Source organism: Triticum aestivum, chromosome 4D, assembly GCF_018294505.1.
Source record: "Triticum aestivum cultivar Chinese Spring chromosome 4D, IWGSC CS RefSeq v2.1, whole genome shotgun sequence".
In the NCBI taxonomy this organism is placed as follows: domain Eukaryota; kingdom Viridiplantae; phylum Streptophyta; class Magnoliopsida; order Poales; family Poaceae; genus Triticum; species Triticum aestivum.
In genome coordinates, this window is record NC_057805.1 from 293420030 (window position 1) to 293492118 (window position 72089).

The 72089-nt window shown below is 47.4% G+C and overlaps 1 protein-coding gene and 1 long non-coding RNA gene across 2 annotated transcripts; one reads left to right on the forward strand and one right to left on the reverse strand.

The window, feature by feature from the left end:
• Nucleotides 1-46100: 46100 nt before the first annotated feature.
• On the reverse strand, nt 46101-54901 carry LOC123097505 (putative ubiquitin-like-specific protease 1B). The gene is made up of 9 exons (XM_044519271.1): nt 54098-54901; nt 53624-53703; nt 53441-53534; nt 53233-53331; nt 49190-49282; nt 48979-49098; nt 47190-47293; nt 46796-46868; nt 46101-46617 (listed from the first exon to the last, which is right to left on the reverse strand). Exons 1-9 carry the CDS (start codon nt 54752-54754, stop codon nt 46555-46557), a joined length of 1383 nt encoding a protein of 460 aa, XP_044375206.1. The 5' UTR covers nt 54755-54901; the 3' UTR covers nt 46101-46554.
• Nucleotides 49651-52824, forward strand: LOC123097506 (uncharacterized). The gene is made up of 3 exons (XR_006447345.1): nt 49651-50530; nt 52233-52443; nt 52528-52824. It is a non-coding gene; the product is annotated as an uncharacterized lncRNA (long non-coding RNA).
• Nucleotides 54902-72089: the final 17188 nt, after the last annotated feature.

A 72089-nucleotide genomic window follows, 5' to 3' on the forward strand; every position in this document is an offset into this window, starting at 1 on the left:
AATCTCAGGTTTTTCTGAGCTCTTACAGCTAGTGGTGCGCCGGACTCGTCTAGCCGTGTCCGCGGTCTTGACGACCGATCATTTATTCTGGTTCGAGAGGTCGTTCAGTGTTCGGCTGCTAAAGCCGCCACACATTCTTCCGCATGTAAGGAACGCTTTGTGTTTCCGCTAACTATGATGATGCCACATGGACCGTGCATCTTAAGCTCAAGATAAGCGTAATGCGGTATTGCGTTAAAACGAGTGAAGGCCGTTCGTCCGAGTAGTGCTTGATAGCCGCTTCGGAATGGAGCGATATCGAAGGTTAACTTTTCACTTCGGAAGTTGTTGGGAGAACCGAATACAACCTCTAGTAGTAGAGAGCATGTGCAACGGGCCTCTGTGCCTGGTATTACTCCTTTAAAGTTAGTATTGCTTTGGCTGATTCTTGTCGGGTCTATCCCCATTTTGTGGACTGTGTCCTGATATATCAGATTAAGACTACTGCCGCTGTCCATAAGGACTCCGGTGAGATGGTATCCGTCAATTATTGGGTCTATCACCAAGGCAGCCGATCCTCCGTGCCGGATACTAGTCGGGTAATCCCTGTGATCAAAAGTGATCGGGCAGACCAACCAAGGGTTGAACTTGGGGGTAATGGGCTCCACGGCGCATACGTCTCGGAGTGCGCGCATGCTCCTTCTCTTCGTTACGTGAACCATGTTCACTGTTTTGACCTCTGGTGGGAATTTTTTCTGTCCCCCAGTGCTTTGTTGGCGAGGCTCATCCTCGTCTTCACTTGGCGTCTCCCTCCCCTTGTGTTCGGCGTTTAGCTTGCCGGCCTGCTTGAAGACCCAACATTCTCTGTGGGTGTGATTTGTAGGTTTGTCGGAGGTGCCATGAATCTAACATAATTTGTCTAGAATCTTGTTTAGGCTGGACGGTCCATCTCTGTTGCCTTTGAATGGCTTTTTCCGTTGACCGGATCGTGAGCCCCTGAATCCAGCGTTCACCGCCGTGTTGTCTGGGCTGTCTTCATTGTTTCGACGCTTGCTTTTGTTGCGTCGTGGTTTTCCATTGCCATCCCTGACTTCGGATGTGCCTGGGTCGCTGGTGCCGCTACGGGCCAGCCAACTATCTTCGCCCGCGCAAAAGCGGGTCATAAGGCTTGTTAGGGCTGCCATTGTCCTCGGTTTTTCCTGGCCGAGGTGTCTGGCGAGCCATTCGTCCCGGACACTGTGTTTGAAAGCCGCTAAGGCTTCGGCGTCCGGGCAGTCGACAATCTGATTCTTCTTAGTGAGGAATCTGTTCCCAAACTTTTGGGCTGACTCTCCGGGCTGTTGAATTATATGACTTAAGTCGTCTGCATCCGAAGGTCGGACATAGGTCCCTTGAAAATTAGCCCTGAAAGCATCCTCAAGCTCCTCCTAACTTACAATTGAGTTTTTGGGGAGGCTCTTCAGCCAGTGCCGAGCTGGTCCTTTCAATTGAGGGGCAAGTATTTGATGGCGTGAGATCATCTCCGTGAGCCATATGGATATGAAGGATAAAGTCCTCAATCCAGACCCCAGGGTCTGTCGTTCCGTCGTATGCCTCTATGTTCACGGGCTTGAATCTCTCTGGAAATTCGTGATCCAGCACCTCATCGGTGAAGCATAGGGGGTGCGCGCCACCCTGTATTTGGATGTGTCATGGCGTTCTGATGGTTGCAGTGTTTGGTTTTGATTCTGCGCTGGAGCGCGCTTCCTAGATCCGTAGATGGACCTGGTCATACCGGCTTTTTGATGCAAGTCCTCAAGTGAATTGTGTGCTGACTTATGTGCGACATCGTTAGCCGCCCTATCGCGGCCACGGGGTGGTCGATCTAGCTGATCGGCTGTTTTATTTTTCGAATGTATGGGCTCTAGGGCCTCGTCGTCGAATTCAGGCAGTAGCTTGCGCTTTGGATAGCTCTTTGTGTGGCGACTGCCACCGTACTTTTCTGCAGTGTTAAGCACTTTGTTCCGTCTACTGATGAGTGTATTTTGCGCGGCCTTAAGCCTTTGCTTCTGCTTCTTCAGGCTCCTCGCGGTGGCAATAAGCCTCCTGTGGAGGTTCTCTTGTTCCAAGTGCCTTTCCGGGATGATGTGTGCATCGTCGTCCGGACTATTCTCCTCTCCGGAGACAGGTTGATGATCTTTACCCTCGGTGTCGCCGTGATCGGACAGCGGCTCCTTACTATGTTCGTCGTCCGTTGGTTCATCTTGCTCTGTCGCTGGGTCCACGTGGTCGTCGTTCCCTTTTGAGTCGACCGGGGTATTATTCTTTCCTGCGCTATTATCGCTGTTTTTGCCGAGGCGGGATTTGGAGCGGCGCTTACGTCGTCGCTTTGGTTGCTTCTCGAGGGAGCTATCCTTCGCTGCATCCTTCCGTTCCTCGTCATTGTTTTCTTTGGGTGTATCCACCATATATATATCATGTGATGAAGTGGTTGTCCAACGCCCTGTGGGCGGTGGTTCCTGTTCCTTTCATGCATCGCCGTCCATACCGTCGATGTCTTCGGAGTCGAAATCGAGCATGTCGGTTAAATCGTTGACAGTGGCTATTAAGTGGGTGGTGGGTGGGGGACGAATTTCTTCGTCGTCCGCTTCCCACTCGAGCCGGACATAGTTCGGTCAAGGGCCTCCTAACAAGGAGAGAGACCTTAATGAATTTAGCACATCGCCCAAGGGCGAGTGCTGAAAGATATCCACGGAGGAAAACTCCATGATCGGCGCCCGATCAGATTCGATAGGCACGGACGCAGGCGGTTCGGGGCCCGTGGCCGGGGACGAATCCAAGGATCTGGCAACACGGGTTTTGTAGTAGATGAAGTCAGTATTCGGCTCTATCGCCACTAAGTGTGCGGCCTCCGTGGCGGGGTCCATCCACCCGTCCTCGGACGGCGCGATCTGCTCCGGACTGAGGGCCGGAGCAACCACAGGTGTGATCTCCTAAACACCGTCCGACGGCAGAGCTAAGTCGTGCTCGTCGTGACTGTGCGGCGCACCTGACACGGGCTTGAATCCGTCGAAGATCAAGTCTTCGCGGATGTCAGCAGTATAGTTTAGGTTTCCAAACCTGACCTGACGGCCAGGGGCGTAGCTCTCAATCTGCTCCAGATGGCCAAGCGAGTTGGCCCGCAGTGCGAAGCCTGCCGAATACAAAGATCTGTCCGGGGAGAAAAACCTCACCCTGGAACGCATCGTTGCCGATGATAGAAGGAGCCATCAAACCTTATGGTGACGGCACAGTGGAACTCTCAATGAAAGCACCAATGTCGGTGTCAAAACCGGCGGATCTCGGGTAGGGGGTCCCGAACTGTGCGTCTAAGGCGGATGGTAACAGGAGGCGGGGGACACAATGTTTACCCAGGTTCGGGCCCTCTCGATGGAGGTAATACCCTACTTCCTGCTTGATTGATCTTGATGATATGAGTATTACAAGAGTTGATCTACCACGAGATCGTAGAGGCTAAACCCTAGAAGCTAGCCTATGATTATGATTGTTGTTCTCGTCCTACGGACTAAACCCTCCGGTTTATATAGACACCGGAGGGGGCTAGGGTTACACAGAGTCAGCTAGAAGGGAGGAGATCTACATATCCGAATTGCCAAGCTTGCCTTCCACGCAAAGGAGAGTCCCACCCGGACACGGGACGAAGTCTTCAATCTTGTATCTTCATAGTCCAACAGTCCGGCCAAAGGATATAGTCCGGCTGTCCGAGGACCCCCTAATCCAGGACTCCCTTAGTGCTGTCCTGGAGGAAGCCGCTGGGACAGCGTGGCAGCAGGCGTCGAGCATGCCCCCAGTCCTGCCGGTAGCTCCTTCAGTAGCAGCGATGACTCCTGGGAGTCCAACGACTCTCCCGGGCCTAGCGAGTCTCCGGAGACAAGCGACGACAGCTACGTGCCACCAAGCTCTCGCCGTGCCCAGAGCATGGCAACGGCATCCGCCTGTCATCGTCGATGGCCTGGATGGGGTTGGCGTCGGCCCCTCGTAGCCCACCGTTGATGATGGCGTCGGTGGCGACGTCCGTAGTCAGGGCCTCTTGAGATTTTCCTTCTTTTGTTCCCTGCGAGGAATTGAGACGAACCCCGTGGGGGTGTGTAAAGAACCTATAATGCTTTTGCTCCAGTGCTTATTATTCCTACTATAAGGTTGTGGTTGTGTATCTTGCTTCGGCATTGTCCCCCCTTTTCATCCTTGTGGTAGCTTAGCGCTCTACGCCGGCAGGTCCCAGTCCCAGCCAAGCTTCAGCCGTCGCTGGTATGCCAGGTCGCGATGCCGTGGTCAAGGCCAGGAGGTGAGCGGCCCAAGGTCCAGTAAGAGCTCCCGAGGCGCGATGCTCAAGAGGTCCCCTTTGGCGTGCAAGCAGCTTCCCGAAGGTAGAAAAGGAAGGCGGCATTGCCGGAGCAAGGCTGCGAGAGTCGAAAATTCCAACTGCGGCGTCGCGCTATCATGAATATGTGACTTATCTTATCCAGCCCGAGGTGATTCCCTGCGCAGCGCCTGATTTGTGCTCCCACAGCGGTGTTACTAGGTAAGGCTCATGATGGCTTCCCCCCTTCCTTGCTCATCTAAATGCTCTGCGTCCTCGGGTCTCGACCCTCGAGCGAGGCTCAGCCGCCGCTGGTATGCCAGGTCGCGATGCCGTGGTCAAGGCCAGGGGGTGAGGGCTGGAGAGTCAGTAGGAGCTCCAGAGACGCGATGCTCAGGAGCCCCCCCCCCCTTAACGCACAAGCGAATCGGATGAAAAGGGGGCAGCCGGCGGGGCCACCCGTAGCTAAGCTCCGGAGATTCCTGCGGGTAAGTTCAAGAGGAGAGTATGGCTCATAATCTCGTTTGTTGTCCTGCCGTTGATCTTTCTGCAAGAGATGAAGGCACTGAGGATCTGGTGGGGTGACATGCGTGGGGCGCCCCGCGAGCCAGAGCACGGTCGCTCAGGTTTGTCAGCGTTGCAGGGACGGACCCGAGCACAAGCGTCGTGCCAGCATGTGTAGCCCCCGTTGCGGGATGAGCAGGAGGCTGGTCAGCAACGCGGGAGGCCGCGACGAGCAACAGGCAAGTAGGCGATAATCATAAATCATCTTGGGGAAGGAGGCAAGCTAGTTCAGGTAAATGTAAAAACGATACATGCCACAGGGACGGATCCGTGTGGCCTGGGGATGATGCAGCCCGAGGGGCGCCCCCAACAGAGTAAATTAAAGATGCAAAGGATACACGTCGCAGGGATAGGCCCATGCGACTTGGGGATAATGCAGCCCAAGGGGCGCCCCCAACTGAATGAACTGGAAAGAGTCACCTGGCACTGTTGCTGGAGGGATGTTGAAGCAGCTGAAGACGCGCGCTGGAGGAGTCGCCCCTCACGAACCGCCTGAATCCTGAACCTCGGGAGGCTGGGGGCTCGGGAGGCTCACGAAGGGCCGTCGCCATCTCTGCCAGGACCGCATGATGCATGGTCTCCTGAGCCGCCAGAACGCTCCGCAGGCGACGCTGGAAGGTAACAGCCGCGTTCGGCAAGCCGAAAGGCATGCGAACATAGCTGTGAGGTGGACCCTCACACCGACCAACCCGCAAAGGCCAGAAGCTCCTGGGATGTGGCCCTATTGAGCCCTGGAATGTTAATGCAGACGCGGAGCTCGTCGTCCTCGCCAGGACAAGGAGCTGCGCCAGGTGGTGGGCGGCGTTCGCCATGCATGGCTCTTGCCTCTTGAAGCTCCTCGGTCGTCTTGGTGGTGAATTCCCGAGCACCTGGCACCCCGTGCCTTGTGCCCTCATGAGGGAAACGTGCGACGAAGCACGCCTTCATGTGGTGCCCGAGCGTCTCCCTCATGACGTTGGCTAAGTCAGAGGCCCTCCAGAAGAAAGCCCCCGAGCCCAGCCTGAGGAGGGCGCTGGGCGCGCCTTCCTATGCGAGGGAGGGAGGCGCCCCATCCGTGGGCGCGGGTCCTGAGGTGGTGCCGCTGGAGACACCGCTCTCCTGAGGCTCTTGACGGAGCAGCTGCTTCTTCTTCTTGGGGACTGCCTCAGGAGGGTAGGTGGCGCCTTTGTTGTCCAGGTCTTCAATTGCCGCAGCCTGGTAAGCGCGCTCGAGGGAGCACACCACGTCCTTCTCCTCGCAAGCGATCGTGATGATGTTGCGGTTCCCTGGCATCTTAAGGACGTTGTAGCCATGATGGGTCACTGCCATGAACTTGGTCAGGGCCGGATACCCAAGGATGGCATTGTACGGCAGGCGGATATGGGCGACGTCAAAGTCGATGAGCTCGGTGCGGTAGTTGTCGTGCTGGCCGAAGGTGACAGGGAGGCGGATCTACCCTATCGGAGTAATGGAACCATCGTTCACTCCTGAGAAAGGCTTGGTGGGCTGCAGCTGATCATATGGCACTTGGAGGCGGTCGAACGTCTCGACGGAAAGAACATTGAGCCCCGCACCGCCATCGATGAGGGTCTTGGTGACAAGGACATTGCTGATGATGGGTGAGCACAGCATCGGGAGGGCGCTGGCAGTTGCCGCGCACTTGAGCTGGTCGGACGAGCTGAAGGTGATGGTGCACTTGGACCACCTAAGCGGACGCGTGGCCTCAAGCCTGGGGAGGGCTGCGTTCACCTCACGGGCGAACTGCTTGAAGATGCGATGAGAGGCTGGGGCCTGAGCGCCACCCAAGATGCAGGCAACGACGCGAGGTTCCTGCAAGCCCCCAGCCCCCTCGTACTGGTGATGGTCTTCGTTCCTCCTTGGTGGTGGTGGAAGCGGAGGGAGGCCGGCATTTCCCTGAGGACGGTCCTCACGAGGTTGGTCTCTCCAGGTGCCCTCGCGAGGCTGGCCTTGCCAGCGATCCTCACGAGGCTGGTCGCGCCACTCCTGGCGGCAGCCGCGGTCGTCCCAACATCATCCACTTTTGCCTCCTCCGCGGTCGTAGCCTCGGTCATTGCGCTCGGGGCGTCGACCGAAGCGCCCGCTGCGGATGGCCCTAAGCTCTTGACAGTCATTGGTATTGTGTCTGTGTATGTTGTGGAAGGCGCAGAACGGGCGGCTGCCCTTGGATGATTCCGGGTGGTCGCAGCCGCACTTCATCTCTGGTTCGGCTGCGAGCACGGCAGCCCCCTTGCGCTTCATGTCCTTGGCCTTGGCCTTCTTGTCTTCTGGGTCGGCCGCTGGGAGCTCGAGGAGGAAGAGGCGCCCTTCCTCAGCTCTCGCACACTTGGTCGCCATGTTGAACATCTCCAGAGCCGTACACAGGTCCTCATGGATGGCGAGCTCCTCCTTCATCTTGACATCACGGACACCATCAGAGAAAGCTGAGATGATGGATTCGCCTGAAACCTTGGGGATCTTGAGGCAAACGCAGTTGAAGCGCTGGATGTACTTCTGCAGGGTCTCCCCTGGCTGCTGCTTGATGCACCGCAGGTCGCCCACGACAGGCGGGCGGTCGCGAGTGCCCTGGAAGTTGGCGACGAAACGCTTGCGCATCTCGCCCCAGGAGGAGATCGATCCCACGGGCAGGTTCAGGAGCCACGAGCGCGCGCCATCCTTGAGGGTCATGGGAAACCAATTCGCCATGACCTTCTCGTCGCCGCTGGCCGCCTCGATGCTCAGCTCGTAGAGCTGCAGGAACTCCGCAGGGTCGGGGGTGCCGTCGTAACATGGAGGTAGGTCAGGCTTGAACTTGCCCGGCCAGACGACGCTGCGTAGCTCAGGGGTGAAGGCGTAGCAGCCTGCGGTGGTCACTGGAGCTTGTCGTGGAGGTGGAGCCCGGTCTTGGTACCCACGCGTCGCCACCGCAGGTGGCACGCGGTCTTGACGTGGTGGTGCAGGGAGCACGGGAGCATCCGCTTGCGGCCGCTGGACCTCCTGGCAACTTTCTTCTTCACGCGCGGGCGCCCCGCACGGTGGGTCACGCCATGGGGCCGCGCGCCTCGGTCCAAGGACGACATCTTGACGGGGTGGTGGCGGAGGCGCTCCATGGGCTACGTCGCCCGCAGCGGGAGGCAGGCGAGGCAGCGAGAGGGTCGGTGCAGGAGAGCCCCCAGCGGCGCTGACGAGCTCGGTGATCCGGTCCAGCTAGTCCTCGTAGAGGTCGTCGACGGGGCGGTAGCGCAGGAGCTCGCGCGCCATGAGCAGCGCAGCCTGCGCGTTCGCGGGCCCGCGACGAGCGTGGGACGATGAGACGGCCGGAGTCAGCGACGGGGTGGCGGTGCGGAGGGGTGGAGCGACGAAGCTTGCTGCTCGTTTCCCGCCGGACCGGTGGCGGCGTTGGCGGCGGGTGATGGAGAACGACGGGGAGGCCCGCCGACGGGCGTCATCTGGGCGACGCGCGTGGCGAGAGCGGCTCGACGCTCAGCACGGGCTCGGCGAGCATCAGCCATGGAGACGGTGGAGCGGCTGCGAGTTGATCGACGGAGAAGAGGCTTCGGCGCACCCCTACCTGGCGCTTCAAATGTCGGATTCGGGGTTCCGCAGACCCTTGAGAGGTTCGAACTCTGGGGTGCACACGAAGAACTCTCTCTCCCCAGTCTGCCCGCTAAACAATCCCACGGCCTAGCTTGACGAACCCAAAGAACAAGAGACACAGGGATTTATCCTGGTTCGGGCCACCTTGCGGTGTAATACCCTACTCCAGCTTTGTGGTGGATTGCCTCGAGGGGCTGAGGGTGAACTAGTACAGTGGTTGAACAGCCTCAGGAGGTGAGGTGTTCTTGGGCTCGATGAGCTGGTGGGTGTCAGGATGATCTGAATGAACCGTCCGTCAGATGCCCTGCTACGGCGGTGGCTAGGTCCTATTTATAGTGGCCTTGGTCCTCTTCCCAAATGTAGGCTGGAAGGGATCCCACAACGGCCAATTTTGAAGGGAGACAACTAGTACAAGCTATCCTGACAAAAGTAGTCTTCGCCTGCCAAAGGCTCTGGTGGTGACGCTGCAGTGGGCTCCGCGATGACCTCCGTCCTGCCGTCCTGGCGGTCTTGGTCTTGTTGCACCAAAACGGAAACCTTTCCTTGATTCCTCGGGACTCTGCGCCTGCACTTGCCTCCTTAGCACCGAAGAGGAAACTGGTACACTGCGCCCGCTGGCGCCCGCCTGGCCTTAGTCGTCATGGCTCACGTCACGTGAACCTCGCGAGGTGCTCCTTGCATTGATATCTCCGCTCCTCGGGAGCCAGCCTAGTGAGGCTGCCCCCAGGGAGGTCTTGATGTCGTCCGCCTCGCGAGGCTTGGCCCCTCGCGAGGGTCTTTAGTTGTTGCTGCTGAAGTTGGGCCGTACCGGTCCGTTGATGGACCCACGCCACGGGTCGCAGGCAGGCAAGTCTGGGCACCCCCATTCCGAGGACGCCGACAGGAAGTAGTCTTCGGTTCTTCGGACAACTTCCGAAGTGAAGACTTGACCTTCGATATTGTCCCTTTCTGCAGTGGTTATCACGCGCTGCTCGGACGAACTGCTTTCGCCCGCTTCAATGTGGTCCCACATTATCCTTATTTAAAGCTCAAAATGCTCGGACCGTGCGGCATCATCACAGTCAATGGAAACATGGAGCGCTCCCTCCATACTGATGAGCACACCGCGGCCCTCGCAGCCAAGGTACAGAACGGACTCATCAAGCCGAACAACTCATCGGTCATTAAGACCACTGACACTGCCAAGCGAGTCCGATCGACATTACAGCATGACAGTTCGGCGGATCCGGAGCTTGAATAGCAGTTCAGCCTCTGCCGATCGCCCCATAAGGCTGCGGCATACGTACCGTGCGTGCATAATTACGCACTTAAAATACCTTCGGCGGCACCGGAGGGATACTGCGGAAAACGGTCTATAGTGCGGCTTGACCCTATTCGGATCCTAACTTTCTCTCTCTCTCTCTTCCTTTTTTTTCTTCATTACAGGTTCATTAAAACCTACCTACTTTATGGTTGTATAGGGGCTCCCTTCCAAGCACCCACTTCTTATAGACGACCACCAACTTCTCCTTTCAAGGGATTTCTAACCAAGGAGAAACGGCGCAGACGTGCAGCAGGGCAACATTAGGATCTTCAAGCCGCTACTTTTTCCAACAGCCCTATGTAAAACTTTCCCTTGTGTAAACTCTCAGCATGTAAAATAGCCTTAATACTCATGGCATTATCTGTAATAGCACGTCTCGATGTATTATACAGGATATAAAGGAAACAGTTGATTACCACTTTTGTTTGGTACTGATTTCTTTTGTCATCTGTATCCCTTCCTCACTTCAGATTGCCACACGTGCTTTAATCCGGCCTTAAAAACCGGGGGCTGCATTCGGCTCCGCATGTTCTCAAGTCCGAACACCTATAGGGTACTCTTCGGTGTCCCGAATATTGCACTATATGCATCGGCTCCGAATCATGTCTTTGGTCTATAGTTGGGTTGCACGGCTCCTATGCTTACCACCTTACATTCCGCTCGTTCGGCTAATGTCGTAAAGGGAGAACTACTGCGATTTTATTTCTGGTTCGTCCAGTCAAATACCTCAGTAGAGAAAGCTGAAAACTGACTGTCATGATAAGGCGAGAGTTGGTCGGCGATTCGATGACTTAGTCTTATACTACAAATCATTGGTGATTTATTCCGTGTTATACGAGGGGCTAGTCTTTGTCCAGCCGTGTGGCAAAGGCACCTTAGTTTGGAATGTCGTACACGCACAAGGGGCTAGTACTTAGCCCCACCGTCAAACTCCTATGGCCAAGTGAAAGTAATAAAGCCGCATAGTCTGATTGCCTAGTTCACCTCGCGGACACCTCCATCACGGACCAAGACGTTGGATAAAGTGTGGTAACGCGCTATGCCGAATACCCCCATAGTATCTATGTGGGGGCTGAAGCCGATGACTGGCAAACTTTCAGAATTAAATGGCCGCACAGGAGGAAAATAACTTAAGATAAAAGGCACAAATATATTACAAGCCTGGGTTCACAAACACAGTTTCTATGCCGAACACCCCCGTAGTATCTATGTGGGGGCTGAAGCCGATGACTGGCAAACTTTCATAATTAAACGGCCGCACAGGAGGAAAATAGTTAAGATAAAAGGCGCAAATATATTACAAGCATGGGTTCACAAACACAGTTTTTATAACCCAGATACATCTACTCAAATATGACATCCTTTAAGCATTGGCTCTCTACTATTCGGGCACCCGCCAGGACATCTTCAAAGTACCTCTCCGGCTTGCGGTGGTCCTTGCCTTCGGGCAGGCCTGCGGTCGCCATGTCGGTGGCCTTCATCTTTGCCCAATGCATCTTGACACGGGCGAAGGCCATCTGAGCGCCCTCTATGCACGCTGAGCGCTTCACAGCATCAAGTCGAGGCAGCGCATCGACGAGTCGCCTCACCAAACTGAAGTAGCTGCTGGGAATTGGTTCGGCTGGCCAAAGCCGGACTATTAGATCCTTCATGGCCAAGCTGGCCACCCTATGCAGCTCCATCAGCTGCTTCATCTGGTCGTTCAGAGGCGTCAGATGCTCCGGCGCAAGAAACTGCGACCAGAACAGCTTCTCGGTCGAGTTCCCCTCCTGGGCTCGGAAGAACTGTGCAGCATCGGCGGCACTCCTCGGAAGATCCGCAAATGCGTCTGGAGAACTCCATAGCCGTGTGAGTAACGCATACCGCTGACCTCCAAAAATACTCTGCAAAAGAAAGGCCTTACCAGCCGCTATCTGCTTCGCCTGCTGGATCTCCTCGCGAGCACTTCGGGACTCGACCCGTGCCGCCTTAGCATCTTGGAGAGCTTTGTCAAGTTCGGACGATTGAGCCGAAGCCTTCTCCTCCAAACCCTCGCACTTGAGGATGGCGTCCTTTAGCTCCTGCTCGACCTCGGCCACCCGAGCTTCGTGTTGTCAGCGGGCGACCTGTTCGGTCTTCAGCTCTGCAGCCGCTTTGTCAGCGGCTTCCTTGTTTGCCTTCGCCTCTTTTTGGGCTTGGGCAAGGGCGCCTTTGAGGGTCTCGACCTCAGCTGCACCAACTATGCCCATAAAAAAAAGCATTACATGAGTTCATCTCTGAATATACCTATCGATTATGATATACAACCAAACTTTTAAATACGCATACCTTGCGTTTCATCGAACCGCTTGTTAACGTGGTCGATTTCTTCATCGTCCAACTTCAGTTTTTGATTGAGTTTGGAAACTTCAGCGGCCTGGGCGGTTGCCGCCAACAGGGAAGCCTGTTACAAAATAGACAAGTATGTTAGCTCTTCCGAAAAATATGTGGATCCTCTGTCCGGCTTTTCTCCAAACTGGGCAGAGTCTCAGGGGCTACTATCTATGCACAGGTATATTCCTTTATATGAAAAAAGCGTCTAGAGCATTACGTTGCATACCTCGAAGCCTGTCAGTAGGCTGGTAAAAGCTTCGTTCAGTCCGCTCTTGGCGGACTGAACCTTCTCTACCATCGCACCCATTAGGGTGCGGTGCTCCTCCATGATGGAAGCACGTTGCAGTGCTTCCACTAGAGTATTCGGCGCCTCCGGATTAGTGGAGGTCGCCGATGGAACTGATGCCCCCTCCTTCGAGGGGGGCTGCTCACCCGATCCTGGAGCCACATTGGTCTCCGGGAGAGTGTCCGGCTTGGGCCCGAATTGTTGAAGGTCCCCACTGTCGGTTGCCATAGGGGTAGCCTCCCCTATGTCTTTGGCGACCGAGGTATTACCCTCGGGCGCCTTCTCGACAGCCTCGCCCGCCCCTCCGCGGCCTGGAGAGGTCCTTCAGGATAACACCTCGGTGTCATCCATGGCGGTAGGCGAGGGGGCTCGTGGCGGCGTCTCGCTCTTTGCCATTTCAGGTGGCAGAGAACTCCCCTCCGATAGCGAAGCGTTCGAGAGATCGCGGGGAGGGCTGAAAGATGCATAATATGATAACTTATGTAATGAAAATAGGAAGACTGAAAGATAAACAGTAAGTATCTAAACACTTAAGATTCGGTCAGGGGCTTCGCCCTGGGAGGTTTTTTGGGGACCAGTTCGGCATCTGAGTCCGAACTGTCCTGGAGGGTCATCTTCCCCCTCTTGGTCGCCTCCCCCTGCGGGTCTTCGGTGGCCGCTCACTTCTTTTTCCTCCCCTTGTACGGGGAATCGCTCTCCACCTCCTCCTCCTCTTCCTCTTCCTCGTCTCCCTCATGGGAGGAGGGGGCTTCGGTCTCTCCGGACATAGCGTCCGCAGGACCCTTGTGGCGGGGGCCGCTCTTGGTCTCCTTGCCCTTCTTCTTCTTGGCCTTCTTCTACGGCGCCTGATAGGGCGCCGGGACCAGCATCTCTGTCAGCTGGGGTGTGGCTGGGTCTTCGGGCAGCAGAACCGGACACTTGATCTGCTCTGCCTTTTCCGTCCAGCCCTGTATGAAGAACAGGCAATACATTATATCTAAACTTATTTACCGAATAGGTACTCGGGAAAATCATGCTTACCGGCGAGGCCCGATTCTCGATGTCGAGACCTATGTCTTCGGTCTTCTTTGGCCACGTTTTTTGGGCCTTGAAGAGCAACTTCCAAATGTCTTCGTGCGTTGTGCCGAAGAAGTGCTTCAAGGTTCGTGGCTCCTCCAGACTAAACTCCCACATATGAGAGGGCCGGAGCTAGCAAGGGAGAGTCCGGCGGAATAGCATCACCTGAATTACGTCTGTGAGACTGATGTTTTTGCCTATCATGTTGGTGATGCGCTTTTCCAGCATCTGCACATCCGCTGTGGACCCCCAGTCGAGGCCCTTAGGGTCCAGGAGGTGAGCCTGGTGGGGGGTCCGGATCTGAAATCGGGTGCGGCTGCCCAGTTGGCATTGCGGGGTTCGGTGATGTAGAACCACTCCTGCTGCCACACCTTGACCGTCTCCACGAACGCCCCTTTGGGCCAGGCGGTGTTGGGGAGTTTGCTCACCATAGCCCCGCCGCAGTCCGCGTCCTGCCCGTCGACCACCTTCAGCTTTAGGTTAAAAACCTTGAGCCATAAGCCGAAGTGTGGTGGGATGCGGAGGAGAGCCTCTCACACGACGATGAACGCCGATATGTGGAGGAAGGAGTTTGGGGCTAGATCATGGAAATCCAGCCCGTAATAAAACATGACGCCGCGGACGAAGGGGTGAAGAGGAAACCCTAGCCCGCGGAGGAAGTGGGGTATGAACACTACTCTCTCGTCGAGCTCCGGGGTAGGCGTTGTTGGGGAACGTAGTAATTTCAAAAAAATTCTACGCACACGCAAGATCATGGTGATGCATAGCAACGAGAGGGGAGAGTGTTGTCCACGTACCCTCGTAGACCGAAAGCGGAAGCGTTAACACAACGCGGTTGATGTAGTCGTACGTCTTCACGATCCGACCAATCAAGTACCGAACGCACGGCACCTCCGAGTTCAGCACACGTTCAGCTCGATGACGTCCCTCGAACTCCGATCCAGCCGAGTGTTGAGGGAGAGTTTCGTCAGCACGACGGCGTGGTGACGATGATGATGTTCTACCGACGCAGGGCTTCGCCTAAGCTCCGCTACGATATTATCGAGGTGTAATATGGTGGAGGGGGGCACCGCACACGGCTAAAAGATCGTTGATCAATTGTGTGTCTAGAGGTGCCCCCCTGCCCCCGTATATAAAGGTGCAAGGGGGAGGCCGCCGGACTAGGAGGTAGAGGCACGCCAGGAGGAGTCCTACTCCCACCGGGAGTAGGACTCCCCCCTTTCCATGTTGGACTAGGAGTGGAAGGGGGAAGAGGTGGAGGGGAGGAACGAAGGGGGGGCGCCGCCCCCCTCTCCTTGTCCTATTCGGACTGGGGGGAGGGGGGCGCGGCCCTGCCCTAGCCTCCTCTCCTCTCTTCCACCTAGGCCCAATAAGGCCCATTAAGTTACCAGGGGGGTTCCGGTAACCTCCCGGTACTCCGGAAAAATCCCGATTTCACCCGGAACACTTCCGATGTCCAAACATAGGCTTCCAATATATCAATCTTTATGTCTCGACCATTTCGAGACTCCTCGTCATGTCCGTGATCACATCCGGGACTCCGAACAACCTTCGGTACATCAAAACATATAAACTCATAATATAACTGTCATCGTAACGTTAAGCGTGCGGACCCTACGGGTTCGAGAACTATGTAGACATGACCGAGACACCTCTCCGGTCAATAACCAATAGCGGAACCTGGATGCTCATATTGGTTCCCACATATTCTACGAAGATCTTTATCAGTCAGACCGCATAACAACATACGTTGTTCCCTTTGTCATCGGTATGTTACTTGCCCGAGATTCGATCGTCGGTATCTCGATACCTAGTTCAATCTCGTTACCGGCAAGTCTCTTTACTCGTTCCGTAATACATCATCCAGCAACTAAATCATTAGTTACAATGCTTGCAAGGCTTATAGTGATGTGCATTACCGAGTGGGCCCAGAGATACCTCTCCGACAATCGGAGTGACAAATCCTAATCTCGAAATACGCCAACCCAACAAGTACCTTTGGAGACACCTGTAGAGCACCTTTATAATCACCCAGTTACGTTGTGACGTTTGGTAGCACACAAAGTGTTCCTCCGGTAAACGGGAGTTGCATAATCTCATAGTCATAGGAACATGTATAAGTCATGAAGAAAGCAATAGCAACATACTAAACGATCGAGTGCTAAGCTAACGGAATGGGTCAAGTCAATCACATCATTCTCCTAATGATGTGATCCCGTTAATCAAATGACAACTCATGTCTATGGCTAGGAAACATAACCATCTTTGATCAACGAGCTAGTCAAGTAGAGGCATACTAGTGACACTCTGTTTGTCTATGTATTCACACATGTATTATGTTTCCGGTTAATACAATTCTAGCATGAATAATAAACATTTATCATGATATAAGGAAATAAATAATACTTTATTATTGCCTCTAGGGCATATTTCCTTCAGTCTCCCACTTGCACTAGAGTCAATAATCTAGATTACACAGTAATGATTCTTACACCCATGGAGTCTTGGTGCTGATCATGTTTTGCTCGTGGAAGAGGCTTAGTCAACGGGTCTGCAACATTCAGATCCATATGTATCTTGCAAATTTCTATGTCTCCCACCTGGACTAAATCCCGGATGGAATTGAAGCGTCTTTTGATGTGCTTGGTTCTCTTGTGAAATCTGGATTCCTTTGCTAAGGCAATTGCACCAGTATTGCACAACAGATTTTCATTGGTCCCGATGCACTAGGTATGACACCTAGATCGGATATGAACTCCTTCATCCAGAGTCCTTCATTTGCTGCTTCCGAAGCAGCTATGTACTCCGCTTCACACGTAGATCCCGCCACGACACTTTGCTTAGAACTACACCAACTGACAGCTCCACCGTTCAATGTAAATACGTATCCGGTTTGCGATTTAGAATCGTCCGGATCAGTGTCAAAGCTTGCATCAACGTAACCATTTACGATGAGCTCTTTGTCACCTCCATAAACGAGAAACATATCCTTAGTCCTCTTCAGGTATTTCAGGATGTTCTTGACCGCTGTCCGGTGATCCACTCCTGGATTACTTTGGTACCTCCCTGCTAAATGTATAGCAAGGCACACATCAGGTCCGGTACACAGCATTGCATACATGATAGAGCCTATGGCTGAAGCATAGGGAACATCTTTCATCTTCTCTCTATCTTCTGCAGTGGTCGGGCATTGAGTCTTACTCAATCTCACACCTTGTAGTACAGGCAAGAACCCTTTCTTTGCTTGATCCATTTTGAACTTCTTCAAAACTTTGTCAAGGTATGTGCTTTGTGAAAGTCCAATTAAGCGTCTTGATCTATCTCTATAGATCTTGATGCCTAATATATATGCAGCTTCACCGAGGTCTTTCATTGAAAAACTCTTATTCAAGTATCCCTTTATGCTATCCAGAAATTCTATATATTTCCAATCAGCAATATGTCATCCACATATAATATCAGAAATGCTACTGAGCTCCCACTCACTTTCTTGTAAATACAGGCTTCTCCAAAAGTCTGTATAAAACCAAATGCTTTGATCACACTACCAAAGCGTTTATTCCAACTCCGAGAGGCTTGCACCAGTCCATAAATGGATCGCTGGAGCTTGCACACTTTGTTAGCTCCCTTTGGATCGACAAAACCTTCCGGTTGCATCATATACAACTCTTCTTCCAGAAATCCATTCAGGAATGCAGTTTTGACATCCATTTGCCAAATTTCATAATCATAAAATGCGCCAATTGCTAACATGATTCGGACAGACTTAAGCATCGCTACGGGTCAGAAGGTCTCATCGTAGTCAATCCCTTGAACTTGTCGAAAACCTTTCGCAACAAGTCGAGCTTTATAGACAGTAACATTACCGTCAGCGTCAGTCTTCTTCTTGAAGATCCATTTATTTTCAATGGCTTGCCGATCATCGGGCAAGTCAACCAAAGTCCATACTTTGTTCTCATACATGGATCCCATCTCGGATTTCATGGCCTCAAGCCATTTTGCGGAATCTGGGCTCACCATCGCTTCTTCATAGTTCGTAGGTTCGTCATGGTCTAGTAACATAACCTCCAGAACAGGATTACCGTACCACTCTGGTGCGGATCTTAATCTGGTTGACCTACGAGGTTCAGTAATAACTTGATCTGAAGTTTCATGATCATTATCATTAACTTCCCCACTAATTGGCGTAGGTGTCGCAGAAACTGGTTTCTGTGATGATCTACTTTCCAATAAGGGAGCAGGTACAGTTACCTCATCAAGTTCTACTTTCCTCCCACTCACTTCTTTCGAGAGAAACTCCTTCTCTAGAAAGGATCCATTCTTAGCAACGAATGTCTTGCCTTCGGATCTGTGATAGAAGGTGTACCCAACAGTCTCCTTTGGGTATCCTATGAAGACACATTTCTCCGATTTAGGTTCGAGCTTATCAGGTTGAAGTTTCTTCACATAAGCATCGCAACCCCAAACTTTAAGATACGACAACTTTGGTTTCTTGCCAAACCATAGTTCATAAGGTGTCGTTTCAACGGATTTTGATGGTGCCCTATTTAGAGTGAATGCAGCCGTCTCTAAAGCATAACCCCAAAACGATAGCGGTAAATCAGTAAGAGACATCATAGATCGCACCATATCTAGTAAAGTACGATTACGACGTTCGGACACACCATTACGCTGTGGTGTTCCGGGTGGCGTGAGTTGCGAAACTATTCCGTATTGTTTCAAATGAAGACCAAACTCGTAACTCAAATATTCTCCTCCACGATCAGATCGTAGAAATTTTATTTTCTTGTTACGATGATTTTCAACTTCACTCTGAAATTCTTTGAACTTTTCAAATGTTTCAGACTTATGTTTCATTAAGTAGATATACCCATATCTGCTCAAATCATCTGTGAAGGTGAGAAAATAACGATATCCGCCACGAGCCTCAATATTCATCGGACCACATACATCTGTATGTATGATTTCCAATAAATCTGTTGCTCTCTCCATAGTTCCGGAGAACGGTGTTTTAGTCATCTTGCCCATGAGGCACGGTTCGCAAGTACCAAGTGATTCATAATCAAGTGATTCCAAAAGTCCATCAGTATGGAGTTTCTTCATGCGCTTTACACCGATATGACCTAAACGGCAGTGCCACAAATAAGTTGCACTGTCATTATCAACTCTGCATCTTTTGGCTTCGACATTATGAATATGTGTGTCACTACTATCGAGATTCATTAAAAATAGACCACTCTTCAAGGGTGCATGACCATAAAAGATATTATTCATATAAATAGAACAACCATTATTCTCTGATTTAAATGAATAACCGTCTCGCATCAAACAAGATCCAGATATAATGTTCATGCTCAACGCTGGCACCAAATAACAATTATTTAGGTCTAAAACTAATCCCGAAGGTAGATGTAGAGGTAGCGTGCCGACCGCGATCACATCGACTTTGGAACCATTTCCCACGCGCATCGTCACCTCGTCCTTAGCCAATCTTCGCTTAATCCGTAGCCCCTGTTTCGAGTTGCAAATATTAGCAACAGAACCAGTATCAAATACCCAGGTGCTACTGCGAGCATTAGTAAGGTACACATCAATAACATGTATATCACATATACCTTTGTTAACCTTGCCATCCTTCTTATCCGCCAAATACTTGGGGCAGTTCCGCTTCCAGTGACCAGTCTGCTTGCAGTAGAAGCACTCAGTTTCAGGCTTAGGTCCAGACTTGGGTTTCTTCTCCTGAACAGCAACTTGCTTGCTGTTCTTCTTGAAGTTCCCCTTCTTCTTCCCTTTGCCCTTTTTCTTGAAACTAGTGGTCTTACTGACCATCAACACTTGATGCTCCTTTTTGATTTCTACCTCCGCTGCCTTTAGCATTGCGAAGAGCTCGGGAATTGTCTTATTCATCCCTTGCATGTTATAGTTCATCACGAAGCTCTTGTAGCTTGGTGGCAGTGATTGAAGAATTCTGTCAATGACGCTATCATCCGGAAGATTAACTCCCAGTTGAATCAAGTGATTATTATACCCAGACATTTTGAGTATATGCTCACTGACAGAACTATTCTCTTCCATCTTGCAGCTGTAGAACTTATTGGAGACTTCATATCTCTCAATCCGGGCATTTGCTTGAAATATTAACTTCAACTCCTGGAACATCTCATATGCTCCATGACGTTCAAAACGTCGTTGAAGACCCGGTTCTAAGCCGTAAAGCATGGCACACTGAACTATCGAGTAGTCATCAGCTTTGCTCTGCCAGACGTTCATAACTTCTGGTGTTGCTCTTGCAGGAGGCCTGGCACCTAGCGGTGCTTCCAGGACGTAATTCTTCTGTGCAGCAATGAGGATAATCCTCAAGTTACGGACCCAGTCCGTGTAATTGCTACCATCATCTTTCAACTTTGCTTTCTCAAGGAACGCATTAAAATTCAACGGAACAACAGCACGGGCCATTTATCTACAATTAACATAGACAAGCAAGATACTATCAGGTACTAAGTTCATGATAAATTCAAGTTCAATTAATCATATTACTTAAGAACTCCCACTTAGATAGACATCCCTCTAATCATCTAAGTGATTACGTGATCCAAATCAACTAAACCATGTCCGATCATCACGTGAGATGGAGTAGTTTCAATGGTGAACATCACTATGTTGATCATATCTACTATATGATTCACGCTCGACCTTTCGGTCTCCGTGTTCCGAGGCCATATCTGCATATGCTAGGCTCGTCAAGTTTAACCTGAGTATTCCGCGTGTGCAACTGTTTTGCACCCGTTGTATTTGAACGTAGAGCCTATCACACCCGATCATCACGTGGTGTCTCAGCACGAAGAACTTTCGCAACGGTGCATACTCAGGGAGAACACTTTTATCTTGAAATTTTAGTGAGAGATCATCTTATAATGCTACCGTCAATCAAAGCAAGATAAGATGCATAAAAGATAAACATCACATGCAATCAATATCAGTGATATGATATGGCCATCATCATCTTGTGCTTGTGATCTCCATCTCCGAAGCACCGTCATGATCACCATCGTCACCGGCTCGACACCTTGATCTCCATCGTAGCATCGTTGTCGTCTCGCCAACTATTGCTTTTACGACTATCGCTACCGCTTAGTGATAAAGTAAAACAATTACATGGCGATTGCATTGCATACAATAAAGCGACAACCATATGGCTCCTGCCAGTTGCCGATAACTCGGTTACAAAACATGATCATCTCATACAATAAAATATAGCATCATGTCTTGACCATATCACATCACAACATGCCCTGCAAAAACAAGTTAGACGTCCTCTACTTTGTTGTTGCAAGTTTTACGTGGCTGCTACGGGCTTAGCAAGAACCGTTCTTACCTACGCATCAAAACCACAACGATAGTTTGTCAAGTTGGTGCTGTTTTAACCTTCGCAAGGACCGGGCGTAGCCACACTCGGTTCAACTAAAGTGAGAGAGACAGACACCCGCCAGTCACCTTTAAGCAACGAGTGCTCGCAACGGTGAAACCAGTCTCGCGTAAGCGTACGCGTAATGTCGGTCCGGGCCGCTTCATCTCACAATACCGCTGAACCAAAGTATGACATGCTGGTAAGCAGTATGACTTATATCGCCCACAACTCACTTGTGTTCTACTCGTGCATAACATCAACGCATAAAACCAGGCTCGGATGCCACTGTTGGGGAACGTAGTAATTTCAAAAAAATTCTACGCACACGCAAGATCATGGTGATGCATAGCAACGAGAGGGGAGAGTGTTGTCCACGTACCCTCGTAGACCGAAAGCGGAAGCGTTAACACAACGCGGTTGATGTAGTCGTACGTCTTCACGATCCGACCGATCAAGTACCGAACGCACGGCACCTCCGAGTTCAGCACACGTTCAGCTCGATGACGTCCCTCGAACTCCGATCCAGCCGAGTGTTGAGGGAGAGTTTCGTCAGCACGACGGCGTGGTGACGATGATGATGTTCTACCGACGCAGGGCTTCGCCTAAGCTCCGCTACGATATTATCGAGGTGTAATATGGTGGAGGGGGGCACCGCACACGGCTAAAAGATCGTTGATCAATTGTGTGTCTAGAGGTGCCCCCCTGCCCCCGTATATAAAGGTGCAAGGGGGAGGCCGCCGGCCTAGGAGGTAGAGGCGCGCCAGGAGGAGTCCTACTCCTACCGGGAGTAGGACTCCCCCCCTTTCCATGTTGGACTAGGAGTGGAAGGGGGAAGAGGTGGAGGGGAGGAAGGAAGGGGGGCGCCGCCCCCCTCTCCTTGTCCTATTCGGACTGGGGGGAAGGGGGGCGCGGCCCTGCCCTAGCCTCCTCTCCTCTCTTCCACCTAGGCCCAATAAGGCCCATTAAGTTACCGGGGGGTTCCGGTAACCTCCCGGTACTCCGGAAAAATCCCGATTTCACCCGGAACACTTCCGATGTCCAAACATAGGCTTCCAATATATCAATCTTTATGTCTCGACCATTTCGAGACTCCTCGTCATGTCCGTGATCACATCCGGGACTCCGAACAACCTTCGGTACATCAAAACATATAAACTCATAATATAACTGTCATCGTAACGTTAAGCGTGCGGACCCTACGGGTTCGAGAACTATGTAGACATGACCGAGACACCTCTCCGGTCAATAACCAATAGCGGAACCTGGATGCTCATATTGGTTCCCACATATTCTACGAAGATCTTTATCGGTCAGACCGCATAACAACATACGTTGTTCCCTTTGTCATCGGTATGTTACTTGCCCGAGATTCGATCGTCGGTATCTCGATACCTAGTTCAATCTCGTTACCGGCAAGTCTCTTTACTCGTTCCGTAATACATCATCCCGCAACTAACTCATTAGTTACAATGCTTGCAAGGCTTATAGTGATGTGCATTACCGAGTGGGCCCAGAGATACCTCTCCGACAATCGGAGTGACAAATCCTAATCTCGAAATACGCCAACCCAACAAGTACCTTTGGAGACACCTGTAGAGCACCTTTATAATCACCCAGTTACGTTGTGACGTTTGGTAGCACACAAAGTGTTCCTCCGGTAAACGGGAGTTGCATAATCTCATAGTCATAGGAACATGTATAAGTCATGAAGAAAGCAATAGCAACATACTAAACGATCGAGTGCTAAGCTAACGGAATGGGTCAAGTCAATCACATCATTCTCCTAATGATGTGATCCCGTTAATAAAATGACAACTCATGTCTATGGCTAGGAAACATAACCATCTTTGATCAACGAGCTAGTCAAGTAGAGGCATACTAGTGACACTCTGTTTCTCTATGTATTCACACATGTATTATGTTTCCGGTTAATACAATTCTAGAATGAATAATAAACATTTATCATGATATAAGGAAATAAATAATACTTTATTATTGCCTCTAGGGCATATTTCCTTCAGGCGTGACCTGACCCTTGTTGGGGAGCCTGTGCGCGATGTCCGCAGACAGATACCCCGCGCCCTGGAGCTCCTTGACGTCCTTCTCAGTGACGGAGGAGGCCTCCCACTTGCCCTTGGAACCAGATCCAGACATGGCTGGGGAGGTTGGTGGCGATGGGAAAGGTTGATATTTTGGGCGCCGGAGCTCAGAGGAAGGGAAGGCAAGAGCTAGGAGAAAGGCGTGGGAGAAAAAGAAGGAATCTTTACCCTCATATATAGGCGGTGAAATGCCAAGTGCCCCCCTCTCAAGCCTTAAAACTCGCCAGTTCCTAAAGAGATCGTGCGAATGGCACGGTTGGATTACCCAAAACTGTATTGATGAGGATCCCGTAATGGGCGGGCACGATCTCTGTTTTGACAAGATGTGCCAATGGAGGCTATGCCTCGAAACGCGAAGCGGGAGGCGTGAAAACGGTTCGAAATGTTAAAGAGCCAGATATGACGTTTCGCCGAAAAATTTGTCAGCGAAGGGACACTGTTTTATTTGGATATCTTGCCTTCGTGGCTAAGGGTTGTAACAATTATACCGAGCCGTATACAGTTCCTTTGTTCAGGGAATTGTTTTAAAGTGTCCAGGAGGAGGAACCCGCCTTGCAATGCCGAAGACAATCCGCGTGCCGAACACATCGTCATCGAAGAGTGGTTTAGGGGCTACTGAGGGAGTCCTGGATTAAGGGGTCCCCGGGTGTCCGGGTTATTCGATATGGGGCGGACTGATGGGTCGTGAAGATACAAGCAGAAGACTTTTCCCCCGTGTCCGGGTAGGACTCCCCTATGCGTGGATGGCAAGATTGGTGTCTGGATATGTTATTTCCTTCCCCCACAAACCGACTCTGTACAACCCTAGGCCCCTCCGGTGTGTATATAAACCGGAGGGTTTAGTCCGTAGAGGCTATCATAATTCTCATAGGCTAGACAGCTAGGGTTTAGCCATTACGATCTCGAGGTAGATCAACTCTTGTAACCCCTATACTCATCAAATACAATCAAGCAGGACATAGGGTTTTACCTCCATTAAGAGGGCCCGAACCTGGGTACACATTGTGTCCCACTTGTCCCTTGTTACCATCAATCCTCAGACGCACAGTTTGGGACCCCCTACCTGAGATATGCCGGTTTTGACACCGACACCCTCCAAGCCCTAGGGTGCAGCCAAGGGGGAGAGGACTTGGACTCTAAGGTGGCCTTTGTTTGAGCTATAACTACTGATTCTCGGATTCTAGGCCTCACAAAATCTCAACCTCAAACGAACACACAGATTCCTAGAATCGCTTTTAGAAAATGAACTACCATGGTCGTCCAAGCCGAAGCTGCGAATTTGGTGATTCTGGTGATTCCCGAGCTGCCACTTACGCAACTTGAAGTCCATCCCAAGTTCTACCCGTTATTACAACAGGAATGCCACTCCACCCATGACCCAAGTCTCCCCACGACCTTGTTTCTCCTCCCCTTCGTTATTTTGAACAGAACGAATCAGAGAGAGGGGCGATGCGGGGCGATCTCTAGGGTTCCGGCGCTGCCATGTTCGCCGGTAGCTCCAAAACAGGCGGATCTGGCGCTGCAAACTTCTCTCCTCCCCATACTCCGGCCTGCGAGCCCCGCGTGCCCCGCGTCTGCCGCTGTCCAGCAGCTCCACCAGCGCCGCGCTGCCCTAGTCACCGCATACGCCGCCCCGAGGTCTCCCTGCACCGCGCGCCCTACCACAAGCATCCACATCTGGCGCCCGAGATCCAGTAGCGGCCACCCCTGAGCTCGGCTACGGCCTTCCCTGACCCGCGACGGTCTGACCAGCACCATGTGTTCTTTCCTGCTGCAGCACAGGGTAAACAAATGAACCGATTCTGATTCTTCGGAATCCACAGCTGCAGCGATTTTCTGGAATCCACAGTCGAATCGATTTTCATGAATCTCTAGCCCAAACAAAGGGGGCCTAAGTCCAATCCTATTCCTACTAGGACTCCCCTTTTTTCCTTCCCTAGCCATATGGCCTTTTGAGGACTTGGTGCACCTAGCCCAATAAGGCCAGGGCGCCTCCCCTTAGCCCATGCCAGCCCTTGGGTCATGGTGGACCCACTTTTGGACTTCTGGACCCCTCCAGAATCCTCCGGGACCTTCTAGAAGCTTCACGGTACAATGCCGAAAAAAACTGCATCTTTTTTCCGGAACCCAAAATATGACTTCCCATATATAAATCTTTAACTATCAACCATTCCGAGACTCCTCATGACGTCCGAGATCTCATCTGGGACTCCGAACAAAATTCGGTTACCAATCATCAAATATCCCAATACTAATCTAGCGTCAACGAACGTTAAGCGTGCGACCCTGTGGGTTCGGGAATCATGTAGTCATGACCGAGACACCTCTCCGGTCAATAAACAATAGCGGGGCCTGGATGCCCATATTGATTCCTACATATTCCACGAAGATCTTTTATCGGTTGAACCACGATGTCAAGGATTCGGTTAATCCCGTATGCAATTCCCTTTGTCCGGCGATATGTTACTTGTCTGAGATTCAATCGTCGGTATCTCCATACCTAGTTCAATCTCGTTACCAGCAAGTCTCTTTACTCGCTGCATAATACAAGATCTCGTGACTAACTCATTAGTCACATTGCTTGCAAGCTCTTTAAGATGTTGTATTACCGAGAGGGCCCAGAGATATCTCTCCGTCATACGGAGTGACAAATCCCAGTCTTGATCTATGCCAACCCAACAGATTCCTTCAGATATACCTGTAGAGCACCTTTGTGATCACCCAGTTACGAAGTGATGTTGGGATACACACTAAGTATTCCTCTGGTGCCAGGGAGTTACACGATCTCATGGTTGAAGGAAGAGATACTTGACGTGAAGAAAGCTATAGCAAATAAACTAAACGATCTGATGCTAAGCTTACGGTTGGGTCTTCTCCATCACATCATTCTCCAAATGATGTGATCCCGTTATCAAATGACAACTCATGTCTATGGTTAGGAAACCTTAACCATCTTTGATCAACGAGCTAGTCTAGTAGAGGCTCACTAGGGACATTGTGTTGTCTATGTATTCACACATGTATTTAAGTTCTCGGTCAATACAATTCTAGCATGAAAACATTTATCATGAACAAGGAAATATGATAATAACCAATATATTATTGCCTCTAGGGCATATTTCCAACATCTAGTTGGCCAAACCAAACCAAAGTTTCGGAGAAGAAATACGAGGCTATAAAGATCATGCATAAAAGAGTTCAGCAAAGACTCAAATAATATTCATGGATAGATCTGATCATAAGCTCATAATTCATCGGATCCCAACAAACACACCGCAAAAAGTCATTAAATCAAATAGATCTCCAAGAACATCGAGGAGAACATTGTATTGAAGATCAAAAAGAGAGAAGGAGCCATCTAGCTACTACCTATGGACCCGTAGGTCTGTAGTAAACTACTCACGCATCATCGGATGGGCAACAAGGATGATGAAGAGCCCATCCGTGATCGTTGACCCCTCCGGCAGAGTGCCGGAAAAGGCCTCTAGATTGGATCTTGTGGTTCTGAAACTTGCGGCGGTTGGAAAAGTGCTTCGTGGACTCCCCTAGGGTTTTGGGGATTTTAGAATATTTATAGAGATGATAGTCGGTGGAGAAGCTGTCACGCCCAATATGCGACCCTATCCAAAAGGAACTCGAAGGTCCCACCAAGGATAGAACCGCATATTGAAACGCTTTTGCAAGGTGGATATCATTACATCAACAATACATAATATTTGGGGATACATACAAGGCATACAAATGCCGCAAGAATACAACAATGCATCATACATGAGAACAACATCCGACTACGGATGAAACATAAACAGAAGCTCAAACGACAACCACCCTGCTAGCCCAGGCTGCCGACCTGGAACCTATCCCCTGAACGAAGAAGAAGCAGAAGAAGAACTCCGAACAAGTAAACATCGCTCTCGCGTCATGATCATCGCATAAACCCGTACCTGCAACTGGTGGTGTAGTAATCTGTGAGCCACGAGGACTCAGCAATCCCATTACCATGGGTATCAAGACTAGCAAAGCTTAAAGGGAAAGGGATGGATAAGGTGGTGAGGTTGCAGCAGCGACTAAGCATGTATGGTGGCTAACTTACGCAGATGAGAGCGAGAAGAGAAGCAAAGGAACGGTCGTGAAACTAGCAATGATCAAGAAGTGATCCTGAACTCCTACTTACGTCAAACATAACCCAGAAACCGTGTTCACTTCCCGGACTCCGCCGAGAAGAGACCATCACGGCTACACACGCGGTTGATGCGTTTTAATTAAGGTCAAGTGTCAAGTTCTCTATAACCGGATATTAACAAATTCCCATCTGCCACATAACCGCGGGCACGGCTTTCGAAAGATAAAACCCTGCAGGGGTGTCCCAACTTAGCCCATGATAAGCTCTCACGGTCAACGAAGGATATTCCTTCTCCCGGGAAGACCCGATCAGTCTCGGGATCCCGGTTACAAGACATTTCGACAATGGTAAAACAAGACCAGCAAAGCCGCCCGATGCGCCGACATCCCGATAGGAGCTGCACATATCTCGTTCTCAGGGCAACACCGGATGAGACATCCTACGAGTAAAACCAGACCTCGAGTTTCCCCGAGGTGGCCCCGCAGTCTACTCAATTTGGACCAACACTTAGAGAAGCACTGGCCCGGGGGGGTTAAAATAAGATGACCCTCGAGAGAGCGACTCCCTAGGGAAAAGAAATAGGCTAGGCAAATGGTAAAACCAAGGTTGGGCCTTGCTGGAAGAGTTTTATTCAAGGCGAACTGTCAAGGGGGTCCCATAAATCACCCAACCGTGTAAGGAACGCAAAATCCGGGAACATAACACCGGTATGACGGAAACTAGGGCGGCAAGAGTGGAACAAAACACCAGGCATAAGGCCGAGCCTTCCACCCTTTACCAAAATATATAGATGCATTAGTAATATAAAAGATATTGTGATATCCCAATAAAACATAATCCAACATGGAGCAATATTCATCTTCACCTGCAACTAACAACGCTATAAGAGGGGCTGAGCAAAGCGGTAACATAGCTAAACAACGGTTTGCTAGGAAGGGTGACAAAGGTTAGAGATTCATGGCAAAATGGGAGGCTTGAGGAACAAGTGAATAGGTAGCGCAGCATAGCGATAGAACGAAGCAACTAGCATAGCAATGATAGTAATGAGATCCAAGGTGACGGTCATCTTGCCTGAAATCCCGCTAGGAAGAAGACCGAACCCATGAAGAAGATGAAGCCACGAAGACGAACGAATCCTCACGATCGCAACGACACGGGAACTATCGAGAAGAAGCACACAACAAGGTAAACACACCACACATGAACAAGACATGATGCTCAACCAAGAATGATGCATGACAAGGCTAAACGAAGCTACTCATGACAAGAGATGATGCATACAAGAACAACACATCAAAGCAAGTTTAAATGAGGCCGGAAACAACATATAACAAATCCGGTAAGTCCTCATATGCAAATTTCGAAATTGGTCCAGAACTGAATAAGCATTAAGTTGAAGTTGTTAAACAGCAAGTTAAAGAGCACCATGATGATCTACACGAAATTCTAGTCAAGTTACATATAAAGTTCATTAAACTCGGAGCTACGGCCTAGAAGATATGAGCAAAACAAGTTAAACATGGCATTGATGCAAAATGCATACAAACATCAAGTAAACACCTCAAAACAAGGATGCAACATGATAATATGAGACTACATGCAAAACTAAGCAAGTTTTATATAGAGCATGCTCAAAACGGAGCAACGGTGCAACACATACACTCCAAACAAGACATAGCAACAATCTGTTCAAAACAGCAACTGGGCATATGGCAAGCATCAAAACAATATGCTACAGCAACTCAACATGAAAATAAAAGGCATGGACATGATTTACAGGTAAAGCACAACAAAACATGAACACTGAGCTATCTCCAGAAATCACTAGAACATGCTCAAAAGGACATGGCAAGATTGCAAAATAATAACAGATTCACAGACTTAGTGAAATTACTGGACATGACAGAAATGACATCAGGTTGCAATGTTCAGAGCACGATATCAACATGCTACAGGAACTTAACATGGCAAAACAAGGCATGGCATGAATCTACTCAAAGCATATCACAAAAGTCCCTTACTGACCATAAGTCAAAAAGGACAAGAAGATATGATGGCAAGCATGTAAACACAGCAAGTTTCGTTATCAGGTTTCAGACTTAGCAGAAAACAGAGCATGGCATAAATATTAATATGTAGGTCTCTTTGTGAGCTTGATGCACTCACTACAGAGCAATACATGACAAAACAAGCATACCTACAGCAATATGGCATGTTTATGAAGCTAACCATGGCAAGAGTAAAAGCATAGCATGTATGGATCAACTATAACAAGCTTGGCAAAAATGAATATCATGTTAAGAATCTGCCAGAAATATTTTATAGCAAAAGTAGAGCAATATTGAGTCATGATATGGCCCTCCATAATTGCAAACAATTGCAGGAATGGATCAAATACAACTATAGCTACAAAACATCCTTAATGAACATCTCCAAAATATGCATGGATCTCTCTGTAGCATCAAGTTTACATGGCAACAAAATTACAGCAGACAAGAACTTAAGAGAAATCACTAAGTCCCTGAAATCAGAAATATTACGGAGCCTACTTTGCATACTTGTGCTAGTCACCACAGAGATCAAAAAAATACATGAACTATACCACTTGGAAGATGGCATGGCATACTTCAAAACACATGTAGAGCTCATGCTCAGAAGATGCACAGATTTAATGATACAAAAATGACAAATCTCCAAGTTCTGATAAGAACCAGAGGATAACAGCAACTAGCCCTCTTCCAACAGCGATTTGGGCATCAAGATGAGCTCTAATGAACATGGTGCAATGTAACAAAATGTAGAGCATCACGAGACGAACAATTTGACATATTACACGCGCGAATCGGAGCTACATGCAAGAAGTTACACACAGTTGAACATGGCATGATAATCACATCAGAGAAAGACTTAGGAAAAATTCGACCTCGAGGGGGGGGCGAAGTCAACGCGAACTGGATCGGGGCTCGGTGCTGGGATCGAGGCGGGGCCGCGGGGAGACGGCGACGGAGGAGGCAAGGCGGCGGTCCGGCGAGGGGAGGTGCCGGCGGCGGAGGTCGGAGGGAGGAAATGCGGCGGCGGGGCCCACGGGGCACGCCGGCGGGGCGGGGCGCCGGCGGCTGGAGGCTGCGGGGAGCGCCGGGCGGCGGCGCGCCATCGCCGGGCGGCGAGGCCACGACGGTGGCGGGGACGCCCAGGCGGCGGCGGGATCTCAGGGCGGCGACGGGAGGCACGGGGCGGCGCGAGCCCGCGGCTACCGGCGGCGGGGTCGAAGCGGACGGGCGGCGGGGCTCGGGCGGGGCACGGCCCAGATGCGGCCCGGGGCGGGCCGGCCTCGGGCCCCGGCGGGCCGCGACGGCGGGAGGAGAGAGGAGGCGCGGGGAGCTGACGTGTCGCCTCCGGATTGGTTGGGAGCGGCGGCGGACGGCGTCCGGCGGCGGGCGGACATGTCCGGCGGTGCGAGGAGGGAGACGGTAGGGTTTCATCCGCGAATTTTTGGGGGAGAGGGCAAATATAAAGGCAGAGGGAGCTAGGAGAGTCCAAACGAGGTGCGGTTTTCGCCCACGCTGTCGTGGAATTGTCACGGCAGATGTCCTTGAGCTAGGACTTAGTCGTGGAGCCATCGCAACTAGGAAGCTTGAAGGGGTTATGCGGGACAAGGAACACGAGGGGTTATACTGGTTCGGCCCCTTACGGTGAAGGTAAAAGCCTACGTCCAGTTTGGGGTGATATTGATTAGGGTTACGATCGCCAGGAGTTAAACAACTATCCCCGGCTCTCGATGAGATTGTTGTCGCCCTCAATAGGCTGTCGGGTCGTCCCTTTATATAAGGAGGCTGACGCCCAGCAGCCCTTAGAGTCCCGGCCGGCTCATAAGAGTGTCCGGCTCGGACTCTAAACTATACACGCCTTACGCTACAAGTTTACTATAACAATGATTGTAACTACGGGCCTTAAGCCATATCCGGGTCTCAGCCCATCTCTGGCCCATCGTCTTGAAACTTGGCTCCGGGCTTCTGATAACAACCGTACGAGTAACCCGGCCCCTCCTGGCGGGTGACTCTAAGGTCTATATTCTCAACATTAGGCCCCAGATTGATTTGAGCCGGCTCATGTCAATCTTCAACTCTTCTGATAGAAAAAATCTCCGGCTTACCATTCATGCGAAGGCCATAACCCGGAGTGACGTCATCCTCTGGACTCCGGATAATCCGCCATGACGTCATCCTCCATTAAGTCCGTTTTTTACTCCGCCAGATCCGCAACGGATCTTTGCTTTACTGTCATTCCGAAAATCGAGGCATCGTGGGGGGAGATAATCACGCCACGGTCTCCTTGAATCTCGTGCCCACTTATGACCTCGCCTTATAAATAGGCCGGCCCAACAGGCTCTTCTCACGCTCTCTTCTTCCTCCTCGCGCCGTCGCTCCTCTGCCCGAGCTCCGCCACTACCGCCGCCGTCGCGCCCCTGGTCTTCATCAACCCGGCCGCTGCATCACCCTGATCCGGACCAGATACACGGCGGCGACCTCCGCTCTTCTCCAACTCCGGTGAGTCTCCTTTGCCCTGTCAGATAAATCCGCTGTAGGGTTCGTCTGTGTTCTTCGCGTTCATCGCCATTGCCACAAACCTCGGTAGTTTTTGTAGCCACTGTACTTGGTTGATCTTTAACCTTGCATAGAACTAGTGTGGTAGCTGTTTAAGCCTCATTTCAAGTTCCAGTAGATCTCCTTCCACTATTTAAATGCTTCGTTCGAGCTCTAGAATATCCGCTCGTCTGTTTCTAGGTCTAGAAAGTTTTCATTTCACCTGACCATTTTGATCCAACAAAGTTACTGCTATATGTGAAACCTGTTTTACCACACTTAGTAAAAACTGCAACCCTTGAATCTTGGCGGCTTATATCTCCGGTTTAAAGAAAACATGCGCCATAGAACTTTCCGGTTTAAAGAGAACTATGCTCTGTAGAATCCTCCGGCTTAACTGTGGTATAACCGTAGATAACCAACTTACTCTGAATCCCCCTGCGGCTTAAATAACCTACTGTAACTGAGTATATATCATTAGTCCCCTTCATAAGCCGCCATCTTAGTTTGAACAATAGATCTCCGGCTTATAATTAACCCGGACACTTTTCTCTTTATCATAGACCACCAACTTTCACCATGCCTCCCAAGGCTCCCATCACTTGCAACTGGATGAAGTCCAACGTCACCGACGAGACCCTGGCCAATTTCGTTAAGTCCGGATATTTACCTAAGAAGGAAATCATGTCCTACCGTGCCCCTGACCCGTCGGAAGAGAGACCACAACCAAGGGACGGGGAGGTAGTGATCTTTGCAGACCATATGAGCCGGGGCTTCGCACCGCCCGGCTCAAAGTTTTTCAGGGACGTGCTCAACTTCTTTGACTTACGGCCTCAGGATATAGGACCCAACTCCGTATCCAACATCTGCAACTTCCAAGTCTTTTGCGAAGTGTACCTTGGAGAAGAGCCCAGTTTACTGCTTTTCAGAGAGCTGTTCTACTTAAACCGCCAAAATGAGTGTGCCAACGGGCCAAGTCTAGAGTTAGGCGGCATCTCCATCCAGCGGCGTAGGGACTGTCTGTTCCCTTACGCAGAGCCGCCAAGCCACCCCAAGGACTGGAATATGACTTGGTTCTACTGCCAAGATACGTCCCCGGCTGACGAGAACCCGCTGCCAGGCTTTCGCCCAACCCGTCTAGAGCCGACTCATCCGCTGTCGGACAAACTGACTGCAGCGGAACGCCAACCTCTGCTTCCAACTATCAATAAGATCAAGGCCCTGCTAGGCAACGGTTTGAACGGAATTGATCTGGTCCGGGTCTGGATCTCATGGCGGGTGATCCCATTGAGCCGCCGCCCCGGCTTAATGTGTGAGTACACCGGGCGAAAGGATGACCCGCAAAGGCACAGTCGCAATGATCTTCCAGAAGACGTTGCAGAGGAAGAGACCAAGGCTCTTCTAAACGAGAGCTTGGCAGACTGCGGAAGAACCGGGCTAGCCCCCTTCTGCAAGACCAGTCCAGCCCCAGCGGTAAGCCGTTGACTTTAACTTTTATCTTCGTCTGCATATAACCTTCAACTGAACCGTTTTAAGAGTCAATCATTGTATCTTTCAGGCTGATGATAAATTCTGGCGGGTCAAATATGACCATGAGGCGGCCAAGAAGGCCAGGAAGGCAAAGAAAGCCGCCAAGAAAGCCGCCCCTCGCAAAAAGGGAAGCAGACCCACTGCTTCGGAGCTACTGCAATTAAGTGACAGCTCCGAGTCAGAGGTAATCCTTAAACCTTTAAATTCTTGCCATATTTGTTGTTTGTTGCTGTCCGCCTTATCAAAATTTGCTCATTGACAGGATGACACCAGCGCCAGTAACCCGGTGGTTGAAGAGGTAATGTCACTTTCCTCCGACTCGGAGCCTTTGCCACAGCTGAAAGTCCGAAGAGTAACCCGGAAAGTAAGCTTTTCCCATCCATTAGCTCATCAAGACCCTCAATTTCTTTTGAAGCAGCAGGTTCACGAAAGCCGGCGTCACACCCGGGCCCGCAAGGACACCGACCTCTCCGCCGGGTTACCCGACGCAACAAGGAAGCGTCGCACTGAGGTTTTTTCTCACCTGTACCCTTTTCATCCGTTGGCGGGTGTTCCGTCAGCCACTCAACTCTTCTGACTCCAATTATCAGGAGACCTCCCCCTCTTCGGGTGACTCCATGCAGTCAAGTCTGCCGGCCTTCAAGACTGCACCCGGGTAATAATAATCTCCTTACATTATCTGTCTGTACTTACTCTTTGTGTGCCTAACACTTCTATCTTTTCAGTGCCCAGGCAAAGCTCACCAAAAGAGCAAAGAAGACCAGATCAGCCGGAGTGCCAGACTTGCCTGACCCGGAGGCAACGGCTCAAGAGCCGCCAGCTACCTCTGCCCCCGAAGCCACCATTCCAATGGACACGGCGCCTGAGGCCCCTGCCCCGACTACCAAGACAATGACCGAAGCGTCGGTTAACCAGGAGGCCTCCGGCTCAGCCCCACCAGCAAACGACCCGGACGTGGTAATCACCCGGACGGAATTCGTTGAGCCGGGGAGACCGACCGCGTTGGCCAAGTGCGCCGCGAAGGGGGAGTTACTGCAGCCCCACCGGGTGACCTGGACCTCTCCGGCTACACCGACTTGAGCATTGGAGAGCTCGTCTCTGGCTACATCAGCCAAGTCCACAAGAGCCGGGACGCCGAGGTTGCCATGGTCAACCAGATCCAACAAAAATCCGAGGTACCCTTCTGCCGTCTTCTTACTTTACTGTATAGTTACCTTTGCCATGCTAGCCCCCAAGTCGATGACTTATACTTGAATATGTTGTAGACTTAGGTTCCGGCTTACTCAACTGAGCCGGCAGTACGTAGATAGAGACGTTCAATATGCATTAGCCCCCAAGTGCCAAGTGCCTTTGCTTGGAAAGCGCTTGGGACTTATATAACAACTGTTAATTAACCCGGAAATACATGCAGGCTGTTGGCAAGAAACTAGAAGCGGACCTTGCGGATCTCAAGGCCGGCTAAAGATGCAGGAGACGGAGACCCGGAAGGCAAACGCCAAGTTTGTATCCAGCATTGCCACTCAAGAAAAGTTGAAGACCGAGTTTAATGCTGAGAGGAAAGCCTGGGTCGAAGAGAAGGCCGCACTGGTAACCCGGGCGGAACAGGCGGAGAAGGCCCTCACTGAGAAGACCGCTGAGCTCTCCGGCCTAAAGCGCCAGGTTTCCCAAATGGTGGCTGCTATCTTCGGTAAGTCGCCTCACCAGCTTTCATCAAGTCTGTATATGTCATGATTCATCCTTGTCATCGGCTTATCTGATCTTGTTAAACAGGTCCCAGGAGTGCCAACCTCAACCAGAGCGTGGTCACCAAGTTAAAGGCCGTGTACACCCTGGTGGAACAACTCTACACCGGGTCACAGCGTGCCTTAGCTGTGGTAGCCTTATCCAACGAGGTGCCAACTCATCTGGCCGAAGTCCTGCGTCGGGTCGCTGTTCTGCCGCAGCGGATCTAGGAGCTACGACGGGCCTCCGCAAGAGCCGGAGCAATTGCCGCGCTGAGCCGGGCCAAAGCATTCCTGCCGGAGCTAGACCCGGCAGACATCGCCCTGGGTTACCCAAGCCTGAAGGAAGACGGCTCAGCCTTCGACCAGAAGGACTTCGCGGCATGTGTGAAGGCTGTACGCCCGATGGCCACCCTCATTGGGAACGACACCGACTTAACCAAGTACCAGCCGGGTTATGATGCGGAGAATCAGAGGATTCCAACCCCTCGCTATGAAGCCCTCAATCTGATCCCTCCGGCTCGTCAGCACACCTTCGCCCCGGAGATTGACCCGGCCGGGTTAATTGACGAAGAAGCCCAGTTCGAAGCTCTCAGCGGCATCAACTGGAAATCATCGACCTTCGAGGTCTTGGGATCAGCCGGAGGAGAAGACAGAAATGAGCCGGGGACTTCAACTCAGCGGGCATCATAAGTTAGCTGGCGGATTATCAAACATTGTTCCATCTTTTAGACTTGAAGAATGATTGTAATAGAGTAAATGCAACAGTTTATCTCTGTCGTGCCATCGTGCACGTTTTGAACGCGAAAGCCCTTTAAATTTGTCTCCTTTATGTTTCTCCGGGTCAGAATCATCCCTTTGTTTTTCTCAACCTCAAAAGATGCCTTTAAGTATCTGCATAGAAAAGGCAAATCACAAGTCTCGAGGCGGCTTACCGCCCTAAGAATCAGGTGTTTGAGATAAATAACCCGGAATACGAATCAACAAAGGACTGGCCCTTAATTATACTCTAGACATAGCCATAATAACACACTTAACAGCCTGTAAGCATCTTCCGGTTTAAATAACCCGGGTAGTAAGGTTGACACCTTGACTCCGGTTTACCTGTCTTGATGACACCCATGACGTGCAACTAACACTGTAAACCAAAGTTAAACCGGCAAGTGAAACCCGGTCATGCACACCTCAGAGTAAACTTGTGAAAAAAAAATAGAAGAACTGAGGGGCTTCCGGTTCGAATACGACCAGAGACCCGGCCCCAAGGGGTTAAGCCAAGATTCGGATACGATCATACAGCCCCCAGTGGGTGTGGCGATGCCAATCAAGAGGGTACCGACAGCTATGTTCTCTTTGGTTCGAATACGACCCATGTTTGAACAGGAAGCCCCCAAGTGATTCTTAAAATTGTTTAACGACGCTGATTCGAATACGATCCACGTCGGTTCTCAGAGGGGTTAAACTATGATTCAAATATGACCAAAGGCAACCTCCCAATGAGCTCGGCACTTTGCCAATCAAATGGGTATCGACAGCTATGTTCTGTTTGGTTCGAATACGACCCATGTTTGAACAGGAAGCCCCCAAGTGACTTTACTGCTTACGGCTAGATTTGAATACAATCATAAGCCGGATCCTCCTTTAAGTCAGTATGTAAAAAACAACACACGCCTATTTGGAGGAAAAAAGGACAGAGGTCCTGCTTTATTGCTTATCATAATATATATATATGTCCGAGATAAATATGTACACCACGAGAGCCGGTAGCTCAAGTGTAGTAAGGCCGGAGCTGAGCTATGTTCCACGGCCGACGGGTCTCCTCCTCAGATTTACGCGAATCTTTATGCTCCCGAATATCAATGAGGTAATATGACCCGTTGTGCAAGTTCTTGCTGACCACAAAGGGCCCTTCCCAAGGCGGGGATAACTTGTGTGCATCTGTTTGATCCTGGATGAGCCGGAGCACAAGGTCGCCTTCCTGGAAGACCCGGGATTTGACCCGGCGGCTATGATAACGGCGCAGGTCTTGTTGGTAAATCGCTGAACGGGCTGCTGCCACATCACGCTGTTCGTCCAACAAATCCAGAGCATCTTGACGCGCATGTTCATTATCCGTCTCAACATAAGCCGCCACGCGAGGTGAATCGTGACGGATGTCACTGGGGAGGACTGCTTCTGCTCCATAAACCATGAAGAAAGGCGTGAAGCCTGTAGACCTGTTAGGAGTAGTGTTGATACTCCATAAAACGGAGGGTAACTCCTCCACCCAACAACCCGGCGTCCGTTGCAAAGGGACCAAAAGCCGGGGCTTGATACCCTTCAGAATTTCCTGGTTAGCTCGCTCAGCTTGACCATTGGATTGAGGATGAGCCACTGAAGAAACATCAAGTCGGATATGCTCTCGTTGACAAAATTCTTCCATGGCGCCTTTGGAGAGATTGGTGCCATTGTCAGTTATAATGATGTGCGGAAAACCAAAGCGGAAAATCACCTTTTTCATAAATTGAACTGCCGTGGCTGCATCGCACTTGCTAACTGGCTCAGCTTCCACCCACTTTGTGAATTTGTCAACTGCCACCAAGAGGTGGGTCTTCTTATCCCTGGACCGTTTAAAAGGCCCAACCATATCAAGCCCCCAGACCGCAAAGGGCCAAGTGATTGGGATCATCCTCAACTCCTGAGCCGGCACATGAGCCCGTCGTGAGAACCTTTGGCAACCATCACATTTACTGACCAAGTCCTCTGCATCAGCATGAGCCGTCAGCCAATAAAAACCATGACGGAAAGCCTTGGCTACAAGGGATTTTGAGCCGGCATGATGGCCACAATCCCCTTCATGGATCTCCCGCAAGATCTCTTGGCCTTCCTCAGGGGAGATACAACGTTGAAATGCCCCTGAAACACTGCGATGATGTAACTCGCCATTGATGACGATCATTGACTTAGCCCGCCGGGTTATTTGCCTGGCCAAAGTTTCATCCTCAGGCAACTCTCCCCGGGTTATATAAGCCAGATACGGCATTGTCCAGTCTGGTATGACATGAAGAGCCGCCACCAGTCGTGCCTCCGGGTCAGGGATAGCCAAGTCCTCCTCCGTAGGCAACCTAACCGAAGGGTTATACAGGACATCCAAGAAAGTGTTAGGCGGCACCGGTTTTCGCTGAGAGCCTAGCCGGCTTAAAGCATCAGCCGTCTCGTTCTTCCTGCGATCAATGTGCTCCACTTGGTATCCCTGAAAGTGCCCAGCAATGGCATCAACCTCGCAGCGATAAGCCGCCATGAGAGGATCCTTAGAATCCCAGGTGCCTGATACTTGTTGAGCCACCAAGTCTGAGTCACCAAAGCACCTTACCCGGCTTAAGCTCATCTCCTTAGCCACCCGAAGACCATGGAGCAAAGCCTCGTATTCAGCCGCATTGTTAGTGCAAGGAAACATCAACCGTAGCACATAATGGAACTTGTCACCTTTAGGGGAAGCCAATACAACACCAGCCCCCGAGCCCTCCAACTGTCTGGACCCATCGAAGTGGATAGTCCAATAAGTGTTATCCGGCTTTTGCTCAGGCACTTGAGTCTCTGTCCAATCGTTGATGAAATCCACCAAAGCCTGAGATTTAACAGCAGTGCGTGGCACATATTTGAGGCCATGAGGTCCAAGTTCTATAGCCCACTTAGCAATTCGCCCTGTGGCCTCTCTGTTTTGAATGGTATCGCCAAGAGGGGCAGAACTGACCACAGTGATGGGATGACCCTGAAAATAATGCTTAAGCTTCCGGATCGCCATGAACACACCATATACGAGCTTCTGCCAATGCGGGTACCGTTGTTTGGACTCAATGAGCACCTCGCTGACATAATAAACCGGCCGCTGAACCGGATACTCCTTACCCGCCTCCGTGCGCTCCACCACAATAGCCACGCTGACGGCTCGCGCGTTTGCCGCCACATACAGTAGCAAGGGCTCCTTATCAACCGGAGCAGCAAGGACTGGGGGCTCTGCCAGCTGCTTTTTCAAATCCTCAAAAGCGGTATTAGCTGCATCATTCGAGACAAAGTTATCAGTTTTCTTCATCAACTGATATAAGGGCATAGCCTTCTCACCCAAACGGCTTATAAACCGGCTTAAAGCAGCAATGCGGCCCGCCAAACGCTGAACGTCATTTATACACGCCGGTTTAGCTAGGGAGGTGATGGCCTTAATCTTCTCCGGGTTAGCCTCAATGCCTCTGTCAGAAACCAAGAAGCCCAATAGTTTGCCTGCAGGAACACCAAAAACACACTTGGCCGGGTTAAGCATCATCTTATAGATCCAGAGATTATCGAAGGTTTCCCTTAAGTCATCTATCAGGGTTTCTTCCTTGATGGATTTAACCACAATATCGTCCACGTAAGCGTGAACATTGCGCCCGATCTGTTTATGAAGACAATTCTGTACACAACGCTGGTAAGTCGCCTGTGCACACTTGAGTCCAAAGGGCATAGACACATAGCAGAAGGCTCCAAAGGGAGTGATGAATGCCGTCTTCCCCTGGTCCTTAACTGCCATCTTAATCTGATGATACCCGGAATAAGCATCCAAGAAACTTAAGCGTGCACAACCTGCCGTAGCATCAATGATTTGATCAATACGGGGGAGAGCAAAAGGATCAGCCGGGCACGCCTTGTTCAAGTCCATGTAGTCCACACACATCCGCCAGGTGCCGTTCTTCTTGAGTACGAGCACTGGGTTAGCCAACCATTCTGGGTGAAAAACTTCAACAATAAACCCGGCCGCCAAGAGCCGGGCCACTTCCTCACCAATGGCTTTCCGCCTCTCCTCATTAAACCGTCGAAGGAACTGTCTGACTGGCTTAAATTTCGGATCAATATTGAGAGTATGCTCAGCGAGTTCTCTAGGTACACCTGGCATGGCAGAAGGCTTCCACGCAAAGATGTCCCTATTCTCACGGATGAACTCGATGAGCGCGCTTTCCTATTTTGGATCCAGATTGGCACTGATGCTAAACTGCTGAGATGAATCTCCTGGAACAAAATCAACAAGCTTAGTTTCATCAGTCGACTTAAATTTCATCGCCGGTTCAGTCTCCGTAGTCGGCTTCTTCAGAGAGGTCATGTCCGTTGGGTCAACATTGTCTTTGTAAAACTTCAACTCCTCTGTAGCACAAACAGACTCTGCATAAGCTGCATCACCTTCCTCACACTCCAGAGCCACTTTCCGGCTGCCATGAACCGTAATGGTCCCATTGTGACCTGGCATCTTGAGCTGTAAATACACATAACACGGCCGTGCCATGAACTTGGCGTAAGCCGGCCGTCCAAATATAGCATGGTATGGACTTCTTATCTTGACCACCTCAAAGGTCAATTTCTCCACCCTGTAGTTGTTCTCATCACCAAAAGCCACTTCCAATTCGATCTTGCCGACTGGATAAGCCGACTTACCAGGTACCACACCATGGAAGATAGTGTTTGACTGGCTGAGGTTCTTATCAACCAACCCCATACGGCGAAAAGTCTCATAATAGAGGATGTTGATGCTGCTGCCTCCATCCATGAGTACCTTTGTGAACTTGTAACCTCCCACCTGAGGAGCTACCACTAAGGCCAAGTGGCCCGGGTTATCCACCCGGGGAGGGTGATCCTCCCTACTCCATACTATAGGCTGCTCAGACCACCGCAAGTAGCGTGGAACTGCCGGCTCAACAGCATTCACAGCCCTCTTGTGAAGCTTCTGATCTGGTTTGCACAAACTAGTGATGAACACATGATACTGTCCACCGCTGAGCTGCTTTGGGTTGGTCTGATAACCCCCCTGCTGCTGTTGATGACCCTGACCAGACTGTTGATTAAAGCCCCCTTGACCGTTCTGAGGACCGGAATTTGAGCCGCCGCCCGGGCCATGAAAGCTGCCGGCGCCTGAGCCGCCGCCCGGGCCATTGTAGCTCTTAAAGGCCTTCATGATCGCGCAATCCTTCCACAGATGAGTCGCTGGCTTCTCTCTAGAGCCATGCCTTGGACAAGGTTCATTCAACAGCTGCTCCAGCGTTGGACCTGACCCGCCGCCTCGGGGAGGGGGCCTCCCCTTGCGTCGCTGGTTATTACCTTGGGAGTTGGCGTTGGCTACAAACTCTAGGCTACCATCGGCCTTACGCTTGCCTCCTCCTTGGTTCCCCGGGTTAAACTGAGGACCCTTGCCATTGCCGTTCTTCTTTCCCTTCCCTGTCCTTTCATCGTCTGAAGGGGATCCTTGGTACCATCGGAATCGGCGTACTTGACAAGAGCCGCCATTAGGGTACCCATATCGGTGCAGTCGCGCTTAAGCCGCCCGAGTTTCATCTTAAGGGGCACAAAGCGATAGTTCTGTTCCAACATTAAGACTACAGAGTCGGCATCCATCTTATCTGATGAATGTATGATCTCCTTGACCCGGCGAACCCAATGGGTCGTGGATTCACCCTCCTGCTGCTTACAGTTAGTCAAATCCACAATTGACATAGACTGCCTACAGGTATCTTTGAAGTTTTGAATGAACCGGGCTTTCAACTCAGCCCAAGACCCAATGGAGTTCGGTGGTGGCCCTTTCAACCACTTGCGGGCAGTTCCATCTAACATCATGGTGAAATATTTGGCCATGGCCGCCTCACTGACCTCCAGCAATTCCATAGCCATCTCATAACTCTCAATCCAGGCTGCAGGCTGTAAGTCCGCTGTATAGTTAGGCACCTTCCTAGGGCCCTTGAAGTCCTTAGGTAGACGTTCATCACGGATGGCTGGCACCAAACAAGGGACACCCCCGGTCCTGGTAGAAATACCCACATCAACGGACGTCGTCGGATAAGCCGGGGGGGTCTGGTAAGCCATCAATTGAGGCACCTGCTCCGCCTCTTGCCGCGCTTGGTTTGCTGCATAAAAGGCTCCATTATGAGCCGGGCCATGGCCAGGGGGCGGGTCATGGCGTCGGACATTACTTGAGCCGGTTGCTGAGACCATGTGCCGGCTGTAACTCGGGCTCTGGCCTAGACGAGGGGTCGAGTGGATCATGTCCCGGCTGTAGGAGTACGCCTCTTGCTGTGCCAGTGCCGTCTGCAGGAGTTCCCTGACCCGGCGGGTTTCGATGGCCGTCGGAGAGTCGCCGTCAACGGGGAGAGCCGCCAGTCGTGCTGCCGCAGCCACCATGTTTTCCAGCGGGTTATCATAATGACCCGGGGGTATTGGCACATACTGAGGCGGGGCAGGGGGCACCTGGGGAGGCCCCATCACTCGTGGCTGAATAAGGGGTCCAGACCCGGGCGCAATGACCCCTGGCGGGTTACTAGACCCTGCACCCAGCGTGTTGAAGAGATTGCGTGGATCGTAAACCGGTGGGAGTCGAGACTGGGCCTTCTGATGCCTCCTTCTCATGACCTTGTTGGCCGCGTTCTGATCCATCATGAGTTGGAAGGACTGTGCCTGAATCAGCTGAGTCCGGGCGTCGAGAACCGCCCGCTCCGCAGCCAGCCTGATCCCTTCCGCTGCAAGATCCTCTTTAGCTTTTATCAAATCCAATTTTAACTGTGCCACCTCCGCGTCATGCTGAGCTTGATTCGTCGGGTCAACCGCGGTGGTTAACAGGGTCGTCATCTTGTCCGTGAGATCCATCAGCACCTGAGCCGGAGACGGCACCGGGTTTCCCGATCCGGCAGCGGGGTTCTGAACAGGCTGCGCACCAGCCATAAAAACTCCAACCTGACTTGGCGGCTCAAAAGGGTCCGGAATATTGTCGCCGTCGGAACAACCCATGAGCCTGCCATCTAGAAGTTGGTACAACGAGTTTGATTCATCGGTGGCCGACTCACCGTCAGAGCCGGCGGCCGTCTCATCACCGGATCCAGATCGATCGGAGAGTCCTCCATGGATACACCCCACAAAAGCATGCCTTAAGGCAGGCCGGGCCCAGGCGGGCCGCGCAAGTTGAGCCGTCTCGATGAGATCAGCGCAGAGACCCGGCTCGGGGCCCGGCTCACCAATCTTGCCAATGAAAACGTGAATTCCGCCGAAGGGGACCCGGTACCCGTACTCAATTGAGCCGGCGTCGGGGCCCCAGTTTGCATCGTCGATGTAGAGCTTGCCGCGACGACTCTTGGTCATCCGGCCCACAGCGTATCCCTTGAGCCCTTCGAAGCTGCCCTTCAAGAACTCAAATCCACCGTGCGCTGGCCCCACGGTGGGCGCCAACTGTCGTGGAATTGTCACGGCAGATGTCCTTGAGCTAGGACTTAGTCGTGGAGCCATCGCAACTAGGAAGCTTGAAGGGGTTATGCGGGACAAGGAACACGAGGGGTTATACTGGTTCGGCCCCTTACGGTGAAGGTAAAAGCCTACGTCCAGTTTGGGGTGATATTGATTAGGGTTACGATCGCCAGGAGTTAAACAACTATCCCCGGCTCTCGATGAGATTGTTGTCGCCCTCAATAGGCTGTCGGGTCGTCCCTTTATATAAGGAGGCTGACGTCCAGCAGCCCTTAGAGTCCCGGCCGGCTCATAAGAGTGTCCGGCTCGGACTCTAAACTATACACGCCTTACGCTACAAGTTTACTATAACAATGATTGTAACTACGGGCCTTAAGCCATATCCGGGTCTCAGCCCATCTCTGGCCCATCGTCTTGAAACTTGGCTCCGGGCTTCTGATAACAACCGTACGAGTAACCCGGCCCCTCCTGGCGGGTGACTCTAAGGTCTATATTCTCAACACACGCGATCGTGATCGAACGACCGAGAGCATGGCAGGGACTTAGAGGGGTTTTGGGACTGTTTGAAGGGGGGGTTTTGCTGCAACACCCAAAAGGACTTTGCGGATGCCCGGTTAACCGTTGGGGTACCAAACGACCTCCAAATGGAACGAAACTTGACCGGTGGTCTACCGGTGGTATACCAAGGCCACTTGACAAGACTCGGTCCATTCCGAGAAAGTTTGACACCCGCACACGAGAAGAGGCAAAAGGGGGCGCCGGGTGACATAGGAGTGTCGGATTGCAAAACGGACAACGGGGAAAATGCTCGGATGCATGAGACGAACACGTATGCGAATGCGATACACATGAAGACATGATATGAAAAGCAGATAATGACATGGCAAAATGCAACACGCAAGCAGATGACATGGCAACGGCAGCGAATAACTGGCAGACACCTGGCGCATCGGATCCGGGGCGTTACAGAAGCCTCCCGTGGGCCCCACTACCCACCAGGGCACGCCCTGGTGCCTAGTGGGCCCCACGAGCCTCCTCTGGCGCACTTCCTTGGGCCCCCTGGGTGTCTTCTGGGCAGAAAAAGTTCTCCAAAAAGTTTCATGTCATTTGGACTCCGTTTGGTATTGATTTTCTACGAAGTAAAAAACAAGCAAAAAACAGTAACTGGCACTGGGTACTATGCCAATAGGTTAGTCCCAAAAGATATAAAGTTGTTGGTAAATGAGTATAAAACATATAAGATTGATACTTTAATAGCATGGAACAATCAAAAGTTATAGATACGTTGAAGATGTATCAACGCCATGAACGATGGAACAGTTATTATTAACTCAGTTATACACAGTAAAAGGTAATACAAAACAACGTGGGGATGTAGCTCACACTCGCTTAGCATGCTAGAGGCACGGGGATCGATACCCCGTATCTCTAAAATTAGTACTCTAAGACTACCCATAGTGGGGAGTAACTTAGAGTGGTAACATGCTTATGTTACTATCTACTCCCTCCGTCCGAAAATACTTGTCGCACAAATGGATAAAAATGGATGCATCTAAAACTGAAATATGACTAGATACATCCATTCCTCCGACAAGTATTTCTGGACGGAGGGAGTATATTACTACCTCTATAGTGGGAAGTAACATCTGTGTGGTGTCACGCAACATTTCATTTATTAGATTGTAGACTCATATTGTCTTGGTATGTGTGATGTTACTCGTAGTATAAGTAACGTATTCCCTTCGTTTTTATTACTCTGCATATTACCTTTAACGGAAGTCGAACTTTATAAAGTTTAACCAAGTTTATAGAAAACAACATGAACATTTAAAGTAACCAAATTTATATGATATGAACATATGTGCAATGGTGAATCTAATGATATATATATTTGATGGTGTATATGTTAATATATTTTTCAACAAACTTGTTGAAAGTATATAAAGTTTGATTTTAGACAAACCTAATATGCAAAGTAAATAAAAACGGAGGGAGTACTATGTTACCACATGCCTCTATTTTCTTATTAATTACTTTCCACGTCATCTATTTTGCCTAAATATGTATGATGTTACCACTTATGTTACTCCCACAGTATAAAGTCTAAAGCCGAACAGTTGACCGTTGAACTTGAACACTCACACCCGCAAAAAAAAACTTGAACACTCATGACAACCATCCATCCAGTCCAGGCACTACCTAGTTATTTTTCAAACTCACTCCCGTGCAGGTCCTGCGGCCGCACCGGGCGCCCAGATCCAGTCACCGAGGGGCCTCCCCTGCCTCCCTGCTTCCCCACCTCCCCTCGCCACCGCTGGAGGTCGTCGTCGAGCAAAGCCTGAGCGGCGGCGGGGCTGTTTATGTGGCGCAATGGCGGGTGTGGAGGGCTCAGCTGCGAGCTTCAACGGTGGCGCTAGCGTTGTCTTCTCCGAGGCAGACGTGGGCTGGTGTCCGCGTCGAGGGGACGAGGTGATGAGGATGACACCTTCCTCTGTTCCTTAATTAATATGTCTTTCTAGAGATTTCAATATGAACCATATACGGAGGAAAATGAGTGAATACACTCTAAAATAGTCTATATACATCCATATGTAATTTATATTGAAATTTCTATAAAGACCTATATTTAGGAACAGAGGGAGTAGATGACTACGACACATAATTCTTCTTAGAGGCGGGTGTCAAGTTATTGTGTCAGTGACAATGTAACTTGGCACTGCCGTGGGCAATATTGCGCGTGTGTTGTGTGGTTTTAGTACAGTTTTCCTGTAATTAACAGTTTGAAAAAAAGGGTATTTTCCTTTTAGCGGCAATACTGGAGCTCCGGCTCTACAGGCAACATAAACTCCAGAGCAAACAGCACAAAAAGATACGATGACTGATATTTTGGCCACGATGCCTTATTTGGGATTATTTGTCTGAAAACTAAGCTGCCACTACAATTACCAAAACTCTACATGAGCGATCAAATGTCACTGCGGTGAATAGATACAGAAATTTACACGGACCAAAACTTCAGAATTTTTTGCCATCGAAGCTAACAAAACAGGAAAAGGAATTTCTCCAACTCTGAAACAAAAGCGAGTTAACAGAAGGAAGATGCCACTGGTTTAATACTAGGCTTCTCTAAGTTACAAAAAAAAATCTCAAACCCCTATTCAAGATTTCTTTCCTTTTTCCTGCTCCTGCCAATCAAATCCATATATAGAAGAGCTTTACAGAAATTTGTTAGCATCTGCATCCTTCAACGCCAGCAGTTATAGGTCACGGTCGGCAACTCTTCAGTTTCTCAGGGGAATGGACATTTTCTACCCTTGCCAGCAACATCCAAGAGTGAAGGCACAGTTTTGGAGAATGGCCCAATAATTAATATTTGCAGAACTTAATTGTCTTTATTTTCCAAAGAGAAGACTTAGTCAGCCCTTAGTCTTAAGATTTCCTTAGCTGTTCTCCTCCGAAAGTATTCCATGTGTTCCTGCAGTTGACAAACTAATGTGCATAAGCATTCATACCATATAATCACCTTAAGATAGACCAGCTTCCGCCATTTTATACTTAGCCCCAATGTGTATGCATCAATCTAGAATAAGCATCTCCATAGAGTCCCAGAAACAAATCCAGTGCTAAATTTTTGGCAGATCAAATTTACTCACCTGACCAAAAGATAAGCTGACTCCTCTGCTGTGGAAATCAATGTACTTGAGCATAAACATACCACAATCCCACCTGAAATAATTGAAGACCCGTCAAAATTAATCTTTGAGTTTAAAACATACTTTGTGCACGACCAGCCAACTAAACATGGATTTCAAAGAAAGGACATATACAGATGGTGCATATGTACTACTACCTCCAATCCATAAAAAGTGACGCAGTTTTGAACTAATTCCAGTTCAAAACTAGTTCAAAACTGCGACACTTATTTTGGATCAGGGGAGTAAATGATACTAATACTCAACAAATTATGGTTACAGGAACTGAAAGCGGATATTACCCATAAATAGTGAGTTTACGCATTAAATGATCATTAGTGTAAACAAGACGTACCCATTCTCTTGTAAAGGAATACAATCAATAGATTCTTTGGTCCAAGAACTTATGTCAATCTCTTTATTACTCTTGTCCTTCACTTCATCCACAATATATCTAGCCTGTATATGGAGTAAAGAAGAAACACCATGACATTACTCAATTTATAAGCAAGAATTAGACGGAAATGCCTAATGGAGATGGTATTATTTAGTACTTCTAGCAGATAGAAAGAACCAAGATCAGGTGAATTCTCCCAGAGCATAGCACATGTGCAGAGGCCCATAAACATATGGTTTCCCCTAATTTAACATTTGACATTTGGAAGAGGTGCACCAGAAGTTTTTTTTTTTTTTGAAACGGAGGTGCACCAGAAGTTTTACTTAAGTTAAACTACAAAAAGCTATTTATATAGTAAACTAACTTTCTCGAAAAATAAGCACTCCCAAATTGGAATGGAACCAGGGTGCATTTGATTCATCTACTGCCAGCTGCTCGCCCTTTTCATCTAAAAAAATAACTCCCTGCTTTCTTTTTACATCATGTATGACTTTTCAAGGTCTTTGGCATGCTACATTTGAACTTCCCATTACGATGTATCAGTGGAATTAACATATACTTTTCAATGATAAATCTAATGATTCAATTTTATAGCTAGTCTAAAAATTAATAAATCTAAACAGTCAATTTTAGAAAGTTCTCTTTGCAAGGAAATCTTTAAAAAGTTCGACAACAAGGATTCTAGGAAGTAAAAAAAGAATAGAGGCAGTATATAAAAATTCAGTTCTAACGCAAAACTCCCTCCTCCCAACCCTATCCGTCATCCAAAGCCTTCTTCACACCGCTGCCACCGTCCCCATCTTATCGCCCATCCAGCAGTCTCGTCGGCGGCAAGAGGAGTGAGGACCTATCCACTTCGTTTTTCTTAGTTCTAGTAGGGTTTTTTTACTAGGTTGGTTTCCTGGTGACATTGGCCGGGTGGTGGCGAGTGGTGATGATGGCGCATTGGAATAAGGTCTTTCCAGCCTCTCCCTACCTCGACATCGTCCAATTTGACGCCGACGAAGGGCCTGTGAGGGTAGGTGTTGCCATATCCATTGGCTCTTCAGATCTTCGCAGTTGGTGTGTCAAATCAAGGGAAGCTGTTGGTTGCATCTTGGTGTGGCGACTTCGGCATCTTCTTTCGATTTGTTCGACAAAGGGCCTATGAGGGTAGGTGTTGCCGTATCTGGCTCTCTACGGATCTTGGCAGTTGGTGTGTCAATCATGAGAAGCTGTCGGTTGGATCTTGGTGTGGCGATTTCGGCATCTTCTTTTGATTTGTCGTCCGGTTTCTCCAACCCTATGGACTCGTGGTGAAGAATTGTAAGCCTATGCTGCGTGGGGTGATGCCCCAACCGATGTTCCTTCAGCGGTTTCTTCGTTTCAAGCGGTGAGTGGCTATTGTGGTCTTCAAAGCCTAGTATGGCGAGGGCGTTTGCAGGTGTCTGTTTCCTTTGTTGTCGGTTCAGTGCAATTTTCAATATCCGGAGGGTGGCGTACTATCGAAGGAAGATGACTAGTATTATTTTCAATGTAGTTTTGTTTTACTGGTCATTTTGCGTCCAATTGCCTATCCCAACTTCTTTGGGACTAAAGGTTTTCTTGTTGTTGTTGTTGTTGTTGTTGTTGTTGTTGCCCTTGTACTAGCTACTGTTACCAACTGTGTTTCCATTGTACTAGCTACTGTTTTCCTTGATAATTATCAGATCTAACATGCCCTTTGGGTGTCTTTTCTGGAAGAAAAAATATGAAAAAAAGAAGTTACCAGCATTTCGTATACACGAAAATCATCGCCGCCAAGAGAATCAAGATATTGTACTGTCTTCGCCTTCATGTTTATAATTGCCAAACACCAATGCACATTTTGATGTACGGGGACAAAGATCTGCAAAGTAAATTCTGAACATAAGAAATAAGCACGTCAAAGAGCACGTGCAGTAACAATAGAAAATTAAAGAACGCAGCATCCACTTTACTTTATCACATTCAATGAGCTCATAACCCAACTTCCTGGAGGTAGTCCATCTTTTTACAGATTTGTAGTCATATCCAGTTTTTCCACAAGCAAGCTGAGCAAGAATTCAGAAAATAAACAGGGCTGAATTAGATGGTAATCAATTTTATCCAAATGAAAATCAAGGCTGAAATGCATGATATCTAGTCTAATTTCCAATCAAAGGTCTCAAATCAAGTAACAACACAACAAAAGGAACCAAATAAGGCAGACAGAGAACTACTCTCCATTCAAAAATGTGTGTGTCACTGTGTCCATGACATGCATGAAGTGAAACTTTCCTGATTGTGACTACTCAGGAGGGCAATCTATAATGTATTCCAAACAGATGCCCCACGTAAAAATTCAAATTAAGAAACCCAGGAGGGAAATCATGGTATATTCAAACATCCTAATATCAATGACCAATGATGTACAAAAGTGACATAAGTATAATTTAGCTTTAAAAAAACAGATGTTTCCACGGTATATTACAAGGTCGTGAGTCCTTGATAATCTATAATTACAAGAATTTGTGGCCAAACAGATACTTTTGAACCACATCTATACTCGCATAAAAATCTCAGTTAGTGATGATGGTGTGCGGTGTGCCTGCCATCTATGATTTCAGACCATCAGATTTCCATCTAATGCATGCAAATGCAAGGCATGACACATTTGCAGAAACATGCCCGCCACTCTGCCCAAATTTTCACGGAACTCCTTGATCTTTCCCATCCAACCCCAATCCCCACCCCTTCCCAGCTCAAGCCGCCCACCTCCTGACCTCTAGGCCTACGACTCCGTATCCATCGACACCTAGAAGGCTAGAACCTTCGCCGCCGCCGGCCCCTCCCACCGGCCACCTGTGTGCCGATGCCCCCTCCATCTAGCCGCCACCCACATCTGCGCCGCCTACAACGCCCCCGTTCTTCTGCGCCTCCGCCCCTAGCTCGCCCATCCAAAGCTTATCTCCGTCCTCCCGAGCAAGCCGCCAAACCTACAGACGAGATACTCGATTTTTCTGCCCTCCGTATACGAGGTTGCCAAGCTGCCGGATCTGGTGGAAATCGCCCCAATCCCAGGGTGAGCTCATATGGCAGCTGGCTCGAGTTAGTCTACAGACCTCCACAGCCACTACACATGAGGTGACAGACACCTAGCCAGGCCGCCACGTATGCGGATGCACAGCTCGTGGATCCGGTGGAGGTGGCCCCAATACCAGCATCAGCTCGTCCCGCCGCTGCCCCTAACTTGCCTACAGGCTGCCGCAGGAGTCACTCACGTGGTCGGATTAACAACCTGGTGGTCAACTTCCCTCCAGGTATTCTCTACATCCAGTTACATTAGTGCGTTCTTGCTGAGTTGAGATAGAGCAGTTAATTATTTCTCTCTCAATATGTGTGTATTGAGAAGAAACTACAGAGAGCAGTTTTGTTCTCTGCATTATGTGTATACGGGAGCAGCAACTACCAAAACAGTGGACGATGTGCAGTTAGCAGTTTATTCTTCCTTAAAAGACAACATATTTGTGTTCCAAATATGTTATTTGTTTGTGTCTTCCATAGCAGACTTCTCAAGCCGACCTGATTGCATTTGTTTGTTTTTGGAAGTGCCAGTTAGTGCAAATGTTAAATAATTAGACAGTTCATAATTTGGATTTGCACATTCTTTCCTAGCTAGCTGGTAAGAAATATGGTTTATTCAACTAATTGCATCCAGAACTCTTTCTACATAAATGTTATTTCAACGGACATGGGCTGTGGACGGTGGTTACTACTCATGTCATGGATCGTGGAGTCTGACAAATTATGATTTTTGTTTCTAAGTGTTTATTCAAACTATTGATTGTTAAAATTCAGAAACAGGCAAGTATTCTGTAGCGTGATGATGTAACATTTGGTATGGTGGTAACTGAAAATTCAGGAGTATTTTAGACTTTTCATCTTCTAACTTATGTAGGCAGCTGGCTTACGCACAATACTAAGTTGTTCCAAACCCGCCATAAGCATTCTAGCATGAATATCTTCCTAGCAATATCCCCACCTTTTTGTAGGTGCAGAAATTGAAATACTGGAGAAGCACACAGACTTATAAAGCGGGAGTTTTGTTAGACATAAAGAGGAAAGAATATATGTTTTTTGTTGCCCTTCAACATCTAATCTACTTCATTAGAGACCAAGGTATTGGTGTTGATGAAGAGTAAGAACGTCTCTACATATCATCAACTCCCGCTTCATCTTTGTTAAGCAATGCCTATTTGTGCAATTGACCTCAATACCATGCCTGCCATAACTTTGTGATAAAATAATTTGTTGGCACCCCAAAATTTAGTAATGATATAGATCGGTTTCGGAATATACTACTATTAGACAAGGATGCCACTTTTATTGCTGAGTTGACATCAAAACTGGAAGATGCAAGTCACTGTATAGTTCTATAAAATGTCTGTCGGCTTTGTTTGATAGGTACATCTCCATCAGTTAGTGTGCATTCCATATAAAATGCATCACAAGTGTTGTCAATTGTTTGTTCCTTTGTCTAGGTATACTATGGACCCTCTATAGGCACATTTCCCCCTTTTGCCTAAATATATTACAGAACCTATCAAATGTGCTTTGTGTGGTTAAGATGTGGAGGATGGACTAGCTGGTACGGTCTACCACAGGTGTCATCCTATCCAGCCCTGTGCATCAATCTCCCATGGTAGCAAATTGTTTTCGTTGTAGTCTATCTTAGTGCACCAACGGACATTGTGTGTTATCTCTTTTGTGTTTTCTGTGCTTTTTTGTACCATAATTTTCCCAGTGCCAATTATGCATGTGCATACAATACGGTTTGAACCTGTATATACTCTCTTATGTATTCAAGTTTTATATCAAGTACTTTTAATTACGTTTTCCTTTTTTTTTCATGTTCGTTCTCTTGGCCGATTGCTGATTGTGATATGTTTGTGGGACTATAATGCACTTAGCAAACTGTTTTAGCAATATTTGGTATTGGCTGACACACTTGCAATATTGCAGAATTCTATGCTACAAGATAAAATTAAGTGATTTGGAACGCTACAATATCAATTCGTTTACCCATGGGCGGCATGCTACTTCGTATAATGCTCACAGACATGGAGAGATGACGATGCGTGACATGGAAGGGTGACCGAGTAGGAAATGCACTAGCAGGTTCAGTCAGTAGTCGTCATACCTCCATTGCACAGATTCGTGGGGACAAGTATTGGTATTGTCGCATTGTCGTTCTTCTATTATTGATAGTAAAGGTTAGGTTAAAGTGATGTGCTTAATATGTCACTATTTCTAGCAGAGAATGGTGTGTGGGCTGGAGGGTGAAGCACATGTTAAGCGAGGAGGAGCTGAAGACAGAGACTTATTTGGATTGTCATTGCAATTGCCAAATGCGTGTGTGGAAAGATTTTCTTTGTCACATGCTCTATGCACTATAGGATAGAGCAAGGAATGATAAAGCACAGGAAGTCCTCCTGAAAGGTGAATATGGAGAAGAAACCGTTTGGCTTAGAAGAAGGGTTTTTTAGTTGGAAACCGTATGTTCGATTGTGCTCGACGTGTATTGATCAACAATATAACATCATTTTGATCAATATCTCGGTACATTTTATTATTGTTTTGTAGCAATGTACTCACTCTTGACTAGTACAATTTAAGTAAATTATGTTCCACATCGTCTTTTGTGATTCCGTTGCGTATCACGGGCATCTTACTAGTAATTTATAAAGTGACAGGCATAAGCAGCATGGAACATACACTAAGTGATAAGCTAATGCATGTCCATAAATTGAGCCAGAACCAAGGTACAATATAGCAACCTTCGAGCGCTAACCACAGTATCTAAACCGCTCATCAAGCATATTGCAACTAATCCTAAGTCGGCATGTGATTAGAAGAAATGCAAAAACAAACAAAGCCATAGAACACAGGAAAGATATGCAAATATTTAATATGACACTCTGCACATTCAATAGGAGAAAACACAAGGTGCATATATTCTAACCTTCTTATAAAAAAATGTATTGAAGAAATGGCATTTCAAGAACCTTTTTGGTTCTCTCATTCCCCTCTCCTTTAACAATTCAAGGTACAAATTAATGACCTGAAAACAACAGGAATCACTTTCCCCATTACGCATGAAAATATCAGTGTAAAACTTACATGTTTGCGATCAGTGAAGATGGTTTAGTACATTTAAGATGAATATTTACCTCATCATTTAACCAGCCATGTGGTCTCAAACACCGAAATTTTTCCCTGCTAACCTCAATGTTAGACGGTTCATGCAGCACCAGGACTTTGCTACTGTAAGTGAAAAGGGGCAATGTTATATTTCTGTACAGAGGGAGTATATAGGAAAGCTTCAAACAAGATGCAATTGTCATCAAATGTACCTTGAACCATTACCATACAAACAATCCTGAACTTCCTTTTCATCTTCAGCAGTTAAAGGTACAAAGAATTGAGACAGATCCTGAAGACAGATCAACACGCATAAATCAAAGGGTTAATGGAGAATATAAGGTTGTCACAATCAAACAGGTCAATCAGCCACCCATTAAAGAGAAAAGAAACAGAAGAGGACCCTTTCAAAACTTGATGAAGCAGTTAAACCAGATTTGACACCTTCAAGATTGCGCGCTATTTCGCTATGCCTTCTCCATTTCTTTCGCAAATTCAATGCATGTTTTTCGATTGGGGCAACACTAGTTTTCTCTAAAGCCTAATGCAAATCCAGTTGGCATATCCCTCGTTATCAATTTGTCCACTCTTGCAACCTGGGTTCTCTTACAGAGCTCTCGTCCATGAACATAATCTTCCTACTCACCCTGCATATACCAACATAAAAAGGCGCTGATAAAACATACCTCCTTAGGCGGCTCAGCCAGCGTCCTCTGCTCCTCAAGCGTCTTCTCCAGAAGAGCCACCCTCCTCTGTTCCTCAAGCGTCTTCTCCAGAAGAGCCACCCTCCTCTGCTCCTCAAGCGTCTTCTCCAGAAGAGCCACCCTCCTCTGCTCCTCGAGCGTCTTCTCCAGAAGAGCCACCCGGGCGTCGATCTCGCCCAAGCTCTTGTCATTATGTCTCGTCTCCTCGTGGAGATACTTCCAATACGGTTTCACCTTCTCCCGCCGAGGAGGAGGCGGCGCCGCCGCCTTCAAGGCGACCTTCACGGGGTCATCTACTTTCCAATTCCCCGCGGCCAGCACGCGCCCTGGCTTCACATCGTTGTTCTTGGTGAGACACGTGAGATCCGACGGATCCTGCGGCACATCCTTGGACGCACGGACCCAGCCCTTGAGCAGCCTCAGGCCGTTGTCCCACATGTCCGGGATGCTGCGGATGTAGTACCACATGTCGAAATCAGCGGATTTGGCTTCCGGCGGGGGCACGAGGAAGCAGTCGGGAACGAGGACGCGGACGCCGCGGCGCTTGCGCTGCTGGCCGCGCCAGTGGTCGTCGAGGCGACCGTCAGCCGGTAGGCAGCGCTTGCGGCAATTAAAGCGGAGTTGTGCGTCCGTGTTCATGGCAGGGACAAGGATGCCAGCGCCATGGAAGTTAGTAGGTCAGCAGCGGGGCATGCTGGAAGCGGAAACCCTAGGTTGGGTTCGTCGGGGCTAGGGGTTTGAGCCCGGCGCAGGGGGAGAAGGCGGGGCGACTAGAGCGAGCGAAGATGACCGAACGCTCCTTTTGCAAAAAGGTCCTCGTCTGGAAAATCAAGGGCTCCGTTAGTTTTTTTTTTTAACATGGCTCCGTTAGTTTAATATACTCTCTTTTCTTAGAAGAATCTGTTAGTTTATAATAATACTTTAATGGCCCAATTCGACAAGTCTGGCTCATGACAGTCACGTGGCTAATTGTTTGTCTAGAAAATGTGGCTTTTTTCCCTTTTGAAAAAGGCACGTGTCTAGTTCTTCTTGAAAGAAAAAAAACATCACAAGCCGACCAAATCATAACCGAGTATAATGCTTAATGGCAACTCTATCGTGTCGATCGACATAATAACCGTTGATATGTAGATTCGGCTAAAAAGGGTACTCTAGTAGAGGTGCATGCCTTGGGATCATCATAATTTATGGGGCGCACTCCATATACGGCCCGTCATAGTTCATATTTGAAGGTTGTGAGTGTTGGTAAGAAGCGCACGTCATCCGCCAACCGGTCGCGCAGACGTTAGTCCCTATGGTTATCGCTTCCACCAGAAAAGAACGCCAATTAATGGTTTCCACATTTCAGACCCCTTTTCAACCCGCACGTGGTAAATCCACCCCCGTTTCTCGTCGGAGCACGCCCCTTCGCGGGTATATAAAAATTCCCATTGTCGTCACCGCCACACTCACCCCCTAAGTTGGTCGCCACATCGCCCCCTCTCTTCGCCCTTCCCTGCCGCTTCCACAATCATCCCCATCAACCATGTTGGTGCAGCCGAGTACTCCCCGTGCAAACCTTTGATCGCCGAGGCCAAAGAAGACCATGTCGAGAGAGCAAGAGTTCAGGGAGAGGGCATGGTGAAGGAAATATGCCCTAGAGGCAATAATAAAGTTGTTATTTTATATTTCCCTATTCATGATAAAGGTTTATTATTCATGCTTGAATTATATTGATCTGAAACCTAAATACATGGGTGAATACATAAACAAATACCGTGTCCCTAATAAGCCTCTACTAGACTAGCTCGTTGATCAAAGATGGTTAAGGTTTCCTAACCATGGACATGTGTTTTCATTTGATAACGGGGTCACATTATTAGGAGAATGATGTGATGGGCAAGACCCATCCGTTAGCTTAGCATTTTGATCGTTTAGTTTATTGCTATTGCTTTTTTCATGTCAAATACATATTCCTTCGACTATGAGACTATGCAACTCCCGGACACCAGAGGAATACCTTGTGTCCTATCAAACGTCACAGCGTAATTGGGTGATCATAAAGATGCTCTAAAGGTATCTCCGAAGGTGTTTGTTGAGTTAGAATAGATCGAGATTATGATTTGTCACTTCGAGTATCGGAGAGGTATCTCTGGGCCCTCTCGGTAATACACATCATAAGAAGCCTTGCAAGCAAAGTGACTAATGAGTTAGTTACAGGATGATGTATTACGGAACGAGTAAAGAGACCTGCCGGTAACGAGATTGAATTAGGTATGAAGATACCGATGATCGAATCTCGGGCAAGTAACATACTGATGGACAAAGGGAATTACGTATGTTGTCATAACGGTTTGACCGATAAAGATCTTCGTAGAATATGTAGGAGCCAATATGGGCATCCAGGTTACGCTATTGGTTATTGACCGGAGAGGTGTCTCGGTCATGTTTACATAGTTCTCGAACCCGTAGGGTCCGCACGGTTAACGTTCGTTGACGATATAGTTTTATATGAGTTATGTGATTTGGTGACCGAATGTTGTTCGGAGTACCGGATGAGATCACGGACATGAAGAGGATTCTCGAAATGGTTGAGAGGTAAAGATTGATATATAGGATGATGGTATTCGGACACCAGAAGTGTTTCGGAGGGTACCGGGTACTTATCGGGTCACCGGAAGGAGTTTCGGGCAACCCCAGCAAAGATATGGGCTTTATGGGCCAAGAGAGGGAACACACCAGCCCACAAGGGGCTGGTGCGCCCCTTTACAGGCCAGCCCTATGAGGAGGAAAAGGAAAGAGGGGAGGGAAAGGAAAGTGTGGAGTATGACTCCCCCTTCCTTCCCTCTCCCCCCCTCTTTCCTTCCCCCTTCTTCTTACAAGGAAAGGGGGCGTGGGGTAAGGCAGCAAACCTAGGGCTGCTGCCAGGTCTCTTGGGGCGCCCTAGGGGCTGCCTCCTCCCCCCCCCACCTATATATACATAGGTAGGGGGCGCCACACAAGGACACTGTTGGGAAACGTAGCATGCAATTTCAAAATTTTCCTACGCTCACGCAAGATCTATCTAGGAGATGCATAGCAACAAGAGGGGGAGAGTGTGTCCACGTACCTCGTAGACCGAAAGCGGAAGTGTTTGACAACGTGGTTGATGTAGTTGAACTTCTTCTCGTTCCGACCGATCAAGCACCGAACGTACGCCACATCCGAGTTCTGCACACGTTCAGCTCGATGACGTCACTCGAACTCTTGATCCAGCAAAGTGTCGAGGGAGAGTTCGGTCAGCACGACGGCGTGGTTACGGTGATGGTGAAGTGATCCGCACCGGGCTTCGCCTAAGCACCATGTGATTATGATCGGAGGTGTAAACTGTGGAGGGGGGCGCCGCACACGGCTAACAACTGTTGATCTATCTTCTAGCGGTGCCCCCCTCATATATATAGGTTGGAGGGGAGGAGAGGCAGCCAAGGGGCGCTCCAAGTAGGAGAAATCCTACTTGGGCTCCTCCCAATTCGGCCTCCCCCCTTCCATATTCATCCGGAGGGGGAAGGAAGGAGGAGGGAGGAGAGAAGGAAGGGGGAGGCCGAATTGCTCCCCTTCCTTTCTCTCTTCCCCTCCTTCCTTCCCCCTTATTTTCGGCCTACATGGGGCACACCAGCCCCCTAGGGGCTGGTCTGTCCCCTTCTTGGCCCATTAGGCCCATGTAGTTCCCGGGGGGATGCCCGGAACCCCTTCCGGTGACCCGGTATGTACTCGGTACCCCCGGAACACTTCTGGTGTCCGAACATCATCGTCCAATATATGAATCTTTACCTCTCGACCATTTCGAGACTCCTCGTCATGTCCGTCTCATCCAGGACTCCGAACAACATTCGGTCACCAAATCACATAACTCATATAATACAAAATCGTCATCGAACATTAAGCGTGCGGACCCTACGGGTTCGAGAACTATGTAGACATGACCGAGACACCTCTTCAGTCAATAACCAATAGCGGAACCTGGATGCTCATATTGGTTCCCACATATTCTACGAAGATCTTTATCGGTCGTACCGTCATGACAACATACGTTATTCCCTTTGTCATCGGTATGTTACTTGCCCGAGATTCGATTGTCGGTATCTTCATACCTAGTTCAATCTCGTTACCGGCAAGTCTCTTTACTCGTTCCGTAATACATCACCTTGATACGTCCATTTTGCATCATGTTTTTATATTGATATTTATTGCATTATGGGTTGTTATTACACATTATATCACAATACTTATGCCTTTTCTCTCTTATTTTACAAGGTTTACATGAAGAGGGAGAATGCCGGTAGCTAGAATTCTGGACTGGAAAAGGAGCAAATATTAGAGACCTATTCTGCACAACTCCAAAAGTCCTGAAACTTCACGGAGCATGTTTTTGGAATATATAAAAATATTGGCCGAAGAAAATACCAGAGGGGGGCCACCAGCCAGCCACAAGGGTGGAGGGCGCGCCCCCAACCTTGTGGGCCCCTGGCAGGCCTCCGGTGCCCATCTTTGGCTATATGGTGTGTTTTGACCTGAAAAAATCAAAAGGAAGATTTCGGGACGAAGCACCGCCGTCTCGAGGCGGAACCTGGGCAGAACCAATCTAGGGCTCCGGCGGAGCTGTTCGGCCGGGGAAACATCCCTCCGGGAGGAGGAAATCGAAGCCATCGTCATCACCAACGATCCTCTCATCGAGAGGGGGTCAATCTCCATCAACATCTTCATCAGCACCATCTCCTCTCAAACCCTAGTTCATCTCTTGTATTCGATCTTGGTCCCAAAACCTCAGATTGGTACCTGTGGGTTGCTGGTAGTGTTGATTACTCCTTGTAGTTGATGCTAGTTGGTTTATCCAGTGGAAGATCATATGTTCAGATCCTTAATGATAATTAATACTCCTCTGATTATGATTATTAATATGCTTTGTGAGTAGTTACGTTTGTTCCTGAGGACATGGGAGAAGTCTTGTTATAAGTAGTCATGTGAATTTGGTATTCGTTCGATATTTTGATGAGACGTATGTTGTCTTTCCTCTAGTGGTGTTACCGTGTTATGTGAACGTCGACTACATGACACTTCACCATTATTTTGGCCTAGGGGAAGGCATTGGGAAGTAATAAGTAGATGATGGGTTGCTAGAGTGATAGAAGGTTAAACCCTAGTTTATGCGGCTGATTTGGATTCATATATTTCATGCTATGGTTAGGTTTACCTTAATTCTTCTTTTGTAGCTGCGGATGCTTGCGAGAGGGATTAATCATAAGTGGGAGGCTTGTCCAAGGAAGGGAAGCACCCAAGCACCGGTCCACCCACATATCAAATTATCAAAGTAATGAACGCGAATCATATTAGCATGATGAAAACTAACTTGACAACAATTTCCATGTGTCCTCGGGAGCGCTTTGCTTTATATAAGAGTTCGTCCAGGCTTGTCCCTTACTACAAAAAGGATTGGGCCACCTCGCTGCACCTTAGTTACTTTATTTACTTGTTACCCGTTATGAATTATCTTATCACAAAACTATCTGTTACCGATAATTTCAGTGCTTGCAGAGAATACCTTGCTGAAAACCACTTGTCATTTCCTTCTGCTCCTCGTTGGGTTCGAAACTCTTACTTATCGAAAGGACTACAATAGATCCCCTATACTTGTGGGTCATCAAGACTCTTTTCTGGCGCCATTGCCAGGGAGTGAAGCACATTTGGTAAGTGGAATTTGGTAAGGAAACATTTATATAGTGTGCTGAAATTTACTGTCACTTGTTACTATGGAAAATAATCCTTTGAGTGGCTTGTTCGGCGTATCTTCACCTCGACCGGAAGAGCAAAGAGTTGCTCCTCAACCTACTACACCTACTGAAAATATTTATTATGAAATTCCTTCGGGTATGATAGAGAAACTGCTAGCTAATCCTTATGCAGGAGATGGAACATTACATCCCGATATGCACCTAATCTATGTGGATGAAGTTTGTGGATTATTTAAGCTTGCGGGTATGCCCGAGGATGTTGTCAAGAAGAAGGTATTCCCTTTATCTTTGAAGGGAAAGGCGTTGACATGGTATAGGCTATTGGATGATATTGGGTCATGGAACTACAACCGATTGAAATTGGAATTTCATCAGAAGTTTTATCCTATGCATCTAGTTCATCATGATCGAAATTATATATATAATTTTTGGCCTCGTGAAGGATAAAGTATCGCTCAAGCTTGGGGGAGGCTTAAGTCAATGCTATATTCATGCCCCAATCATGAGCTCTTAAGAGAAATTATTATTCAAAAAAATTATCATCGGCTTTCTCATAATGATCGATCCATGCTCGATACTTCTTGTACTGGTTCCTATATGAAGAAGGATATTGAATTCAAATGGGATTTATTGGAAAGAATTAAACGCAACTCTGAAGATTGGGAACTCGAGGAAGGTAAAGAGTCAGGTATAAACCTTAAGTTTGATTGTGTTAAATTCTTTTATGGATACCGATGCTTTTCGTGATTTTAGCACTAAATATGGACTTGACTCTGAAATAGTAGCTTCTTTCTGTGAATCTTTTGCTACTCATGTTGATCTCCCTAAGGAGAAGTGGTTTAAATATCATCGTCCCATTGAAGTTAAAGTAGTAGAACCTATTAAAGTTGAAGAAGAAACTATTACTTATAATGTTGATCCTATTGTTCCTATTGCTTATATTGAGAAGCCACCATTCCCTGTTAGAATAAAGGATCATGCTAAAGCTTCAACTGTGGTCAACAAAAGTAATATTAGAACACCCGAACCCTCTGAGCAAATTAAAGTTGAACCTAGTATTGCTATGGTTAAAGATCTCTTGGTCGATAATATTGATGGGCATGTTATTTATTTCTGTGCTGAAGTTGCTAGGATTGCTAAACCTGATACTAAAGATAAACATAGACATGTGGTTGGCATGCCCGTTGTATGTTAAAATAGGAGATCATTGTTATCATGGCTTATGTGATGTGGGTGCTAGTGTGAGTGCAATTCCTTATACCTTATATAAAGAAATTATGAATGACATTGCACCAGCTGAGATAGAAGATATTGATGTTACTATTAAGCTTGCCAATAGAGATACTATATCACCAATTGGGATTGAAAGAGATGTTGAAGTCTTGTGTGGAAAAATTAAATATCCTACTGATTTTCTTGTTCTTGGTTCCCCACAAGATAACTTTTGTCCCGTTATATTTGGTAGACCTTTCTTGAATACTGTTAATGCTAAGATAGACTGCGAGAAAGATATTGTTACTGTTGGTTTGGGGGATATGTCTCATGATTTTAACTTCTCTAAATTTCGTAGACAACCTCATTACAAAGAATTGCCTAGTTAGGATGAAATTATTGGTCTTGCTTCTATTGCCGTGCCTCCTGCTGATCCATTAGAACAATATTTGCTAGACCATGAAAATAATATGTTTATGAATGAAAGAAGGGAAATAGATGAAGTATTATTTAATCAGGGACCTATTTCGAAACACAATTTTCCTGTTGAAATCCTCGGGGATCCTCCTCCACCTAAGGGTGATCCCGTGTTTGAGCTTAAACAATTACCCGATAATCTGAAATATGCTTATCTTGATGAAAAGAAGATATATCCTGTTATTATTAGTGCTAACCTTTCAGAGCATGAATAAAAGAAATTATTGAAAACTCTGAAGAAGCACCATGCCGCTATTGGATATACTCTTGATAATCTTAAGGTCGTTAGTCCCACTCTATGTCAGCATAAAATTAAATTGGAGAAAGATGCTAAACCAGTTGTTGATCATCAACGACGGTTAAATCCTAAGATGAAAGAAGTGGCAAGAAATGAAATACTAAAGCTTCTGGAAGTAGGTATAATTTGTCCTATTGCTAATAGTCAATGGGTAAGCCCTGTTCATTGTGTCTCTAAGAAGGGAGGAAATACTGTTGTTCCTAATGATAAGAATGAATTGATTCCTCGAAGAATTGTTACCGGATATAGAATGGTAATTGATTTTCGCAAATTGAATAAAGCTACTAGAAAAGATCATTACCCTCTACCTTTTATCGATAAAATGCTGGAAAGATTATCCAAACATACACATTTTTGCTTTCTAGATGGTTATTCTGGTTTCTCTCAAATACCTATGTCAAAAGAGGATCAAGAGAAAACCACTTTTACTTGCCCTTTTGGTACCTTTGCTTATAGACGTATGCCTTTTGGTTTATGTAATGCACATGCTACCTTTCAAAGATGTATGACTGCTACATTCTCTAATTTCTGTGAAAAGATTGTTGAGGTTTTCATGGATGATTTTTCCGTTTACGGAACTTCTTTTTATGATTGCTTAAGCAACCTTGACCGAGTTTTGCAGAGATGTGAAGAAACTAATCTTGTCTTGAATTGGGAGAAGTGCCACTTTATGGTTAATGAAGGAATTGTCTTGGGGCATAAAATTTCTGAAAGAGGTATTGAAGTTGATAAAGCTAAAGTAGATGCTATTGAAAAGGTGTCGTGTCCTAAAGATATCAAAGGTATAAGAAGTTTCCTTGGTCATGCTGGTTTCTATAGGAGGTTTATTAAATACTTCTCTAAAATTTCTAGGCCTCTCACTAATCTCTTGCAAAAAGATGTTCCTTTTGTTTTTGATGATGATTGTGTAGAAGCATTTGAAATACTTAAGAAAGCCTTGATCTCTGCACCTATTGTTCAGCCACCTGATTGGAATTTACCCTTTGAAATTATGTGTGATGCTAGTGATTATGTTGTTGGTGCTGTTCTAGGACAAAGAGTTGATAAGAAATTAAATGTTATTCGGTATGCTAGTAAAACTCTAGACAGTACCCAGAGAAATTATGCTACCACTAAAAAAGAATTTTTAGTTGTTGTTTTTGCTTGTGATAAGTTCAGACCTTATATTGTTGATTCCAAAGTAACTGTTCACACTGATCATGCTGCTATTAAATATCTTATGGAAAAGAAATATGCTAAACCTAGACTTATTAGATGGGCTCTCTTGCTACAAGAATTTGATTTGCATATCATTGATAGAAGGGAGCTGAGAACCCCGTTGCAGACAACTTGTCTAGATTAGAAAATGTTCTTGATGACCCACTACTTATTGATGATAGCTTTCCTGTTGAACAATTAAATGTCATAAATGCTTCTCGTAGTACTCCATGGTATGCTGGTTATGCTAATTATATTGTTGCTAAATTTATACCACCTAGTTTCACATACTAGCAAAAGAGAAAGTTTTTCTATGATTTAAGACATTACTTTTGGGATGACCCACACCTTTATAAAGAAGGAGTAGATGGTGATATTAGACGGTGTGTACCTGAGCATGAACAGGAACATATCCTACACAAAGTGTCACTCCGAGGCCTACGGAGGGCACCACGCTGGAGATAGAACTGCACATAAGGTATTGCAATCCGGGTTCTATTGGTCCGCTCTCTTTAAGGATGCCCGTAAGTTTGTCTTATCTTGTGATGAGTGCCAGAGAATTGGCAATATTAGTAGACGTCAGGAAATGCCTATGAACTGTTCACTTGTTATTGAACCATTTGATGTCTGGGGCTTTGATTATATGGGACCTTTTCCTTCCTCTAATGGGTATACACATATTCTAGTTGCTGTTGATTACGTTACTAAGTGGGTAGAAACTATTCCAACTAGTAGTGCTGATCATAACACTTCTATTAAGATGCTTAAAGAAGTTATTTTCCCAAGGTTTGGAGTCCCTAGATATTTAATGACTGATGGTGGTTCACATTTTATTCATGGTTCTTTCCGTAAAATGCTTGCTAAGTATGATGTTAACCATAAAATTGCATCTCCATATCATCCTCGGTCTAGTGGTCAAGTGGAACTGAGCAATAGAGAGATTAAATTAATTTTGCAAAAGACTGTTAATAGATCTAGAAAGAATTGGTCTAAGAAACTTGATGATGCTTTGTGGGCTTACAGAACTGCTTATAAGAATCCTATGGGTATGCCTCCATACAAAATGGTTTATGGAAAAGCATGTCATTTACCTCTCGAACTACTCCCTCCGTTCCAAATTACTCGTCGTGGTTTTAGTTCACGACGAGTAATTTGGATGTAGCATCCCAAAATTCTAAATTTTGGAATGTTATATTAAATAAATAATTATGTTTGTTTGTTTGATTGTTGAGTGATTGATTGTGTGAATTGAGTGAAATTTGAAACTTTTGAAAGTTGAATGAGAGGGAATAAAAGGATTTTCCCAATATTGTTTCCATTTGAAATGATTTGAAACTTCATTTGAAATTAATTCAAACTTCATGCCACTCAAGAACTCTCGAGAGAGGAGATTAAATGACTTCTCCAAATTTAAATGAAAGAGAGTGGGGAGTTAAATCATTTTGAATTCCATTTGGAATCCTTTCCATTTGAATAATTTCAAATTCCTCTAACCAATTTCAAAATAAGGAGAGGAGCAATATGACCCTCCAAACTAGGGGCAAATTTGAAATATATTTGAATGAGGAAAAAAGAGAAAGTTTTGGAAGTGGTTTGAAATTCAAATTTAAAACCATTTAGGAGTTATTTGGCTTTTAATCAAATTATTTTTCTCCAAAAAATAAATAAATAGAAATAAGGGTAAAATGATTCCCTTCAATGGAAAATTAGGAGAAAATAAATTTGAAATCATTTTGGTATTTTAAAAATACTTTTTATTGGGTTTTATTACAACAGCAACACTTTTTGACTTTTTTATTTTTGTTTATATTTTATTTGAAATAGAAAATATGTTCATGATTTAGGATTTCTTTTTTTGAAAATTTTGATATATTATATGCCTATATAATATTATATTTTATTCTCTTTCTTTTCTTTTTCCTTCTGTTAGAAAAAAACTCTTCGAACACTGCCCGGCCGAAGCCCAGCACTGCTCTCTCTCTCCCTCTCCGCCCCATGGCCCACAGCCGAATCGGCCCATGGCCTCTCTCCCGCTTCGAACCCCCTCTGCCCCGGTCGACCGCTCCCTCCCTCGCTCACCTCTGTCGCTGACAGCGGGCCCCGCTGCTCCTTCCTCCTCCCGCAAGCCACGCACTCGCTTGGAGCAATGCCCGCGTCGCCGTATCCCGGAGATCTCAGGATCGTGAGTCTCCCTTCGCCCCTTCTCCAAGTAGTCTTCCACCCTATATATAGACCTCCCCCTCGCCCGTTTCCGCCCTAAAGCCCTAACCCTAACCCCCTCTCGACGCCGGAATCGCTCGCCCGAGTCCAAGACACCCGCCGCGCCATTGCCCCTGCCCCGCTCATCTCCCACCAACTCAACCATTCCCACCACCACCGTACGTCCCGCCGTCTACTGCCGCATCGCCTGGTGCACTCGCCGGAGCTCGAGGACCATGGAGCGCCGCCACCCGACGCCATCCACCGCCGCAACCTCGCCGCCGACCTCCTCAGACCACCTCCAACGACGCCACGACAACTGACGAGGTCACCGTCGACTGCGGCACCCACTCGACGTCTCCGCCGACGACCGGAGCGCCGCCGACGACGACGTCCGAGCCGCTCACCGTCGACCTCGCCGCGGTGAACTCTCCACTACCCCTCCACCGTCCGATCTAAAATAAACGCGTTAGATTAGATCGCTGAACGGGTAGGTTTTTTTTCTAGATCGGTTTAGCTTCGGTTTATTTACGGTTTAGATCTAATCGGTTTAGCCGGTCGGTTTTTCTTTTACTAGCACGTGTGGTTTTGTTAAGTATCGGCCGAGCGTTTTATAGATCGGATCGCACATCCTCTAGGCCCAGTAGCAGCCTGACGCGTAGCACGTGTCCGATCTGTTTTTTTTTGTTTTTTTTTCCTTTTTGTTTTAAAAACAGAAAAGTTGCAATCTTAGATATTTAATATCTTTTTCTGTGCTTATCCAAATTGAGTGATTCTTTTTGCATTAGATTAAAAATTTGTTAAAGTTTCTGTTGGTGCACTCGTATTTCAAATTTTAGTACTTTAAATTTGAATTTGATGAAATTTGTTGAAATCACTAATATGGCCGTATCTTGAGTTTTATAAAATATTTTCGGTTGATTCTTTTTGCTACTGTTGTTATTGTGTTGTCTATCCAGTAGCATATGGTGATTTATTTTTAGTTTATTTTAAATTAGTGGTTTGGACAAAACAGTACTGTTTTAGTTTTAGTTTTGTTTTAGTCTTTTCTTTATAGTTTTAATAGTTTTAATTTATTTCTTTTTGTCACTTTTGAAAAAAAAATTGTTTCTATTATTTAACAATAGACAATTTTATTCTTATTTTTTTTAAAAATATTTTATTTAGTTTTTTATTTGTTTCTTTTTGCTACTAAAAGTTTATGAAAAATACTTTCTGTTAAATTAATTGTTTTACATTTTTCTTTTCTGTTAATTTATTAGTTTAGTGTTTTAATTGAAAACCCAATGGAGATAAAGCACGGGGATCCGTTAAGGGCGTATTGAATCGATAAGAAGCACTTGAATTCTAGTGGGCCCGGCTACCCAACACTAGCCCCGGATCATTTATGTATTATCAATTGATAGTAGGTTTTAAGATAGCTTAGCCCTTGCTATGATTCAATTTGTATTGGAGAAGAGGGGCGCCAACCCTATGGGGTTGTTAAGTTTTTACTTACGACAAAACGATTTTGTGTTATGTCTTAGAGTTTTCTTTAGTAGTTTTGTTGTGATATTGGGCTATTAAAGAGCTCAATTATGATTTTAAACTTGCCAGTGAGAAGAGGTTATTTGACATTAGCTCACTTGATGAATGGAGAACCCAGGCCTATGAGAATGCCAAGTTGTTTAAAGAAAAAGTTAAAAGATGGCATGACAGAAGGATACAAAAGCGTGAGTTTAATGTAGGTGATCATGTTTTGCTATACAAATCTCGTTTAAGATTTTTTGCAGGAAAGCTTCTCTCTAAATGGGAAGGCCCTTACATCATCAAGGAGGTCTATCGTTCCAGTGCCATAAAAATTAACAATGCCGAAGGTGGTAAACAGTCAAAGAATCAAACATTATATCTCAGGTGCTCCCATAAATGTTGAGACCAATATAATTAATACCGTAACACCGGAGGAGTACATAAGGGACACTCTCCAGAACGTTTCAGACTCCGAAAAAGAGTAGGTATGTGGTACGGTAAGTAAATCGACTCCAAAATGTTTCCGATGATAAATTTTCTCCGTTTTGGAATATTTAAAAAATTAGGAAAAATTGAAAGTAGTCCAAAAGAGACACGAGGCGTCCATAAGGGTGGAAGGCGCGCCCCCCGTCCTTGTGGCCACCTCGTGTGCCCTCTAGACTCCGTTTTCTTGCACGATACTTCTTATGGTCGGTAAAAATTCATTATATAATCTCCCGAAGGTTTTGACCACCGTACCTCGACAAAATCCTCTGTTCTTGTTTTGAGTTGTTTCTGCAGTAGATTTGGAGCAAGATGTCGTCCCAGGATTCAGAGGGAGAGAGCTACATGGCTAATTATATCACAAACCCAAAGGCATATGGGGATGTGGAACATTATGGCTGGACCACAGAGGAAGAAGAAGACTATGATCCAAAGAGGAAGGAGGAGGCAAGCTCCGATGAAGAGGACGATCCACTACCTCAACCTTCTGAGGGAAGAAAATTTTAGCCTCGGACGTAAGCTGGAGAAGAAGAGTGCAACAAATCCATCATCACCACCTCCGAAGAAAGAGATCTAAATACATGGGTATGGGCACTCCCCTTGGCAACTTCCAAGCTTGAGGGAGGTGCCCCGGTATCGTATCATCACCACATCTTTACCTTTATCGTTTTTCTTAGTTCGATCCTTTTGGTTATATCTTGATCTAGTAGAATAAAGTTTTTAGTATGATCTAGCTTTGAGTTTTGCTTTGATCTCTATCTATGTAATGAGTCCGTGAGCTATATAATAAAGAGTAATTTTGAGTTGAGGGCTTTGCTTTCTTGCTATGATCTTGAGGGAATTAAGTAAAAAGAAAGAAATAAAAAGTTCATATATTGATCTTATGGAGAGTAATGACTTCACATATAAAGAGTATGATGAATAAAATATGACATGCTAAAAAGTTGATGTGTTGAGAGTTGACAAACATAGTTTCGGTCATTGTTGCAATTAATAGGAAGTAATAAAGAAAGAGGGATTTCACATATAAATATACTATCTTGGACATCTTTTGTAATTATGAGCACTCATTAAAATATGACATGCTAAAAAGTTGATGTTGGATAAGGAAGACAACATAATAGGTTATGTTTTCTTATATCCGAATAGAAGTTATATTGTCATGGATCATCCAACATGTTGAGTTTGCCTTTCCCTCTCATGCTAGCCAAATTCTTTGCACCAAGTAGAAATACTACTTGTGCTTACAAACATCCCTAAACCCATTTTTGCCATGAGAGTCCACCATACCTACCTATGGATTGAGTAAGATCCTTCAAGTAAGTTGTCATCAGTGCAAGCAATAAAAATTGCTCCTCTAAATATGCATGAAATATTAGTGTGAAGAAAATAAGCTTTATACGAACTTGTGATATGGAAGAAATAAAAGCAACGGACTACATAATAAAGGTCTTTATCACAAGCGTCAATATAAAGTGACGTTCTTTTGCATTGTGCATCCAACCATAAAAGCACATGACAACCTCTGCTTCCCTCTGTGAAGGGCCTATCTTTTACTTTTATCTCCTGCCCTTATACAAGAGTCATGGTGATCATCACCTTTCCTTTTTACATTTTTTCCTTTGGCAAGCTCTATGTGTTGGAGAGATCCGGATATATATATATCCACTCGGATGTAGGTTTTCATAACGTATTATTGTTGACATTACCCTTGAGGTAAAAGGTTGGGAGGCGAAACTATAAGCCCTTATGTTTCTCTATGTCCGATTGAAACTTTGAACCCATAAGTATCGCGTGAGTGTTAGAAATTGTGAAAGATTATATGATAGTTGAATATGTGGACTTGCTGAAAAGCTCTTGAATTGACTCCTTCTGATGTTATAATAAATTGCAATTTCATCAATGACTGAGATCATAGTTTGTTAGTTTTCAATGAAGTTTCTGATTCATACTTTACCTTGTGAACAAATTGTTACTTTAGCATAAGAAATTATATGGCATTATATGTTGCTATTCTAAAGATGATCATGATGCTCTCATGTCTGTATTTTTATTTTATCGACACCTCTATCTCCAAACATGTGGACACATTTATCGATATCGGCTTTCGCTTGAGGACAAGCGAGGTCTAAGCTTGGGGGAGTTGATACGTCCATTTTGCATCATGTTTTTATATTGATATTTGTTGCATTATGGGTTGTTATTACACATTATATCACAATACTTATGCTTTTTCTCTCTTATTTTATAAGGTTTACATGAAGAGGGAGAATGCCGGCAGTTGGAATTCTGGACTGGAAATGGAGCAAATATTAGAGACCTATTCTGCACAACTCCAAAAGTCCTGAAACTTCACGGAGCATGTTTTTGGAATATATAAAAAATATTGGGTGAAGAAAATACTAGAGGGGGCCACCAGCCAGCCACAAGGGTGGAGGGCACGCCCTACCCCCTGGGCGCGCCCCCGACCTTCTGGGCCCCCTGGCAGGCCTCCGGTGCCAATCTTTGGCTATATGGTGTGTTTTGACCTGTAAAAAATCAGAAGGAAGCTTTCGGGACGAAGCGCCGCCGTCTCGAGGCGGAACCTGGGCAGAACCAATCTAGGGCTCCGGCGGAGCTGTTCTGCCGGGGAAACATCCCTCCGGGACGGGGAAATCGAAGCCATCATCATCACCAACGATCCTCTCATCGAGAGGGGGTCCATATCCATCAACATCTTCACCAGCACCATCTCCTCTCAAACCCTAGTTCATATCTTGTATTCGATCTTGGTCCCAAAACCTCAGATTGGTAAGTGTGGGTTGCTAGTAGTGTTGATTACTCCTTGTAGTTGATGCTAGTTGGTTTATCCGGTGCAAGATCATATGTTCAGATCCTTAATGATAATTAATACTCCTCTAATTATGATTATTAATATGCTTTGTGAGTAGTTACGTTTGTTCCTGAGGACATGGGAGAAGTCTTGTTATAAGTAGTCATGTGAATTTGGTATTCGTTCGATATTTTGATGAGACGTATGTTGTCTTTCCTCTAGTGGTGTTATGTGAACGTCGACTACATGACACTTCACCATTATTTGGGCCTAGGGGAAGGCATTGGGAAGTAATAAGTAGATGATGGGTTGCTAGAGTGATAGAAGCTTAAACCCTAGTTTATGCGTTGCCTCGTAAGGGGTTGATTTGGATCCATATATTTCATGCTATGGTTAGGTTTACCTTAATTCTTCTTTTGTAGTTGCAGATGCTTGCGAGAGGGGTTAATCATGAGTGGGAGGCTTGTCCAAGGAAGGGCAGCACCCAAGCACCGGTCCACCCACATATCAAATTATCAAAGTAACGAACGCGAATCACATGAGCATGATGAAAACTAACTTGACAACAATTCCCATGTGTCCTCGGGAGCACTTTGCTTTATATAAGAGTTCGTCCAGGCTTGTCCTTTGATACAAAAAGGATTGGGCCACCTAGCTGCACCTTAGTTACTTTATTTACTTGTTACCCATTACGAATTATCTTATCACAAAACTATCGGTTACCAATAATTTTAGTGCTTGCAGAGAATACCTTGCTGAAAACCACTTGTCATTTCCTTCTGCTCCTCGTTGGGTTCGACACTCTTACTTATCGAAAGGACTACGATAGATCCCCTATACTTGTGGGTCATCATACCTCGTGACTAACTCCTTAGTCGTTTGCTTGCAAGCTTATGATGTGTATTACCGAGAGGGCCTAGAGATACCTCTCCGATACTCGGAGTGACAAATCCTAATCTCGATTCATTCCAACCCAACAAAACACCTTCGGAGATACCTGTAGAGCATCTTTATAATCACCCAGTTACATTGTGACGTTTGATAGCACACATGAAGAAAGCAATAGCTATAAAACTGAACGATCAATATGCTAAGCTAACGGATGGGTCATGTTCATCACATCATTCTCCTAATGATGTGATCCCGTTATCAAATGAAAACTCATGTCCATGGTTAGGAAACCTTAACCATCTGTGATCAACGAGCTAGTCAAGTAGAGGCTCACTAGGGACATAGTGTTTTGTTTATGTATTCACACGTGTATTTATGTTTCCGATCAATACAATTCTAGCATGAATAATAAAAATTTATCATGAATAAGGTAATATATAACAACTTTATTATTGCCTCTAGGGTGTATTTCCTCCAGTCTCCCACTTGCACTAGAGTCAATAATCTAGTTCACATCGCCATGTGATTAACACCAATAGTTCACATCTCCATGTGACCAATACTCAAAGGGTTTACTAGAGCCAATAATCTAGTTCACATCGCCATGTGATTAACACCCAAAGGGTTTACTAGAGTCAATAATCTAGTTCACATCACTATGTGATTAACACCCAAAGAGTACTAAGGTGTGATCATGTTTTGCTTGTGAGAGAAGTTTAGTCAACGGGTCTGCCACATTCAGATCCGTATGTATTTTGCAAATTTCTATGTCTGCAATGCTCTGCATGGAGCTACTCTAGCTAATTGCTCCCACGTTCAATACGTATCTAGATTGAGACTTAGAGTCATCTAGATTAGTGTCAAAGCTTGTATCAATGTAACTCTTTACGACGAACTCTTTATCACCTCCATAACCGAGAAACATTTCCTTAGTCCTCTCAGGATAATTATGACCGCTGTCTAGTGATCTACTCCTGGATCACTATAGTACCTCCTTGCCAAACTCATGGCAAGGCACACAATAGTTCTGGCACACAACATGGCATACTTTATATAACCTATGGCTGAGGCATAAGGAATGACTTTCATTCTCTCTCTATCTTCTGCCGTGGTCGGGCTTTGAGTCTTACTCAACTTCACACCTTGCAA

Excerpts from the sequence above, each read along its gene's own strand:
- LOC123097505 (XM_044519271.1), bottom strand. The coding sequence starts at position 54,754 with ATGAACACGGACGCACAACTCCGCTTTAATTGCCGCAAGCGCTGCCTA. Across the intron at positions 49,099-49,189 it reads AGCTCATTGAATGTGATAAA|ATCTTTGTCCCCGTACATCA; the intron begins GTAAAGTGGATG and ends TTTACTTTGCAG. Across the intron at positions 46,869-47,189 it reads ATTCCTTTACAAGAGAATGG|GTGGGATTGTGGTATGTTTA; the intron begins GTACGTCTTGTT and ends CAATTATTTCAG.